This window comes from Mercenaria mercenaria, chromosome 12 (assembly GCF_021730395.1).
Source record: "Mercenaria mercenaria strain notata chromosome 12, MADL_Memer_1, whole genome shotgun sequence".
Lineage (NCBI taxonomy): Eukaryota > Metazoa > Mollusca > Bivalvia > Venerida > Veneridae > Mercenaria > Mercenaria mercenaria.
Genome location: NC_069372.1, coordinates 70,540,383 through 70,612,471, shown reverse-complemented (window position 1 = coordinate 70,612,471; position 72,089 = coordinate 70,540,383). Strand labels below are relative to the sequence as shown.

Here is a 72,089-nt window from a genome sequence, read left to right as displayed (position 1 = left end):
TTTCGTGATCATTCTGCATTGAAAACGCCATTTAATATCATATACATCAGATTTATGCCTGTTAAAACGTACGTGATTTGTTTAGTAAAAGTCTTATAAGTTCAATGTCACTACGTTAAGTCTTGCTTTGCTTCATATAAAAACCGTCAAGTTCAGGTCGTTTTTATGTTTCTTTGTAGAGAATCGCCTTTTTTTATTTTTGCCATTTCGTGTGTTCGTGTCGGCGAGTAACGAAAACATGAAAGGTCGAAATAATGCTTATTTGTCGTGTGTTCGCCTTTCGACTTTCAAGGCGAATACACGAAGTAACGAAACATAAGGCGAAATAACAAAATTTCAGAGGCGAACACACGAACTTTTGTATTAATCGCTTTTCGTATCGGCGGGTATCAAAACTTTGTTATTTCGCTTTCAGTGTTTCGTTACTTCGTGTATTCGTCTCGGAAGACGAAAGGAGAACATACGAAAAATGAGCTGTTTTCGACCTTTCGTTACTTTGACCCGCCGACGCGAAAACTGCCTATTTCTCCTGTGTTCGCCTTTCGACTTTCTCTTCGATAACTAACGACTGAAATTCAACGCTACATTGGCTACATATCCTGCACCAAAATGCAGTGGACCGTTGTGAGATCCCGCCCTGCCAGGTCAAATAAAATGCACTATAATAAAGGTTTATTGTTGTGTCATTTTATGACAGATCACGAGGTTTTCGTGTTTCGGCCTAGGCCAAGTAATTTTGTGTTTTTGGTTCGCTGGCTGCCTCGCTTTATCGATTCGACAATACATGTATTTAGATATAATTTAAACATTATTTTCGCGGATCAGTTAAGGCAGAATTCTAACAATAAATGAGCAATACCCACCTTTTCCCATAAACGATAACACGAGTTTTCCTTGGTCCAGGGAGACATGCTTAATTTGCATCTTCAGTGAAAACAAAACGGAGGTGCGGAAAAAGCCAAAAACCCTGATATATGTAGACTGTGATATTTATTGATATATCTTTGGAACAGATACGACAATGCCATGTAGCATCACATATTTTGAACAGCTCTACTTATCCAAGCATTGGCATTATACCATTAACAAAGATGGAACTGGTCATAAGATAAAATTTCCTGTAAAAATGTCTAGGCCTATTCGTCTTTACGCAAGGAACATGTATGTCAAAGAAAATGTCAAGAGTGCCCGTAGAAACATGTCCCTTTTACTCACACACAGAAGCCTGTGAATGGATGGATCCGGGCTGTCAATCAAACTAATTGTTATCTATGATATTGACCAATAAGATAACGCGGATTATTCAGTGCACTTCCCTTGTTGCTAACCAGCCATTACTTCCCACAAGCTTTCACTTAGGAACCGTAACTGATTAATTCTTATAAGTTTGATACATTTTTTTCCGAAGGAAGTGATGTTGAGGTGTGAGTATGGAATATGTAACGCCGACGAGCGGTACCCGGAAAGGCTAGCAGGGGGAAGATTTGACTAGTAAATAGGTGACATGTAAAGAGCAAAGATTTGTATTTCATGAACAACTCGCTATTTGCTTATATATATTTTAGTTGACTTATATATTTGTTAAGTATGTAATGTGTTTTGATATACTTTTATATCACTGAACAATAAACTTGCAGTTAGTGCATGTGAAATAAATCCAAAGTGATCGGCTAATCACGCGGCTCAAGAGTGAAATTTTAAGGACCATAAACGATTACAAAAAAATCAGGAATGGCTATCCAAAAGCACAATTTGACAAGAAGAAGATGAAAAAAATCCACCTGAATGATCAGGGTTGTAGTAATGCTAATGCTAATGGTAATGCATTATTTTTTTTCAAATAATGCCAAGTAATGATTAATGCCACAATTTTAGCATTGAAAATAATGCTAATTTAATGCCAAAGTAAGTAATGCTAATGCTTAGCATTACTTAGGCATTATTTTTTGTATCACTGGAAAAAAAATAATACACATGTGTGCCGTTATTTATACAGGTTTATGCAGTTCACTAATAGATTTTTGTTTGATTTTAATAAACTGTCTGATGATATAATTGCCTTTTGTTCAATGTACACCTGAATGATTTTGAAAAATACATTTAAAACCTTGGACAACTCCAAGGTGCATATTTATAATAGCCATAGAAGTGTGACATAATTAGATTTGTCACCCACAATATCAAACAGAATCTATTATCTTTTGACACCTTTTTATCAATTAACACTATGCCACTGCTAGTGATGTTTAAGACCTGTTTAAGGCAGCTAGCTTTTACATGTCAAAAAAAAAATGATATTGACATAGCTTATAAAGATCTATGTAGTATTTTAAAAGAAGAAATGTATAGTAATATTAATTATAGATCAGTAAATATTGCAAATAGATCATCAAATAAGAAAAGGAAGGTTGGTAAACCTTGGTGGTCGGAACATCTTTCTTATTTATGGAATAGATTTTATGAAACAGAAAGGCTTTGGCTTAAATGTAAAAACCTTTCAGAAAAGGCTAGTTTAAAAACCAATTTTATAACAGCCAGAAAACATTTTGACAAGGAGGTACAACGTAGTAAACGATATTTTTGGTTAAATTTGCAGAAAGAATTACTTTCAGATTGTAATAATAACCAACAGGAATTTTGGAAGACTATAGGTAAAGTTGGTGTGTCCCAGTCAAAGTATAAATCAATTCCTATGGAGGTAGTTATAAATGATGTTGTTTCTAAGGAGGTAAACACTGTGTTACACAAATGGAAAGAGGATTTTAGTAGCCTTTTTAATAAATCAGTATATTCTGTAAATACAGCTGCTGTAAATGATGAAGGTAATGTTATTTGGAACGACTTTTCTTCCAGTTTGAATGAAAATATCTCTATACTTGAAGTACGTAATGCTATATCTACAGCAAAAAATGGTAAAGCATGGGGATTTGATAATATACCAATGGAAATTTTAAAAAATGACTGTTCGGTATCATTCCTTCATATTTTGTACAATATTTGTTTTGAAAAAGGAATTATTCCATCTGACTGGGGCAAAATTATTATTAGTCCCATTCCAAAGTCTTTGACTATAGATCCAAGAGATCCGCTCTCTTATAGAGGTATATCCCTTTCCTGTACAATGTATAAGATATATTGTTCTGTCTTAAATGACCGTCTGTCAAAATGGGCTGAGAATAATGATATAATTGTAGATGAACAAAATGGTTTTCGGAAAAACAGAAGTACTATAGGAGAGATCGCCATTACGTCACGCATAAATACCTGTTTATCTGGTGGTGGGTAAAACAAATGTTTTTACACCGTTTGTGTATGGGATCTGAATTTTTAATTTTTAATAACTTTTTCGCTCATTTATGGATTTTAAAAATTAAAAAAGTTTTGGAATGCTTAGGATTTTCATATTTTCCCATTTAAATATCTTTTTAAAATGAATATCCGTTTTAAATGACATAAGATTTTAATAGCGGCGTAGCGATCCTCCAAACATTTTGAAAAAACACTGTAAGTTAAGCGTTCATAATTAATCCATTTAATTTCAAATTTATAATCAAAAGTAATCAATAAATTGCTTGTTTTATACACTTTCCATTGATCAAAAAATTATTGATATTATTTGTGTTTTAAGAAAGTTTAAGCCGTTAGAAAAACATCACTATTTACAAAAAACATGGACGCTCGGCGTCGGCCCACCCGGTCTTTGTCTTATCAGTTCTAAAAATAGAAAATACAATGGATTTGTTTACAAACACGATCACTCCTATAGACCACGTTTCAACATTAAGTAATATTATTGATACAAGGAAGAAACTAAGAAAGTCTACTTTTTGTGCATTTATTGATTTTCGGAAAGCATACGACTTTGTTGATAGAAATATTCTCTGGAAGAAACTTAGTGATTTAGGTATTTACGGTAATATGTTCCAAGCAATAAAGTCTTTGTATCACTCTGTTTCATCATGTGTAAAATTGAATGGAATTAACACAGACTGGTTTGACGTACACTGTGGACTACGTCAAGGTTGTTCCTTATCACCTCTGCTTTTTAATTGTTTCATAAATGATCTAGTTGTACAGGTAAAATCTATTGGTAAAGGGGTCTATATTGACAATGAACAAATTTGTATATTACTGTATGCAGATGATGTTGTTTTAATTGCTGAAAATGAACATGATTTGCAAGCTATGCTGGATATATTATCTAATTGGTGTAAGTTAAATTCAATGTCAATTAATCCTATGAAAAGTAACATTGTTCACTTTCGTCCTGGTTCTTATGATAAGTCTACTTTTAGTTTTTCATGCTGTGAAAATGAACTGAAACTTGTTGGTCAATACACTTACCTGGGTATTCTGCTTGATGAGCACTTGGATTTTAACAAAACTGCTAAATGTGTAGCTCAAAGTGCAAGCAGGGCTTTGGGGTTATTGATTGCCAAATCTAAAGCTATGGGGTCTATGCCATATGATGTTTTTGTAAAGCTGTATGATTCAATGGTATGGCCTATCATTTCCTATGGAAGTGCCGTTTGGGGTAATAGGTCATTTTCGTGCATCAACTCTGTACAAAATCGGGCTATGCGTCATTTTATGGGTGTTGGTAAATACACGCCTACTACAGCTCTTTATGGAGAACTGGCTTGGCAACCACCTCATGTTAAACAGTGGAAATCTATCTGTCATCAGTGGCATAGGTTTAGTAAGATGGAGGTGACAAGACTTAACTATAAAGTTTTCACGGCATGTAGAATTATAAGTGGAAATAGATGCAAAAATTGGCAATTTGTTTTTACAAAATGTTTAGACAAACTAGGATTAACTGAACATTACAGCCAGTGTGAAAGACAGTCGTCCAAATATTTTTGTGATAAAGTTATTGATAGTTTAATGTCAGAGTACAGAGTTGAATGGCATAACCTGTTGAATAGAAATACAAGTTTGAATGGCAGAGCAGGAAACAAGTTAAGGACTTACAAATTGATGAAGCAGGAGTTTTTAACTGAAAATTATTTGAAAATGTTAATGCCTTTAAAACATAGGGCGGCTTTTGCTAAATTTAGATGTGGGGTTGCCCCCATCAGACTTGAAACTGGCCGGTATGAGAACCTCCCCATTGAGAATAGGATTTGCCCAGTTTGTAGGGAATCTGTAGAAAGTGAGGTACATGTTATACTTCATTGTAACGCTTATGAAAATTTAAGATTGCAATTGATGGCTAAAGCGTCTGAGATTAATCCCGCTTTTAGTACATTCACAGATAATGAAAAATTTGTTTTTATTTTCTCCAACTATGATACTGTCAAGGTCACCGCAAAAACCTGTTATAATATATTGCAATTAAGGTCAAACATTCTGTACCCGTAGGTATTGTAGATTTTTTTTTTTTTTTTTATCGTAGGCTTTTTAGGAGTCTGTGTTTTTTTTTTTTTTTTTTTTTTTTTTTACTAACTTTTAGTGGTAGTTTTACTTCATATTCTGTAGCCGCTGATTTCTTTTATCTCTCTGTTTTATTTAAGACATGTTGAAATTTCAGGATATGTGGTAGAGTATTTTAATGTTTTACTTAATAGTCTCTTGTAATTCAATATTATGAATGGCATTGTACTTTTTATGACTTTTATATTTGTATGTATGTAAATATTTGTACAATGATGAGACTCATATAAACAAACAAATGTCATGTTAAATAAGGCTGTTAGGGAGCCATTAAACAGGTACTTGACTTTCTCTAACAATTTAAATGCTCATGCATGCTGTACTTCCAACATTAGGTATTTTTATTTTTTTTTATTATTTTTTTTTATAAAGTAATGGTAAAAGAAAAAAATCAGATATAATACAAGGAAGTCATACACGTATTTAACTATTCATGTAGACGACCTAGACCTAGGTAAACTAAAATGATTTAATGAAATACAGTGTATGTGATAATAACATGCAATGATTCTCAAAAAGTAATGGTAACGCTAATGCTAATGCACCCTATGTAATGCTAATTTAATGCATTATTTTGATAAAAATGAGTAATGCTAATGCTAATTTAATGCCATCTTTTTTCAAGTAATGCTAAGTTAATGCGTTACTATTGCAAGTAATTATTAACAACCCTGTGAATGATATAGGATTTCAAAATGTGCAATCAAGGTCATCTTAACACTGGCGAGATTATTGACAATGCATCAAAGACTACTACCGTACAAGATCGGTAAGAAAACTTGAAACAATTACAGAAAAGTCACTTGAGTTTGTAGGAAGCTATATACGGTCTTATACCTAAGCAATTAGTGTGTGAAACGCTTAATGGCGGCTCATGCGTTCTTAATCTTGATGACTGTAAGACTGATAGAACAGCATATGCGAATTTGTCTTCATGTGATCAAGAGAATGTGAAGTCATTGCTCAATGTATGTAATAGTGCCATGATTTCAGATGCAGCAAATCGTGAAATCACAATGCGCGTGCCCTAATTATCATGTGCAAGTAGAAACAACATGAATGCCAAGTACAATATTTAGCGTAAATCCGGAATGCTACACGGTGTCTGTCTTAGTTTTGAGTCTGAAATTAAAAACCTTTGTAAACGAAATGTTATTAGATAATCAAATTATGCCAGATGATCTTCAAATACAAATACCTGGAGATGGAGCTAAGGTTCAAACTTTATCGTAGTATTATTCTCAATTGTAACTTCAATAACAAATCAAGCCATTACTACCAATGAGTTATAGCAATAGATAACAGTGACGAGAACTATAACACACTATGCCATACCTTAGGACCGTTACCTTATTAAATAAAGGAACTCAATGATACAGGATCTGTGACTATTGATGAATCTAAATTGAACATAAAATTATTTGTTGGAGGGGATATGAAGTTTATACAACTTCTGCTAGGTCTAAATAGTAGTATATCCATGTATGATTGTCCATGGTTTTAAGGTTGTGGAAGATAATCGCGGAGACATTTCTCTTCCATGGGATTTCTACCATCAACCAGAACAAAAACGAACAGTTCAGGGAATGCGAGAGTCTGCATTTTTATCTACAAACAAACAAGTATGGTGCAAATTATTCATCTCTTCTGAACATAGAAGTTGCTCATTTCGTTCCTGATGAGCTTCATCTTTTGATGCGTATCAAAGATGTGCTACTTTAGAATTTTATTGATGATGCTAATTCGAAATATCAGTTGCGAAGCTACAGACAATCTATCCATACTTGTAACTGCGATACAGTCATGCGGAGTCACACTTAAATCTTGGACTTCAAAAGCAAGAGAATTTGAATATAGGTCCTTGAATGGAAATGATAAGAAAAGGATTCTTAAAAATTTACCTGACAAATTGCACTCATGTCACACGTGACGCTGATATTAAATTATGGAGATATTTCTTTGACATCTACTCTACAATAACTGATTGTTCAACTAATGACTTGAGTATCGAGTCCTTATTCCATACGATTTGGACATTCTTGTCTGATTTCCTAAGAACTGGACGTAACAAAAGGGAAAGATACCATCCAAACAACATAACAACCTATCCGCACGTACTTATCTACCATGTACCATTCTTTTTCGGCATGCATGGCGGTTTATCTCAATTTAGTGGACAGGTTATTGAAAACAACACCGATTTGATCAAACAAATACACTAAATGAAATCGAACAAAGTTGACGCAACACCTGACGCAAAAGACTTGAACTTTATGACCAAAGTGATGCAAGCCGGAAAAAATGAAAGTACGAAAAAGTAAATGAACAATATCGGGATGTTCCAAACTTCCAGTTGATGAAAGCTAAAAAACAATAGATTGAAAGAGCAAATCAAAGCAAACAAAGAGTATAAAAACCATAAAAACATGTATAATCTACAGAATCTTAGCATGTGCGAACTGAAACAAGATCGAGCAACATGAAATTGGTGTAAAAACTTGATTGTTGGGGAAGGAAAAACTTATAGAATTGTTGAAAACCAGTGCGAAATAAGTCTATCAGTTATTTGACTCTGATGTTGCATTTTATTCCAGACCATATTTCAGTCTGTTGTAGTGCATTTTTATGCCCCCGGCATCTACTGATGCGGGAGGCATATAGTGATTGTCCTGTCCGTCCGTCCGTCCGGTCGTTCGTTCGTTCGTTCGTTCATCCGTCCGTCCGTACGAAGTTAACCAAATGGGACCGTTTCGTCTAGCATCAATAACCCTTTCTAGAATGACTTGATACTAAGGCAGATGTAACCTGTGACCATTCCTCATCTTCAGACATCACCTAACCTCAGTTTGACCTTGACCTTGAACTTGACCTCGTTTTAGACTTAGGTTGCTTTGTATCGACAAGGATGCCACCGGGGGCATCAAGCGTTTATTGAACGCTGCTCCTTGTTTATTATTATATTTGTACGTATAATAATATAATATCATAGTTTAACGATATATTTTTATGTTAGAAAAAAGAACTGATTTTTTAAGTGCTATTAATTGTTATTGATATGAACTTTAACCATTTTTATGTGCGTGAGAAATGTATTTTCTATTTCGTATTTTAAAGACCGACTTCTCAGTAACATAATATCTGATCGCTGTTAAAACTGAGTTCATGTGTTATTGTATATGTTATAACACTATCACCTTGAAAATTTAAGCACCCAATGAAGAACAATAATTAGAATTTATATCTATAAAAGTTTGAATATATATCACAATTAAACTTTACAGAATTATCTTTTTGCATTTTATTTTGTCCATGTAATGATTTTACGTGGTGCAATTTTAACACATTAAATAAAAAGCTCAAATAACCAAAAGGTAGCAGTAACTTGCAAATCAATCTTAAATATCAATATCAATAATTTCCTTGCCGAGGACCCGATTACGTTATGTACACTGTATTTGCCAAGGCACTTTCCTGGAAATCACCTTAGTTTTGATAGAATAGTTTAGTGGCTTTATTGTTCACAGAAAGTATACAAAACCTATAATTTCTAGAAAGAAAAATAATAAATGCATACAGATGAACAGATTTTTTCTAAAAAAATCTTGTTTCACTTTGAAATATGCTGACGTAAATGTGAGACGGATATACCTGTCATACATGTAGACAGCGAAGGGGAAGAATCACCGTAAACAGCTATAAATTTTTGAAGAATCTGCTTGGTTTGTAAATATATATTTAGAAAACAAAGCAAAATGAAGGACCTAATTTCCTTATCGAATCTTCGACGTTTAGAGGGAATATTGCAGTTGTTTTTCTACTTTTCCCTACAGCTGCATCGCCGTCCACCATTCTGAAATGTGGAAATTTACCAGGTCACTTTGGTCATTATGGGCTCTCCTGTGTAAAGTATTCTAAAATACAACAGCAAACACGGATGGAAAACATTCTTTTAATATGATTGGTTGCTCTGGGATAAATTCATGTGACGTCATTTGCATTGTTTATAGGCTGGTATGTTGAGAAATCCCAAAACCCGTCTTGTTTGTTTGTTTGTTTTGGGTTTCACGCCGTTTTTCAACAGTATTTCAGTCATGTAGCGGCGGGCAATTAACCTTACCAGTGTTCCTGGATTCTGTACCAGTACAAACCTGTTCTCCGCAAGTAACTGCCAACTTCCCCACATGAATTTTCAGAGGTGGAGGACGTATGATTTCAAACACAATTAATGTCTTCTATCAAATCGTCACGGAGAACATAACCCCGCCCGGGGATCGAACCCGCGATCCGAAGACCAACGCTCTCCCTACTGAGCTAAGCGGGCAGGCTTGTAGGCATATAGGCTGACATAGAAGTGTGACGGGTATACCGGTCTTGTAGGCAGCGAAATGGTTCAAGGAAATATGATAGTGTGTGGGGAAAAAGAATTCATTTTATTAGCATTTGAAGCAAACTCAGTGGGTCCAACCAAAATGTTGCGAGTTCGACATTAGTGACAATTTGAGCAGAGAGAGTACATCTTAAGTCATTAGGTCTCGACCAGAGTTCTGTGGGGAAGTTGTGTATGTCAAGATTACATTGGTTAAGTTAATTAACATGAATAGTGCTTAATTAAGTAGTTTTCAGCAGCTGTGCCAAACAGTAAACAAATAGATAACCAGCATCTGTCAAAATGAGTGCTCTGAAGTTAAATAAATAACGAAAATAAAACAGTATACTTTTTTCTGCATACATGTATTTATCCGAGATAATAATCGGTGTAAAAGTTTATATATTCAAAACGGATTCATCAAAATCCTTCTTTATCTTTTGATATTTTCTGTTATTGTTATAAACACATTCCTATAATATCATTAATAAATATCATCTAAAATATCAGTGTAGAAAATAAGTTTGAAAAGTTTGTAGTGCAGCTTCACTCGTTACATCTTTTAGCTTGAAATTTATGCAACCTGTAGGGTTTTTTTTTAATTTATATTATTTGACTCCTCTTTTAGATATAAACGTACATATTTTGAATTTTTGCAGATGTTCATGCTTTTACTGCCTCTTTTCAATAATTTTAAGACCAAAAGCATTTTTTAATAAACATATCAATTTGGCAAAAAATGGCATATGTATGCAGGACCAACACAATGTGCCAATATTCAAACCAATCCGTTTGCGTGCTTATATATAACAAATTTTGCATCACTTGCCTGGAACTTTATTTTCTGTGCACTACCAGCAGTTATTAATTCTATGTGCTATAGAATTCAACTGTCCGAAATCCCTGTACTATGTCACTTATAATAGCGATGAGCGCACTGACAGTGATGAAGTGATACAGTAAAAATTCCAGAAACCGGATCCTCAAAAAACCAGAATCCTCGATTTTCAAAGTCCCGAACTTTCCTCTTGCATATTCAAATAAAAAACACTCCGAACACCGGAAACTCTGAATTATGAAAACCGGGCGTTATTTTTCATAACCACATAGGAATATTATACTTTTTTCTGTTAAAATTATTCTCTGAATACTGGAATCCTCTGAAAACTGGACTTGGTTCGGACAGGGTCCAGTTTTAAGAGTTTTTACTGAACCTGGAATTCGAAATTGTGCTTTTATCTTTCGTTGATCTAGGGTATCAGTTCTTTTCAATAATAACATTCAATAATAAAGACGAAAGAAGAAGAACTGAGCTCCGACTTTGCCAGCCAATATTTTATCGATCAGGATTTTTTTTCGGAAAGTAAATTTTCTGTATCCTAAAATATTGTGTCATCAAATATTTGTTTCAGGACATTTATTGTGGCCAAAATGTAACGTATTACTGAAAAAAAACCCCAACAATTCTTGCATGCGATAGTTTTCAAATCGATCTCCCAAGAGAAACAATGCTTCTAGAACAGAATTTTAGCTCTTGTCATTTCTTTTGACTCGTCAGTCATAAAAGATTTACCGGATAATTATATAATACATATGAGAAAAGTTTTGTCTCCAACGATATGATTGGCAATTACTGCGTTTATGAATGACGTCATCAGACTGCCGGTAATTCATGTCGGTCATGTCATACTCAGTGTTTTCTCTGTAACAGAATTGAACTACTCGGAATATTCGAAATCTGTGTATAGTAGAACTTGGAGGCTGCACAAATGTACTCTAAAGCAAATTATTTTCCAAGTTTCAAAAGAATTTGTAATTTATTTACAGTTAATTGTGTCCTACCAATCAAAAAGCGACACGCGTCCAACCGTCAATAATAAATTTGCAACGCAATCATAAAGCCAGAGCCACCAGTAAGGGTACAAAGGGTAAGATAAGCTCAACCGGCTGCAACAGCACAATGATTGTTGTGTCAGTGATATAACACGATAGACTTGTCTTTAAGTCATTCTATGACCTGTTTATATAAGAGTCTACATCCTTAGCAGATGCCCCGAATCTGCCAACGTATTCAAAAAAAGTAAGACCAAGGCACTGCAAGGCTGCGTTTTAATAGCACTTAGTCTAGTGATTCTTACAGACAACATTTTTTGAATCTATTGAAACTCCAGAAGCGTTTGCAAACAAATGTTTCAAAGGTAACGCAAGATGACGAACGGTTGTAAATCGGAAATACACAGGTTGTCCAATCATGGATATGACAATAACATGCAAAGGCTTGATACTCAAGTTTGTTTGTTAATCGATATGCTTCAAAGTGCTCCCGATCGTAAATGCGTAGGTAAAAACACAGAACTTTGAAATTCTTCTATATATATTTTTGTAAAAGGTTCCATGTGGAATGTCATTCAAGTCATGGTTTGTCCAGCTTTTTTAAAAGTTCCAGTGAAAACTGCAAGTGAGAAGAGGTCTTCTTTAGCACTGCGTAGTATAAAAACTTTCTTACGATAACCATGATCCAACAGATACTTAACAAATTAGATGACCCAAATAAGACACTGGCAAGTTAACTTTACGAAATTTTGCAAAAACATTTGCGCGTCCGTGTGCTGGGTTTACGTTTGGGGAGGCTGCGTTTATAGAACGTGGCTTTCCCTGTTGGATATTCATCCTTGTTTTTATTAGTATCAATACGGAACACATTTTGGTTCATTCAACTAATGTAATTTAAATGATGAATAAATACTGTATCCATATTTTGATTTTATTTCGTATTTTCTAGGAAATATTATCTTTCCTGTGAAACTGCCCACATGTCCGCAGTGATAAGTTTGCATATATCATTTTCTAATAGGTGTATATCCGGTTAATCTTTTTCTAAACAACTAATTTGCACTTCAAAAACAAGTATATTGGTGCTCTGGAATATATCAACAGTACTCAATAACTGATAAAACCTTTGAGCCCCCTTTGAGAGGGGGTGGGGGGAGGGGATATCGCAAAAGTAGACAAGGGAACTTTGAAGGCAAATATATAGAACTGACAATCTGACACAGACAGCAATCATATGATACAGATATAACCAAAACACGTCTTCTTTTGTCTGCATTAGGGATTAACCTGACGGGGATTGCTGTCCTGTGACTTTGGAACATGATGGGGATAAGAGTAAGGTTAGAGGCACACAATAAACAGGTTTAAGCTATTCAGGGGTGATTTTGCCACTGACAGTTCTAAGGCGGTGTTCCTGTTCTTGCTCGTTTGCTTTGTTTTTAGTTTATGCGTGTGTTTGTCTCAGTGTACTAATCTTGTGCATGTCAGCTTTTGGGAGGCAGCAGTTTTTGTACGTAATTTTAGTTTTTGGATATTTATCATGGATTTAGTTCTTTGAAGTATTTAATGTAATTAGTGATGTATGAAAACAACAAAGCGCAGCTATATGAAACAGACATATCACGGTAAAGATTTATATATATCGCTCAATGTATAATGTTCATTTCCTTTTTCAAAACAGAAAAAGCACAACTGTGGTATTAGTATCATGACTGGAAACAGCTCATTAATAGCTGAAATGGACAATTTAGAACCCGCACGTTTTATACGACATATTTATACCAAGCAAGTATTTGTCATTTAAATGAGAAAATATATTTGTTTAATAACCTTGCAAACTACCATTACAGCGTTCGTTCTAGTTTCAGCTACATTATCTAAAGATTGCAATTTCATTGACATTTTCAAACCAAAAATTATTTAATACCATACAATCAGGACTTCGTGATAAAATAGACATCATAAAATCCATATACCAATCAGTTAAGTCACGCGTTAAATATTTAAATAAACTCAGTGAAGAATATACATGTATGATCGGGGTTACACAAGGGGAGTGCTTATCTCCTTTTCTCTTTATACTTTCCATAGACGTATTTAATCAGAGTGGTACAGAGGGGATTGATGTTCATATGTTGAAGATATTTCTCCTATTATATGCAGACGACTTTGTTATATTTGCTAATTCAGCAGAATAATTACAACATAGTCTATTTATTTTTAGTGATTATTGTAGGACATGGTTACTAAAAGTAAATACAGCAAAAACAAAAGTTATGATTTTCAGAAACGGTGGTATGTTACCAAGAAATGTATGTTTTTATTATGAGGGTAAATCAGTTGAAAATGTTAATAAATTCTCATATCTAGGAGGTATATTTACATGTGGTGGCTCCTTCGAGTTATTAGATATGCTAGAAAAACTTAAAATGGTTTTGTATATACGGTTAATTGGGCAGAACATCTGTGATAGTTACACATAGTTATAAAATTATTAAGTATTGATTAAAAAATGTACACACACCAGAAAACAAATACATTAGTACGGTATATAATATGTTAAAAGCCGATTTTGAAAGTGATCGCCGAAATATGAATTGGTGTTCTATAGTTAGAAATTACGCTTGTACGCTTGTTTTTTGTTGTTGTTTTTTTGAAGAGTGGTTGGAACAAAATGTTTGGGATGCTGATTCATTTTCATATTGAGTTAAACAAAGATGTAAAGATCCATTTATTCAAAATTGGCATAGCAGATTAAATGATTCTAGCAGAGCTTTGTTTTACAAACATATTGCGTCAATTTTCAAACATATTTAGACTGCTTTTCAGTAAACGAATTTTGTCGAGCATAAGCTAGGTTAAGAGTTCCTTCGCATAGGTTACAAATCGAGTCTGGAAGATGGATAAAACCAATACGTATACCTGTAAATGAAAGAAAATGTTTCATCTGTAATGTGTTAGAAGATGAATTTCAGTTTGTTACGAAAACACAATTTATACCGTCTTACTTTTGGAAAAGACCGAAGATGATAAAGTTTCTAGATCTGATGAGGTCTGAAAACAGAGTTGTGATAAAGAAGTTAGGAATGTATGTTTACAATGCAAATGAATATCTGTTTAGACGTAAGGGTTAGAAATTGATGTACACATGTATATATTTATATAACTTGTAAGTTACATGTTTTGTTAGTGTGGAAATAATACTACGGTTACAAAGACTTAGTCACATTGTTTTAAATATATGTCATTGCTTCATTGTCTTTGTGACATACATCTTTTAAAGTTTAATTATACATATAAGAATAGCCGACATAATAACCTTTTGATTTTCGTTTTCGATGAAGGTCGACTGTAGTTTGGAGTACTATTCCCATCAAGTGCACTAGATACACTTCTTGCCTCGTATTAGAAACACATATTTTCCCGTTCCTTTTAATTTAATTATTTTTAAAAGTCTTATAATGTATTAGTATATAACATTTTGTCATTGATATGAATGTAACCTTCTCCGACATGCAGTGTAGGATATATATGTGTTCAGTATTTGCATTTTTCACATTTCGTCAAACATGTATTGAATTGTTGTCCTCATGGGCTATGAGCCTAATAGATCTAATAAATAAAATTGAAACATCATACTAGAACAGTACTTCTTAGACGAAACGTTCAAGTGATAATCATACGCTAGCATATTTTGCAGTCATACGTAAATTCATATTTAAGACTTTTGTAAACTAATGCTGGATACAAACTCAAGGCAGAAAATGTTTATTCTGGTTGCGGAACAAGCGGAAAAAGTTTCGGATATTATAAAGTTTATTGGACAGTTTCTGAGTAAATTTAAAACACTGTAATGCTAATTGATGCATTCATGACTTTGGCATAAAAAACAGGAGCAAAGAAATTTGAAAATGAAATACTGAATGATATAACTTGTTTTCAGTGAAAATAAGGACAAAATATAACTATCGCAAGTATCAAAATCTAGTGCGTGTCTCCTAATTACGGTGTGAATTAAATTTTAATGTTCTATATAATTTTTTATTACTTGAGAATATATGCGATAGGCTGCTGATTATATATGATTATCATTGCTTAAAACGTCTAATAAAATCTGTAAAAAGATCCTTTGGAAGCAAAGAATGCAACCAAGAAGAATGATAGCAGACTCATGAGAGATAATAAATGTGCAACACCTCTCATGCCCGCCTGTATTACACACTGCTAAGACAAGTAACAGCCTTATTAATTGAAAGCTTTGTTATGTCAGCTGATCTGCAAAGTATTTTACATTATATGTTTATTGCATTTTAATAGTGATTTTACATTATATGTGTTTCAATGATCAAGTTTGTTTTTCACAAGAAAAGAGACTTCGATGCATATCGGAACTCTGTATTGTTATTTTGGCCTTAGAAATATGTGTTCTTTGGGGCTTTTGTCAATATACATAATAGTTTTTTCCCGACAAAGAGATTTTAAGATACTGCTGAAAAAGTTTTGCTGACAATGGTTGAACAAAATAACTTACTTTTCATTTTTTAATACTGAATTGTACGTTCCTTACAGTAACAAATACACTAATTTATTTAAAAGTGAACAGGGTGGTTTCAATATTATTATCATTTTTATTATCCCCCGAAGAAAAAAGGTGGACACAGAAATAGGCTGCGTCATTCCGCCCGTCCTTCCGTCACACTTCGTTTCCGGTCCATAACTCTGCCATGCATGGAGGGATTTTAAAATAACTTTGCAGAAATGTTGACCATAATGAGACAATGTGTCATGCGCAGAACCCAGACCCCTAACTCCAAGGTCAAGGTCACACTTAGAAATCAAATGTTATCAAGGTCTGTTTCGTGTCCGGTTCTGCCATTCGTCAAGGGATTTTCAAATTACTTTGCATAAATATTCCCCCAAAATAAGACGACGTGTCATGCGCAAGATCCAGAACCTTACCTCGAAGGTTAAGGTCACACTTATAGGTGGTTAAATGTTAACATGGTTTTATTCTTGTCCGGTCCGTACGTCTGCCATTTATCAAAGGATTTAAGAATATTTGACACAAAAGCTAACCATATTGTAAAGTTGTATAACGCTTATGACCCGGGTCTGTCAGGTCAAGGTCAAGGTCACAAAATGATTCATACCTAAACTATTCTGTCATATTTTGCGCAGACAACTGTAACATTCTTGGGCACGTTTCGGGGGCATTTGTCACTTATAGTGACAGCTCTTGTTTTTTAGGGTTAACTTTCCCTTGTTGTTATTATTCATGACTTATATTATAACTTTTTTACAATTGACCAAACATTTCCATATGCAAGTACAGGTGCTAGTGTAAAGAAATTTGCTTGGACGGGCATATATATGACATTCTGGCACGCATGTTCTTGAGTGTGACTTAAAAACAAGTTTTATTTAGTACCATATGTCATACATTTTAAATAACCTCCTGATAAATATTTCCTTATTTTTTTTATTCATTTTTCTTTACCAGTTTAAAAATAGAATATTAAGTAAAATCACTAAATCTTTGAAATGCAGATACATGTATTAGCATTTGAAAGCATTCATCAAATATAGATTTTCAGACATTTTCAAACTTCAGAATATCTTCATGAGTTATATGGTATATAGTTATGATTTATATATATTGTTAGTATGTTGCCCTTCTGCCTAGAAGATGTTTTATTGGCATGCAGTATGTTTTGTGAAAAAGGTCCCTAGGCGGGGGACGTTGGTAACTCTGTTACAATTTCTTATAGCTTTGGGTATTGTTCAATCATTCCATTGATATGATGCGTGTTTTTTTAATTTTATATTTTGAAAGTTTCTGTGACATGCAGGCTCCAAAAACTACAGATCTCGTTTCTAAATTCCAGTTTGTTTAGTTCTGCCCATTGCTTACTCGTTTATGGCAAAATCATCATTTCAAATGGGGATTACATGCCGCTTTGCACTCTGTATCAATGAAGGTTCCATGTGCACCGCCGTATGAATATACAATGTATCTGTTGATGTCTCTTAACCTTTAGTCTGCTGGTGGCAAGATAGTCTACCTTTGCGACTAGTGCAGACCAAGATCAACCAGTCAGTGAACACCCCTTCAAATAAGTGTCAAAATTGAATGAACGACCGGTCCGTTTTAAAACTAAGCCTTCAACATTTTCGTTTATGTCGTGTTGGGCGTCCTGTGGTTTTCCACTTTTTCAATTTAACGGTTCTTCTTTTGAGAATGTGTGACATTGCACGTTTTAACAAATGGACTAGTCAGCAAATAAGATGAAGTATCGGCATATTGCATGACGATATCAGGAGGAGGCCCGTGTTTATGCAGATGCATGCTGAGCATGTACTCAGTTATATCAATTACTGTCAAGTAACCGTCCATTACAAAATGTTATTGCACGAACACATAACATAAAGAAGAATTGAGCCGCACCATGAGAAAACCAACATAGTGCCTTTGCGACCGGCATAGATCCAGACCAGCCTGCGCAGCCGCGCAGTCTGGTCAGGATAATAATAATAATAATAATAATAATAATAATAATAATAATAATAATGATAGTAACAACTTTATTTAGAGAGGATAACATATTTGGCTATAGTCAGTCTAACATATGGTCCTCTAACATAATATTGTAAAAAATCATTCTAATATATGCAGTGAATTGAAAGACATGAATAAAAATAATGTATTATGAACAAGTTAATCATTAGTGGCATAAACAGTATGTAGTACAATGAACAGAGATTAAGATAATATAAAATAAACGTTATTTGTAGTTCGCGCACTAAAACCATAAAAACTCATTGTGAGAAAAGTACGGGAAAGCGTTGGATTACAATTTAGGAAATAATATTGTTATTATATCGCATATGTAATAACAGAATTAGACTAAAGTAAACATAATAACACATGATATAAAAATGCGAACATTGCAAGGCTGTTGCACTTATTGATAATACATGAAGGGAGATGAAAATGAATAAGAAAGAAGAAACGAAAAAAATAAATATTAAAGAAGGAAGAAAAAATATATTATTTTGACAAAGTTGTCATATGAATTATACATAACTACGGTGGCACAGAGATGACATCCACAACACTTTATTTATGTTGTGGCCACAATTTAGTAAATTGTGGCTACAATTTAGCAATTTAGTAACTTTTGGCCACAGTTTACTAAGTTGTGGCCACAACTTAGTAAATTTTGGCCACAATTTAGTAACTCGTGGCCACAACTTATTAAGTTGTGGCCACAAGTTACTAAGTTGTGGCCACAACGTAGTAAATTGTGGCCACAACTTAATAAGTCATGGCCACAATTTAGTAACTTGTGGGCACAAGTTAGTAAATTGTGGCCACAACGTATTAAATTTACTAAGTTGAGGCCACGATTTACTAAGTTGTGGACACAATTTACTAAGTTGTGGCCACAAGTTACTAAATTGTAGCCACGATTTACCAAGTTGTGGCCACAACATAGTGGCACTTTATTTATATTGTGGCCACAACTTAGTAAATTGTGGCTACGATTTACTAAGTTGTGGCCACAATTTACTAAGTTGTGGCCACAACGTAGTAAATTGTGGCCACAAGTTACGAAGTTGTGGCCACAATATAAATAAAGTGTTGCGGATGTCACCTCAGTGCCACCGTACATAACTAATTAGGTAAGAAAAGAATTAGAATTAAAGCAGTGCCACTAAGTAAAGTTAGTTGAAAAACACATCAAGTCAAGAGAAGATTTGTACGGAATAATGAATATATATTTTTATGAATATATAAGAATGTTTTTCGTGAAAAAAAAATGTCTGAGAACTCATGAGTGCGAAGAATGAACTGTTTACACTGGGGATGGGAACGGATACTGAAATCAATATTCGAATTAAATGGTTTGCCATATTCGAATATATATTTATATTTTGTATATATATAGTTTCTATTAAGTGAATGGCATGTACACAATATATTTCGTTGATTAAAACTGAATCATCGTATGTAATAAGCCCTTAAAGGTCGTCCACTTTAAGCACGTGTCACGCTGTTGTATTATCGCCGCCATTTTGAAAAGTTTCAATCATCGTGTAAAAAGCCGATAAACTTAACGAAGGCAGACTTAAACCTTCTTCAACATGATCTTATGCATCAATCATATGTTCTTGTTTCTATTATCAACTACTTCGAAATTCATTTCAAATACGACCGATTTCAATAAATGAATTGCCCGGGCGCTGTGGATGAAAACCGATCCTGCGGACGGAATGAAATGTCGTACAAAATATTTTATACCATACCAAAAATTTATTACGTAAAACATTATTACAATGTTTATAGTAACAGAGAGAAAAGAGAGAAAACATGGAAATACATGAAACTATAAGAACCATTTTCTAATGAGTCATTACAAGTTCAGTAAAAACGGTTGCAAATATATATAAATATTTTGACAGGTTCTAAATATAACATACCAGTTAACAAGCAGAGAAAATACATTCTGTAGCTTATTCTTATTCAGTAACCCTAATTCTGTTTGCGAAATAGATAAATTTTGACAAGTTAATTATTGCTAATTTGGAAGAAGAATTCATGAGTAGCACAAACTTATTCAGATTCGGCCAATGACAAAAATATGGCTTAAAGTACATTTTCCTTAAATCTCTATATTTGGGACACACAAGTAGAAAATGAAGTTCCGATTCGATTTTATTCATAGTACATGATTTGCAGAGCCGTTGTTCCCGAGGTATATCTTCCTGTTTCGATAAATAACTGATGGGCAGATACCCGAAATCTAGAGAGAGCTAATACATATTTCCGGTTATGATTGCTTTCTAAATATTTCTCGCGTTCAAATGTATGCTTTAAAAAAGACAATATGAATGTAAACGCGGTGAATTATTTATGTCAGAACCATACCACGACTGATAATAATTATCAAATATCCTTTGTTTGATCAGCATCAAAGTATTTGGATCAATCAATTGATCCCTCCATACGTACGCAAAGCCGTGTTCTTCCAGTATATTTTTAACATGGAATGCCCAATTTTTTCCCCCGTATGTTGAATGATTTTCGGCATCATTTCTCAAAAGAGTGTAAACTTTAAACGTCAGAGAAGAATTATCTTGTGACAACAATTTTCTCCAATATTTCAAGATATTTATCTTACGGGAAAAATGTAGCGGTACTCTACCCAATTTCCCATACAGGACGGATAAATTAATTTTGTTGATTGCCTAACGCCTAATATACGTCGTAGGAATTTCACATGAATCATTTCAATGTCCGTTGCGTATGCACTCCCCAGATTTCTGAGCAAAAGTTTAGGACGGAACCGACTAAAATATATCAAATAACTGGATTTTTCTAGATAATGGTAATTCAATCTGTTGAAATATAAAAAAACAGGTTGTGCAATGAAAAAGAGGCATGTTGAGCTATTTGTTTTTGTGTGCGTAGCCAGTTTCCGTTTTTATATAAACTGATACCCAAGTATTTAAACGAGCTTACGTTCTCTAGTTTTGTACCATAAATGTACATGTCAATTGATGTGGGTCGACCATTTTCAAAAATCATAACCTTGGTTTTTTTTACATTAATTTTTAAACCCCAGGCCACACAATATTTTATAAAGATCGCCAAAATCTACAAGTTTGGTATTGTTTTCGAAAAAAAAAAAAATCTTAAATTAGTTAGATAAAACAGACGCCAATAAAAATGAACAAAAGATAAAAAGGCATCACATTTACGCCTGTTGCAAACTGTTAATCCGTAACGATGACCCCTGCCAATTATGCATTGCAATTTTTCTTGTTAATGGGACAATTTTTGACATGCATCACATTTACGGAATATAGTTTATTCAACTTGTACACATATACAGGTACCTCGTTGTACAAAACATTCATACAATATTCATAATGTACATGGTCATTTCAAAATATATGTTATATCGATAAGTCTTTTCTATTACACATACGATCTTTCATTATATCAGTACTTGTTTAAATAGTTAATGTCTCTTGTTGTTTCAAGCACAGTGTAAAGAAAAATAATGAATTTGCAGACTGAAAATAAAATAGTTAGGATTTGAAGAATGAACTGTAAGGTCAAAAATTTAATAGAGTGTTATTTTCTCGTTTTAAGAGCTATTTTACTGAGTCATGTAATTATAAAAACACATACACACGTAAACATACTAGTTTAGTTTAAATTTTTATTATAGTCTCATCTATGTACATATAACGTCAGAAACATAATATACACTACATCAATACACAGTACATAGCCATTCAATATAGAAGAATTATAACAGATTTATCACAGTAAATATATCCACATCACATCATATAACAGTAAAAGATATATACAGCATAAAACTGAGGAATAACTGCTAATTGAAGAATAAAAAGTTACTAAAACCAACACAAATTAGACACTGAAGAAATAATACAAGCACTAATGCGCACATTAGGAATATTTTAGAAAATCAGATATCAGCCTCGATCAGATCGAGGGTAAACTAATTAGCAGCTGCTTCTCAGTGGAAATAAAACACTTTATAACAATTTAAGAAAATGTGACTTTCGTCTTCCAATACTTTACAGAATGGACATGTACGTTCATTTAATGCTACATTATTTTTTTTTTCAAATCTGCCTGTTTCGATACGTATTGGGGCTACTCCGCATCTAAATTTACTGAATGCGGCTCTATGTCTAATTGGCAATAACATTTTACAATAAAGCACTGGTTCAAAATTGATTTTAAAAATACGATATGTCCTAAGTTTATTACGACCTCTCCCAGATGGACCATTTAAACTATTCACTGACGCTAACCAATCATTAACAAATTTCTCCATCGCAGCCCTCTCGACCTTATTAACAATAGATACTTTGGATATACATACTGTCAAATTAGAAAAAAATGCATCCAAATTATAATCGTGCAACTGCTTCTTTACATAGAAAAACCAATTTTAACACAAGATCGATTTCGAATTAGCCCACAGTGCAATTCGTTTGTTTACTCGTGTAGCATTCGTGTTACTTAAACGAGACCAAAAATTCGATATGGACTTCCATTGACGGACCCAAGGAGGTTGCCACCCCATTTCACTTGCTATAGTTGCATTTGGTGTATATTTACCGACACCAAGGAAGAACCTCATAGCTCGGATATGCACAGCGTTAATACAGGAGAATGATTTATATCCCCAAATTGCCGCTCCATATGCAATAACAGGCCAAACAATGGAGTCGTATAATTTGGTAAATACGTTATAAGGAACACCTTCTATAAGTTTACATTTGGCATTTAAAAGTCCCAAGGCACGACTTGCACTTCGCGCCACCTGCTTCGCAGTTATGTTCATATCTAAGTGTTCTTGCAAAACTATACCATGGTAAGTATATTTATCGACTATTGTTAGGCTGTCATCTCCACATTTAAGTACACAGTTAGTTCTATCAATTGATTCAGGGCGAAAGTGCACAATGTTACTCTTGTTTACATTCAAAGACATATCATTTAGGCCACACCAGTCATGTAAAGCATTTAATACGTACTAAGCTTCAAGATTCAATAATTCATTTCTTTTCTTATTATGTTCTGTTCGTCACATTTACGCCTGTTACAAACTGTTAATCCGTAATGGTGGTCTTTGCCAATAATGCATTGCAATTTCTTGTTAATTGACATTTTTAGATACGCGATAAACAAACATGACAAAACAAACGGTTTTATTCTGCAGAATTAGCACGCTTATATTGCACAAAATCAACGATAATTTTATTCTTCTTTGTTATTTAGAAAAAAATGTATTTACTAATTTACGAATATTCGAATTTGATTTTCATATTCGAATATTAGGCCGATTTTCGAATATTCGAACATTCGTTCCCATCCCTAGTTTACACCCATGAATGATATTGTTGATGGTGGTGGTCAGAAAAATGGAATGCACAAATCAGGAAATAAGGAAACGAACGACCGTAATAGCATCCTTCCCCTGAGGCTATCTTACCCCTATTGCCAATACCAGTGCTGGAAGCCTTACATGGTACGCCCAGACGAGCTTCATATAGATGTTCAAACACCATGATCCATGCTGTTCGCTTTCAAAGCCTTTTGCAATAAGAGAAGCCGTAAGTGAACAGCATTGATCCAGACCAGAGTGCGCGGATGTGCAGGCTGGTCTGGATCCATAGTGGTCGCAAACGCACTATGTTGGTTTTCTAATGGCGCGGCTCAATTTATATCAACGCGTAATGTAAATGTTGTCGTCTTTTTTTAAAAGTCGTCGTTATAAAAACTTCACGACGACGTCGATAATATTCATTTCTGATAAATATATGAGGTTTCATTTGCTGCATTTTGCGATTGCAAACTTCAGCTTTGTGTCTACTTTCTTCAGTGGTGCTAAACTGTAATTTCGCTAACTCCGGGAACAATTCTAACTTAACAGGATATGAGAAAATATGTATCTATATGTAATGAATAATTGCAACATTTTATTACAATACCCCTGTTTACTTCTTGCATTACTTACTGTTCTAGATTTACTAGTAATGTATAAAACTGCTTCACGAGTTCCAAGTTTTCTGTATATTGCTGACTTTTTAGTTGATGTGGTGATGAAATTAATTTACGCATCTGAGTTTAAAAGAAACCTTTCATTACATTGTCCAGCTAATAAAATGTAGCTTTTAAACAGCAGTTTACTGTTACCGTCGATCCAGCTGAACATCGACAGTTGTCTGTTCAAATACTGTTTAAATATTATTCTTAATTTTTTTAACAAGATTAGTGTATATGAACCTTATATTAAAGGCGGGGATGTTGTAATAGCGTTATTTATTTTATTTCAGTCATATTTTGTAAGCTAAAGACAACTTTAATGCATTGTCGATCATTCAATAACTGGACCAAATGACGGATTTCCCCAATCTGACTAAAGTACTTGATCTTCTAAACGAAGATCTGAGAACGACCAATTCACATTCGTCTTCTGTATATTTTTGATTTCCAATATTGCTATTTTTATTTTCGCAAATCTATTTTTATTTGAACCAATCAGACGACTTGTTCGAATGTCAAAGACTAAGAAAAATTTGCAGTTAGTCCAAGGTTCGAACCCGGGACCCCTCGCTAACAGAGCAAGTGCTCTGCCCACTGAGCTAATCGGCTATCTGCCTTCTTACGCCATAAGAATTGTAGATTGTTGTATGTTAGCCTTTGATTGGCTAGTGGAAGGGTCGTCAAAACGAGGCTATCAATAGCTCATGTTCAGATCCTAAGCGTAGCGTAATAGGTTATGTACTTTAGTCAGATAGCGGATTTCCCTAATACAATTTACTGTGTACAGTATAGAGGAAAAATTGAATAGACTGTTGACAGTAAATAAAAGTTGTTGAAATGAGAAGAAAGTGTCACATAAACTTGAATTTGATTTGCATGCATTAAAATCCACAAGATCATTTGGACGCATTGAATGCATCCAAGCAAAATAATAGCAGACTAGGTTTGACCGAGTCTGTTCATGAGAGGAAAGTGCAATACCTCTCGCGTCCACTAGCACCTGCTTAAGTGGAATGCTATTACATAGATATAGAATGGACTCCCGGATTTCAAAGGACGAGAAAATATAAGGATACTGAATCCAAGTATGGGGAGACTTTTATGGCCGCCAGATTGCAGTTGTGATAGTTAATACAATCTATAAGTAGATCCTTTGGAAACATAGATTGTAACCAAGCAAAATGATAGCAGACTCGGTTTGACTGAGTCTGTTTTTTAGCAAATCTGTCGACTCTGTCCACTTTTGGTATAATGAACGTGTTGCCAATTTATTTTGATTAGTCTTCGTATTATATTTTGGTAACCTTTTATATAACATATCCGTTGTATTGCAAATGTGTTTCAACATTTCCATCTTAATAGTTTGCTTATGAAACAGGTGCTTTTCAATACTGTTGTACATCTCTGCATGTATTTTAGAAGACTGAGCCGCCCTCTTGATGTCTTCGACCATCTATTGAAAGTTTGCTCCAAATTAAGGAAAATGTTTGGAAACATTGGAAATTGTGCACTTGATTTTAAACGGTATTACATTTTTACAAATAAATTACTAGCATACATATTAACGAGCCCCAAAGCAACACTTTTCATCATTTAAGGCAATAATACGAAGCTTAAGGTAGTTCTGCACGTTCTGATCAAAACTTTTTCTACGATGTAGAATTTAATTAAACCTTGATTTTTCAAAACTTCAGAGAATGGCCAAACTCCATTATGGCGTCGAATTGCCGCATGACGTCTGGTTCATAACTAAATAAAATGGAAAAAGTTGACAAACACGACATAGACGAAAATGTTGCAGACTCAGTTTGATTGAGCCTATTCATGGACGGAAGCGGAAATGCAAGCTAACGTCCATGCGCTCTAGCCCGGGGTGATTCTTTGGTACTTGTAAATTGGAACTGGAAATTGTTTACAACGTAGATTTTCTTAAATATTTTCATAGTTGTATGCTGAAAAGTGGCTTTTCGTTTGGTTAACTAACTGTGCATATCGGTGTTTAATGGCCTATAATGAAAGAGATCCGCTTACTTAAATTTGATTTATGACAAAATTTTTATATGCTTTTTCATATTTATCTTAAGAATATAGAAATGGCGCTACCAGTTTTATCAACTGATACAAATTTGACCATTTATCCATGGTTTGATTAACGTCTCATATGCTGAATGCGAGCTATAGTCTATGTTCTATGGTTAAATGACACTGCGCCATAACTTCAGTGTTTTTTTTTGTATTTCTTTTTATTCAAACGTGTAGATCTACGTTAGTTCCATCTGAGTGCTACGAATAGGATTAAGGGTTCCAGTGATATTTTGACGACGGATGGACTGTTCCGGTGCATTGATTCGAAATTACTCTTATTCTCAACATGCGCTTGGTAAAAAAACTTGTCTGTGTAATGTGCTTAGTGTATCTAAAGGAAAAAAAGAATTTACTGCTTTTGAAATAGAAGTCATATCCGAAAAGCGTTTGCCATCACTATGTAGTGTAGGAAATAAAAATTATGTCTCTCATTACTCATGCTGTAAGACAAGAAACTGAAACTGAATAATTTGATTAAACGCCTATTTTTTACAATGGCATATTCAATGGTGTTGCTCATAATAATAATAACAACAACAATATTAATAACGACAATGATAATAATAATCACAATCATAACAGCCTTATTTAAACAAAATGTCATGACCGCACCCTTCCCTCTGAGACTATTTTACCTCTATTGCGAGTACCATTGCTTAAAGCATTACATAATACGCCCAGACGGGCTGCATATAGAGGTTCAAATCCCCTGGTTAATGGTTCTATCACAGATTATTTGAAAAAAAAAAAGAAATACTACATACTATCCTACCCATAGAGCCTGTACCAACACTTGCGTTTAATTAAATAAACCGTGAAAATAAAAATGTTGAAAGGTAAAACATTCCACAAAATCATGGGCTGCTATCGCATATAAAACAGTACTGCAGTAATAAAAATATTAAAACAATGGCACTAAATCTCTGAAATACAGTGTCTTAAGATTTTTTTTGAATATGTCAAGTGATTTACTTTTGCGTAGTTCTAACGGCAGTTCATTCCACAGTTTTGGACCAATAGTACAGAAACTTCTATCATTGAATATTTTGCACTAACATAACGACATTCAGAATTTTCTGACGATCACAAACCTTGTCTACTACTGTGTAAGCAATTCTGTTAACTACATAAGTGCTCTGCCATTGTGACAGCTATACATGGAAGAAAGTATCTTGAACTCAATCCTTGCTTTCACCGGCAACCAATGTAGGTCATACAATGCTTGTTTAGAACCTTTTAAAGACAAGTTTGGCGCACATGTATTGAATACGTTGAATCTTACGCACCTCATCGTCTATTACACCATACAGTATTACATTGCAGTAATCCAGGTGTGAAATAACTAGAGAAAAAAACTAAAATTTCAGTGGCTGCTTTATCTAAATATTTACAATGTTCTTAATTCGTAGCTTATTCAACATTGCTGTACGACATTTGCGATTTACATGATGTTTAAAGTTCAAGGTTTTGCGAAGAAATGCACCGAAATATCTTATCGTGCTTTCACGTTTGATATCATCACCAACAATGTTAATTGAATTTGTAAAACATTTGTTCAATTGAGATCTGCTGCCAAACATGATAAAATCAGTTTTAAAAGTGATCATTTTCAGTTTCTTTCTATTCATCCAGTCATTGATTATAACTGCGCGCCATTCAAACTCTCCGATCATTTGTTATTCTACGGAAACAGATGTGGGACGAAAGCTTTTATTTGCTATAGGATCATCAGCAAAACCATAATCTGATATGGGTTTTGGAATTACATCAAAAAGGTGAGATACAACCACGGACCAAGGTAACAGCATTCAAGATGGCGGTCTGATAAATATACAATGTTGATATAAATCTTACAAGTAAAAGGCCTTAAGTAGGAGTCTTCCTATTGAAGAGCTGTTTCACAGACACCATACTGTGCCTAAGCCGTGACTTCCTTTTTCTCCTTACCACTTAGAGGATCATTAACCAACCGAAGCAGCGTAGATTCACAGCAGTAGTATTTCACATATGCAGACTGGTTCTTAGACAAAAGACTGTTCTGATTTACATGACTGTTTCATCTGTAAAGAACAGCTTTCTCAATAAGTTTTGATAGAAATGATAAATTACTCACAGGACGATAATTGGAAAGCTCTAGTTCAAGACCTACTTTTTTAGCAAAGGTCTAACAACTGCTTGTTTGTATTTCACAGGAAAACACCTTGTTATGAGAGATTTACAAATTTAGTGATACTAGGGAAAAGTTCATCTACATGTGATTTCAGAATAGGTGTTGGTAAATATCTAGCTGTGAAGACGTAATATTCATATCATGGATGAGTGTTTTCACCTCATCTCGAGTCAGTTCAGTAAATTTTGTTTAAAGTTTGTAATCCTTTACTTGAGGTTCAAAGTTTTGGTGTTCGCTTAGGGACTGACATATTTTTGAGATATTTGCCATGAATAGTCATCAAATTTTTCGGCCAGTGGGTTGTTGGACTCTCCTTGAGGCAGTGGGTAACACAAGACCTCTAATGTAAGTAATGCGGAATGAAGGAATCAACTAGTCCCCGTAAAAACATCAGAATCAACATGCTTTACAATCAGTGAAGCATATAATATTGAGTATTTGTAAAAAACTTAGTTGATAATGTTTGCAAATAGGCAGTAAACTTGACATCCGGACCTCTGTATAAAAACACTGTAAATGCTCCAAAACAGAAATCACAATAAACAATATTGTGTCGATGTGACTGTCCATTTACGTACAGAGCAAGGGAAACAAGTCTGCAAGTGCAGTTATTTTTATACTATCGAAGTAATTTTCCTGATGGAAACTTTTCAACAGAATCGTAAAACTTATTTCTAATGAATAGATACGCTGTATGAATTCGTTTGAAAACTGTGTGTACAAGTTTTGGAAACTTGTCATTATAAAATGTAAAACATTCTTTTCTTTTAAAAAAGGTATACATGTATTGGCTGTGGCTCGCTGTATCATAATAAATCGTCGTCTTAGCGCAAAAAAGTGAATAAGTCCTTCTTTAAGTCAATTCAGTTATCCACTTAATGCTTTGAGGTGACAAAATGCAATGTTAGTGTTGTAAATGATAAGACGAATGTTCAGTTTGAAGTCTTTATATTTTAATAAATCACTGTGATTTAATTTGAAATTTGACACTGAAGATATAAAACATCGAAAGGATCTAAATAGACTAACAATAAGTTTGATTATAGCAAATACACTGTAATTATTGCATGTTCACAATATCATAAAGGGTTTGTATAATCATAATAAGATTGAAATCCTTGTCACGCAATCAATCCTTTAATAAAACGGAATGTAATACGCATAAGGAAATTTTTGAACATTTAAGCCATTGTAAGAATTATTTAACACTGAATTTTAGTAGGTTATAAACAGGACGTTTTCAGAAGCAGTATTTAGTGTTTCATTGTGAATTACTCCTTTATACAGAGGTCATAAGGATTTTTATCTTGAAAACAAGTGTAACGATATTTTAAACTATCATTAGTGGTGACTTCCACTTACATAATATTCATTTTATTGTCAATTGCTAGTTTCTCCAGGATCAAGGGATCACAAAGGACTGTTTACAACAAACTGTCGGAATGAATATCTGTTGAAATTTGCGTTCTTGGAAACATATATACAAACATAAAATGTAAGTAGTGAAACAGATAATTTTGATCATAACATATTGGGAATAATTTAAAATTATTATTTACTTAATAAATCATTTTATTTGTTTGTCTCGCAGATATATATATATATATATGAATATGAAGGAAACATGAATGCGGTTTAAGAATTGAATAGGCTTTATCTCTTCACAAGAATAAAGATAAATAAAAATGGATTAAGGCATTATGTTCATTAGAATGTAATCTGTCTCTAACAAAGTAAAACAAATATAAAAGAAGATCCTTTTGGAAGCAAAGGCGCAATTATGCAAGTGAATAATAAAAGATTCTGTTTAACTGAAAGGCAGTGATGAAATATGTAAACCTATCCCACACCATTTACCAAATTCGACAGACCTTTGTTATACACGAACATTAAAATTACTCCATAAGCACAGCAAAACCTCATTATTTACAAAACGTAAGTGGAATCTATGACCACAAAAGACAGACTAATACTGAATCCAAGCACGGAGAGACATTTTACGACCTCTACATGTCGCTTAAATACTGCTTTTGTAATATTTACACCTCACAAAATGTGGTAGATAGAAACTCACATGTCATTTTTCCATTAAGAATATCTGCACTCTTTTCAAAACATTCATTTTACATGAAACGGACCTTACCTTTATTCTATTTCAGATTATGAGTTCCGAAGCAAAGGATCTGAGTTTAATTTCAGAGTTGATCTCAAAAGATTTACAGCTTGCCCCATATGATGCATGGAGTACGTCATTATGTAAAACAAGAACAAAAATTGAAGACTTAATTTTGTTATTTTCACTTTATCGTTCGGGAATAGCAGAGGTTCACAGAGCCGGAAGTATAGCAGAGGGTACAACAGTTGAGGCAAGTGACTCAGATATGATGTTTCAGTGGAGAGGAATAGAAATTCTTAAGTCTGAGAATGCCTGTGTAAATGTGAGAAAGGACATCATTTATTTTGTATCCGATTCAAGTAAATGCAATCCGGGTTACGTCAGACTAAAGCCAAGTGAGCATAGCAAATCCATGTACCACTCCAAACTACAAACGGATCTGAGTGATTATTTACAGCCAATGTCGGACGGGTCTTACTTGTCCAGTGAATGGTTTCGATATCTTATGGTAAGCTTAACGCCAGAAGAAGATAAGTATCCAAATTATCCCTTTAAGACCATTCAACATGGGCCATGCTCGATGTATAACTACGAATATTTGTATCGCGAGATTGATAGTAAGCAAGCGGTTATAACAGAATACGACACAGCCTATGCATTGACGTACAGAGGCTGGCCAGAAGAAGCAATCGAATGGAAAACAAGAGACAGGAAATTTGACTGGCCTACGCCTACATTAATCAGTAAAATATCTGAATTAGGTTGCCATGCTGTTCCGGTCGGTGATTCCAGTTCTGCGACATGCTCACTAGAATGGCGACAGTCGTTTCTGTTATGCGAGAAGGAACTTATCTGGAACTTCAACGATACGCAGATACAGTGCTATGTGATCATGAAGAGACTAATTAAGAAATATATTGATCCGTTCGCGCCCGATCAAATAAGCTCATACAACCTGAAGACTGTGATATTTTGGGTGTCCGAAGAACTTGGATTAAACGCATGGACTCCGGCAAAACTGCTTCATTGTCTGAAGGGTTGCTTAGCACGTTTGTCTCACTGTATTGAATGTAGAAATCTGCCTCACTATTTCGTTAGAAAAGCAAACCTTTTCAGAAATCGTTTTCTGTCGCCTGATGACAAAATAATTGCAATAGAGAAGCTCAGAAACGTCACAGACAATATAGTCATTTCGACAATGGAGGCAGGTCTACCTCCTAATTCAAAAATATGTAAACTATGGAATGATAGTAACAAAAACCTACATATGTTTCTGTCAGAAGGAGTCAAAATACGCGAACTTTCAGAAAAACATATGGCCACTTTACTACTTACGCGAAAGATAGAACTACATCGTGCAGAGTTTCTAGTAATGAAAAGATACACGTCAAATTTTCTCACAGATCAAATTGTTGGTGTAACCCTTCCGTTTTTAAATGGAAAACACCTTGAGGTTGATGAAACAGTTGCCGCACGCGCAAGGAATTACTTGCACATTCGACGAGGGTTAGAACACCTTCAAAAAACTAAGCAGTCGGATGACGAGAGGAAAAAGGGTGAACTTCAAAGAATTGCTCTGTATGAAATAGAAAACGGTTCAAAACTAGATATGTTGTCTGGACAACTATATCTTGCAACATACTATATGAGCGTTCTTAATTTACCAAAATGCATTTCTGTTATTGAAGAGTGTCTAGCAAAGCTTCCAAGTAAGATGTTTTACACAGGGTATTGTTCTTCCAATCCGTTCATGGAAATTGAAAATGGGAAACTTTTAAAGAGTACTGCGTTTGATATTCCACCTGACAAGTTAAATGCTTTAGAAACGACATTTGATATGCTTTTTGCAAGAGAAGATTATGCAGTAGTACCATCATCTTTAGTATTTGCATGCGCACTTCTTCCACAGTACGGAGAAAAGTATGTGGCCATTCATCCCTTTGTCTATGCTTATCATCTGTTACATTTGGCAAAAGTTATGTGGGAAGGGCCAAGTTCACGGACAAAAGAAATTCTGGACTACTTAGAGGATCTCGTGCTGGAGTTTTGCGACACACCACACCTTTTCAATGCTCTAAATGTCATTGGCTTTTCAGAATTTCTAGTCGGAAAAAATGTGGAAGCGTTTGGGCATTTTGCTTCGTCTTTGCAATTATCAGCAACTATGCCGAAGGTTAAGAATGGTGCCGCCTGGTGGATGGCCATATTTTTTCATGCTTTGCAGTCCCCTTCTACGGAGACCTTTAGCGAGGCTGAAATGGAAAAGATAAACAGATTTCGATAAACTTCGAATAAATTTAGCATTGAAATAGGGACATGAATCAATAATTTCTGTCACAACACAGCCATATGTAGTTTATAGCATCGTTGAAAAATAAAATACCTCCAAGAATTTGCAAAATATGTTTAACACCTTTGTCAATTTTCAATTTAATGCACACTCGTAATCAGTTCAAATTGTTGTTGACAGTTCTCACGTGAAAGTGTAATTTCTTTCATTCGAATGCACATTTGGTACTTTAAAATTGCACGCGAAGCGTTATAAGTCACATAATTTTGGCAGCTTAATATTTGCTCTCGTAAAAAGATCCATTTTAAATATTCTAATCATGTGTGTATTGAAATAATATACTATTTTGAGCATGTAATTCGTTTTACTGCAACTAAGTTATATATATGTGTGTATGTTGTCCTTTTACATTGAACGCAGTAGTAAAATTCAAAGCTGTCTATACTAGGAAGCAAGTTTTAATGTTCTAGAGACAGTTGTTTAAAAAAAGAAACGTTTTTCATTCGTATAAAAGTTATTTAGTACGCTTAATGCATAGCTATCCTAGTATTTCTCGATTAATTCTATAATCATATCATTGGAAGAGAAGCACATGAAAGTAAAAGTATTTTACATCTTGTAACAATAATTTGTATACCTTTGTTTCGTTATTTAGTAATTCTATAATATTTAAGCGTCCTTCAGGAAGTTGCATTTTCCAGCCGCCGCTACGCTATGTGTTTATCTGGAAAACAAACAAAAATGATGCCAGACGACCTTCGTTTGTATGGAGTTTACCTTTTTTAAAGTGTTTAAACAGAGACAGTTTTTAGACCATAAAATAATTGGGAAAAGACATTCTACAGATACTATACATTTTGATTTCAATAGCCTTCCCTACCATTGATATCCAATGTACTGATACATATATATTCTCTCACCAGACGCACAAAAGACAAAAAAATTCTCAGAATACACAAATTATACAGGACAATACTTTCTTAATTACAACATTAAAATGTGATCACGCATATAGAAATGTTGTCATTCAAAATGAAATAAATCACATTTATTATATACCTATATAAATTCTGTAAAAAAGTCGGCTTGTTTTTCACACTTAAATATGAACAGGCAGAGAAAATCCATATTATACTTTTTAAATTCCGTCTTGAACGTTTTTTATTATATGCTGCCGAGCTACTTTCCTTTAAATGCATGACCTGACACAGTTCTATAAATTACGAACATAAAATCTTCACTGAGTTCTATTTCAATACCGATAAACATTAAAGATTTCGTTCAAAAATCTGTAAAAAGATCCTTTGGAATGAAAGCAACATAATAAAAAGTGGTAGAGGTATATGATAAAAGGGTCATTATAACTATAGCTCGATCAGGGATTTGTATTTGGCTCTCGTGGAATTTACGCGCTTCGTAAGATCCGATCTGGCAAAAGTCCACTCGAGCCGAATACAACATCTTAGATCTAGCTACTGTTATAACAACCCTATTATATTGGCAATGTGAATATACAATATTTCGTGGTGATATTACTTGTTTTGAAAAGGGTTGTTTAGTTCTGCTATACACTTTGCTAAAATACTAGCAATAAATGAAATCGCTGTGATTTAAAGTATTCTAACACGTGTCAAACAAAGAAGGATGATAACAGTGAATTATTATACAACAATTCATATACCTGTCGTCACAATTATAACGTCATAACGTCAAACAGCATAGCGGCGCGCTGGAAAAGAAACCAATTGAAAACGGGCAAATATTTAATGAATGTCGTCAAGGACGTACTTTAAAATCCTTGGTAACGTGTTAGAATCGAAATAATACATCTCATTTAGTGATTTACTTTTGAATAAAATCCTTGTTTGTCGTTCAGATGCGTAATATTATATCACTCGGGCCGCGTTCACGACGAAATATTCGCGAATACTGATCTAGACCTCGAATAAGGAGACTACCATGATATTTCTACAAAAAGCCAAGGCAAAAATGTCCAACTCCACAGTAGATGCCGCTATATTTTTGAACGCGATTTCCAAAGGAAGTTTTGACTACAGAATTGGTGCAGTTTTAAGACAGAACGTCAGATGTACGTCTTGTCTTTAAAACATTTATTGTTTATAGTTGTGATAATTATATTACCCGACCATATCCAAAGAGTGCCATTATTTTGAAATGAAATTCTTTGCATATACCATAACTCAGTTACGTATTATGTATAGCAGACGTGCAGAACAGCAGGCATTTTTTTTTATAAATTGTGCATAATTACATGACGTTTAGCAATGTCACTATCTATGATTCAACACAATAGTACATTACGAAATGGATTACCTATCTTTGTATATATCTTCTATAATAGTTGATCAAATGCAATAAAAATATGAAGACAACGTGTTGTTCTTTATTATGTCCTGACATACAAGTTTTCTAAAAGAAAAAAAAGGAGGCTGATTTTTAGTCTCCAAATAGTTTAATAGTAAATCTTTTAACCTTGTGGGTATATTAAAAAAGAGAGACATTGATATTTATGGGTAATCTGAACATTGGCTTTTTCAACATAATTTATATTTCTTGGATAGCATAGCCAGTGATTATGCGCCCCCACCCCCCCCCCCCCCTCCCCCTAGGAAGATGGAGGGGTATATTGTTTTTGCAGATGTCGGTTGGTCGGCCGGTCGGTCGGTCGGAATGTAGACCAATCCGTTTCCGGATGATAACTCAAGAACGCTTGGGTTGGTCATCACCAGTAGATGACCCCTATTGATTTTGAGATCTGTATGTCAAAGGTCAAGTTCACAGTGACCCTGAATAATAAAACGGTTTCCGGATGATAACTCAAGAACACTTGGGCCTAGGATCATGAAAGTCGATAGAGAGGTTGGTTGTGACCAACAGATGATCCCTATTGATTTTGAGGTCAGTATGTTAAAGGTCAAGGTCACATTGGTCCTGAACAGTAAAACGGTTTCCGGATGATAACTCAAGATCGGTTAGGCAGGCCTAGGGTCACGAAAGTTGATAGAGAGGTTGGTCATGACGAGCAGATGACCTCTATTGATTTTGAGGTCAGTATGTCAAAGGTTAAGGTCACAGTGACCAGGAACAGTAAAATGGTTTCCAGGCAATAACTCAAGAACGGTTGGGCCAAGTTTCAGGAAAATTTATAGCTAGGTTGGCCATGACCAACAGATGACCCCTATTGATTTTGAGATCATTAGGTCAAAGGTCAAGGTCACATTGACCAGGAACAGTTAAACGGTTTCTGATGTTCTTGTCCAAAACCATAGGGCCTAGGGCTTTGATATTTGGTATGTAGCAAATTCTAGAGGTCCTCTACCAAGATTGTTCAGATTATTTCCCTGGGGTCAAATATGGCCCCATCCCGGGGGTCACATGGTTAATATAGACTTATATAGGGAAAAATCTCTTGTCCAAAACCACAGGGCCTAGAACTTTGATATTTTGTATATGACATCATCTAGTGGTCCTCTACTAACATTGTTCAAATTATTCCCCTAGGGTCAAATATGGCCCCGCCCTGGGGGTCACATGGTTTACATAGACTTATATAGGGAAAAGCTTTGAAAATCTTCTTGTCCGAACCACAAAGACTATGGCTTTGATATTTTGTAAAGTAGCATCATTTAGTGGTTCTCTACCAAGTTTGTTCAAATTATCCCTCTAGGATCAAATATGGCCCCGCCCCAGGGGTCACATGGTTCATATAGACTTATATAGGGAAAAACTTAGAATCTTCATGTCCATAACTTACATCATTCAAATTTGGACCACATGTATAGCTTTGAGTGGCAAGATGAACCTTGACATGAGTTGACCTTGATCTTGACCTAGTGACCTATTTTCACATTTCTGTAGCTACAGCCTTCAAATTTGGACCACATGCATAGGTTTGTGTACCGAAAAAAACTTTGACCTTGTTATTGACCTAGTGACCTACTTTCACATTTTCGAAGGTACAGGCTTCAAATTTGGACCACATGCATAGTTTTTTGTTCCAAAATTAAATTTGACCTTGATTTTGACCTAGTGACCTACTTTCACATTGCTCAAGCTACAGCCTTCAAATTTGAACCATAAGCATCGTTTTGTGTACTGAAATGCACTTTGATCTTCAGATTGACCTAGTGACCTACTTTCACATTTCTTAAGGTACAGGCTTCAAATTTGGACCGCTTGCATAGTTTTGTGTTTTGAAATAAAATTTGACCTTGATTTTGACCTAGTGACCTACTTTCACATTTCTCAAGCTACAGCACTCAAATTTGAACCACATGCATAGTTTTGTGTACCAACATGAACTTTGATCTTGAGATTGACCTAGTGTACCTACTTTCACATTTCTGAAGCTACAGGCTTCAGATTTGGACCGCATGCATATTTTTGTGTTCTCAATTGAAATTTGACATTGATTTTAACCTGTTACCTACTTTCACATTTCTCAAGCTACAGCCTCAAAATTTGAAGCACGTGCATAGTTCTATCTACCGAAATGAACTCTGACCTTGAAATTGATCTAGTGACCTGCTTTCACATTTCTCAAGTCACAGCTTTCTAATTTGGACCACGTACACATTGTTTTGTACCGAAATAAAATTTGACCTTGATTTTGACCTTGAGCTAGTCTTGAAATTTGGAACATTTAAAAATGGCTCAGTGGATGGCACCAAGATCACTCTGTAATCTCTTGTTAGGTTAATAGGTTAAAGGTCAAGGTCAGATTAAACCAGAATTGTAGAACTTTTGTTTACAGTGAGCATATAATTTCTGTTCCTTGTGCAATTACTGAATGCATCAAGGTGGGGGGGGGGGGGGGGGCATTTCGTGTTCGACGAGCTCTCGTTATAATTATTATGCAGTCCGTGACTTAGGTTTAACCATTTTTAAAGCCCTGCTCCGCGGCTATTAAAATTCTTGAAGGTAATAAGAACGCTAAACGTTTATTTAGACGTGTGCATAGAAACTGCGTTGAAAAGTACTTAGCTTTGTTAAACAATTGTATCTTCTTATAGAAGAGTAAAATACAGCTCATATAGAATGTATTAATCGGTTAACATTTTTTTGACTTGTTCATTTTTCTACTGGAGTTTATTTGTCCAAAACCTCTATACAAGTTATAAATATACACCTTTGGTAGCTGTCTAACGTTTTCGATTTCGTCGTAACTTAGGCTGACATACAGTGGTGTTAAATGAGAAATGCATCAACTCCTTTTGTAATATTTTTTCTCAAAACACCGTTTATTCATAGCGTTCAACTTTTGATTTTGTTTATATTCGATTTTCACTTTATTCAACTCATGAATGCTAAATTAAATGCTTTTTATTTGAAATAATTGTGTAAATAATTGTTCTTTTGTATGCATATTGTTGTCCAGATGTTGTTCATGTATATACGTTACGCTTTCCATTACTGGAAGAAATAAAGAAATCTATCTGTCTGTCTGCATTATCATAATTTCGAAAATGTAAAGGTGCAATTAAAACTACTATAATATTCATTTCTAGCACATGATTTGTCCATCCTTCCTTTGTATTTAGTTTAAAGCATGTTTTAAAAGTTTGCTCCCAAATAAAAAACAACGTTTTAGTGAAAACAATGTAGTTTTAGACTCCATAAATTGACATATATTATGATTATCAAAATGATCCTTACACTGTCTTTAATTTCAAAATAGCAGACAATATAAAATGTGCACTTTTTCTTTCTGGAAACTTATGTTGTCACTTACATACTGATATTGTAAAAGATTGTAAAATATACAGTTACACAATAATAATAATTTGTCTGCTGCCCAAAAATTAAGACTAGATACTTACCGTACAGTGTCAGAAGAACTTTTACGGCCTTGATTCATGTCGCTTACATTCTTTGTGAATACGTATGTTGACCAAACATTTTTTTCTAAACAAATGGTAGCTCATGAGCTTCTAAACGACTTTTATTCATTATTTGTTACTTGAATATTGTAAATACATGTAAATAATTCTGAATTCACACGAATTTAATCAAATTCCCTACATATACATGTGACAAAGGTCATTCTTACGGTAAAACGAAAGAAAGGAGCATATAACATGGGCTTTAATAAAACAAAGTATATTCAAACTGTGGGTATGAAATATTGCCACACATGGGTGTTGTGTTTTAAAGATATAATAGGTTAATCAACAAGAAAATTAGAAAAGATTTTCATGACAACCCACAAGAACATGCTTAGGAATTATCAAATCAACAAATTAGTGTTATATTATGGTTTTCATGAGACACACAAACGAACACACTTTAGTTTGTAATTAAAAATGTCTACCATATGTACAACTATTTGGTTAAGTTGATAATATACCAAATGGAGATCCTGAATTTCATATCCTGACAAATGGATTTCTACTGTCAGAAGATGAAACTTGTATTAACTTCAGACTTCTCTAAACTTTATAAAAGTAGTGAAACCATTACTAATAAATTGCAAACATGTGATGTAACCAGTCAGTTCAACGACTTGACTGCATTTTACAAAATTGCGCGTGCAAGTACGATACACAAACATTTCAATGAAAAATAACATATGTGTTGGTTTACGTATAAGACAAGACACGTTCTTACGTATATTTATATATACAAGGTGGAAAAGGGGTCTTCACAGTCACATTCATGTCTTTACCACTAAAGGTCTTTACCATAACAACTTATTTTGTTTTCAAAATTCTAGGTACGGATAGCTTTCTATTTCTACGACGCGAAGATATGATAGTGAAACAATTCAAGGTATTAGTATTTCTTCAATGGTATATTGAAGAATGAATCTAGATATTGCAATGAAAATGCACTTCCAAGAACATTTTATACACAATAGTGATTAATATGTTCAAGATAAATGTATATCAGAATAAAAAGGTTATAAAATTATAGACAAAAGATAATAGGTAAGGGTAGATTTCTCGGAAGCACAGAGCACCAAAAAAAAAAACAGTCCCAGAGCCACGCATTTGCATAGTAGGCCCACAACAAAAAGAAACTGTAATGAAAAATATTTCAGACGGGTTGCTTCAAACATCAAACAAGTACATATTAATTTATGCTAAATAAAGACGAAGGAGAAGGAAATGGTAAGGGGCAAAATTGGGCCGTGTGTGGGCACATACACTGATGTACCAAAGATAAACACACAACCATGACCAACTGAATAACATAGAAAAACGAACAAGGAAAACACATAAGAAAACAGTAGGGCACCGTTATAGACTCACAAGTATACAAACGCACACACACAAGTAGGAAAAAACAATCGTGTACCGTCTTAGGATACAGACTGCCAAAACAAAGGGGTGCAATGAAAACTTACTCAAAGTAAAGGGGGAGGGGATGCCAAAAGTAGCGTAAAGCAAGGGAAAGGAGGGGCAATAGGGAGAGTGAGAAGGAGGAAAAACGCTTACAAAAAAATCATACGCAACAGACAATACAAGACAGACAAAACAACCAGTTGAAAATAGGGGCACCACCTTGGAACGGTCAGTAACCTATATAAAGGAAACTGGGGGTTTAAATTTAATTGAACACATTATTACACATTTCAGTATTCAATTTCACAAAATCATTATAGCAAAATAATTCTCCGTTATGGTAAGGACTATTTTTCTCGACTATTAAAGGTCAAATGTATAAGGGTCATTATGGTGTTACTGTTTGCAAACAATCAAAACGATATATGAACAAGTTAACAACAAATCAATATGTTTTATTGAATGAAATATGTCCATGTAATGAAGCAAAACTGGAAGTAACTTTTCCTCTCCCAAGTTTTTAAACAAGAGAACAGACTTTCATGATTTTTCGTAAAATATGTAAATGCTAAAGACAACTTGAGTGGGATCAGTTTGTCCATTTTGGATTACATAACCTCGCAACTCGCACTATACAGTGAGTAACGAGATTAATAGGCAATTTTTATAAGATAGAGTGATGACAAAACCCTCTTGAACATATGATTGCAAACTAAAGATAAGAACAAAAAATAGCATTTTTCTATTAATCGATGACTTACATTATACAGAGGACAATTTTCATTAGCGGACACATGATGAGAATAAATGTATTTCCTGGTCCATGCACAAAATCACCCATCTATCGTGCAAAAGTGTTCTCAGAGCTAATCGGCTCATCCAACAAGAGAATGCAAGATCTTATTTGCCCTTCTCACCGATATTGTTCTCATAAAGGGTAACTGAAGTGAGACTCCTCGTAAACTAAACAGACAAAAAGCAATCAATGGTTAAGTATTTCTAGTTCATTTGGCTTTGGGCCGCCGTGTCGGAACAGGGAGGTTAATCATACGAAGAAGAGAAAGAAAATATGTCAGAGCGGAATGATCAAATGCTGTATAAAACTAAACAAATACATTTTGCTACCTTTTAATGTAAACTCCTAAACAGCTTAAACAAAAACCACATTACACTTATGAACTAGAAACTTACTTACTTGCAAGGAATGCAAACACTTTCAAAATGCTCAGACCTATATGTAACTAATTTCACTCCAAGAAAAGTCATATAATTATTAAAGCGAGTAGATCTGACAATTAACACATTTTAAACGTGGAACGTGTGTTCCTTTAAAAAAAAAAACATTAAAAACAAACTATTTAATTCATCAAAACAGATTAACGGTAATCTAACATCAACGTTCGATTACTGCTTTTTAAATCAGTTAGCTATTTTTGCTCTGACGAGTTTTCAGCATTCTGGATCAACCTGCATGTGTCTTGATCAACGGGACGATGTTACGGGACGAAGCTCCGGAATGCTCATTAGTACATCTGACCAGCTGTACCAAATAAAGTGGTCAGAAGAAACGCTTGTCTTCTCTCCAATTATTCACATACATTTTACCTTGTCCTGATGTAGAAAAGATTGGTTACCCTATAATAACATTCTGTGAAACAATTAATAGCCGTTTAATACAATGTGCTGCATATCCTTTATTTAATTACACCGCCTTGTTAAAGCAAATCTAGTTTATAAGTTTAATCCAATAAAGTACTAGTATTACAGTACTCTGCACTGCGTTGCGTTGCATTGTTGCTTTAACACTAAGCACAATCAGTTAGGAAGGGTATGTTTGTGTTTTACACCGCTTTCAACAATATTCAGTCATATCGCGGCAGTCAGTAAATGCACCTTTCCTGGACAGGCTCATACCATCATAGCGGTTTACCAGTACCGGATGCTAAAATATGACAAGTGACTAATAGCGTGCTTTAAATGAAAGTCTTTCGTTCTGAAAAGTACCTTGAAACACAGAGCTGCACGGTGGTTTCAATTCGTGACTATTGTATACTTGTAAATCATTTACGTTGTGAATAGTACCTGAATAATTCCCGAATACACCCCCCTTTCATATTATATGACAAACCATGTGCCAACCATATCTGGGTGTTTGTCCACAATAGTAATGTCCTTGGTCATAGCAGGCTCACTTACAGGCTGATTCGTTAGGCGTTCCTTCATTGGCACGTTAAATGTAATTATTGACGTAGTTTATTAGTTTAGTACTATGTCTACACTAAAAACTTTTCTGAGTGTTGAATGTATCTGGCACATTTCGCAAGATAACTACATCTAGAAACTCCGAACTATTAATTATAAGTCAGCATCAAAAAAGCAGTCTGTTATACATGGCAACAGTAAAATGTTTTATGAATGAAGATTGAAATCGAGATTTTTAATTTAAACTGGTATAAAAACATGACGGATGTTGTTTCTGTGTTTATGAAACTGAAAAATAAAAGGTAAGGGTAGATTTCTCGGAAGCATAAAGCACAAAGAACACAGCCTGGGGACCACGCATTTGTAAAGCAGGCCCACAACAAAAGAAGCTGTAATGGAAAAACCTTATTCCAAACAGTCTGGTATGTGCCTATATTTACACCTGTCACAGTTCATTGCTTTAGGGTTGTTGCGGTGGGCGAGTGGTCTGAGGCATTGTTACTTAGCATTGTTATGCGGCTCGGGTTGAACATGACTTGGAGTCTGAATACTTATTTCGTATACTTGGACTATTGTGCATGCAATATTATATACATACCTATTTCAGCTGGAAAACTGTGTTCCTAGACATCAGGTGTACAACAGCTACATGGGTATAGGCAATTGCAGAAACAGCTCAACTCTTTGAGGAGCATTATTCCCCGGTGACGTTTACTAATCGTTACTTGATGTAACGTCATCTTTCCTTTGAATGTCTTGAGGTCCCTTGGTACAGATTTACTTAAACTTTCAATTTTATCAGATTCAATAAGGAACAGCTGGACGCTTTGTAGTTGCTTTCCGGCAGGTTCATAAAATGCCATTGCATATCTGTGCCTGTTGCCACAAGTCTTTTGGTAGTACATTTCACTGTTCCCTTACATCGTCAGCAGCACTTTTGCCGCGGCCACTTTTGTGAAATTCAAGATTGCTATTTCAAATAAAGTTACCAAAGATGTGCCGATGAAACATAAAAAGTGGTTTTTAGTCCAATATTGTGTACGAGGGCCATCACTGACGAAGTGTACTTAACTAAGTGGTGATATCTGGATAGGAAAGCTTTATGTACTGCAAAACAGGAGTGAGGTGTGCCCATGTTGCACCAGGACCGTAATAAGTATTCTCAGAGTCTGTACATAAAGATCTGATACTGACCTTGGTTTAACTGACAACAATATGTAGAGACACTGAAACACACTTGCAAGTTTTGCAAAGTCAAGTCAAGTCAAGTCAAGTAAATTGTATTTACAAAGTCGGTGCAAATATAACAAATAACGTAAGCTCTAGTGAGCTTTTAAAACCGCCTTACCATAGCACATAATAAATATCTGGCATTTAAAAATATTATGAAGGACATACATTATATACATACATCAATACGAACAAACTAAAGTATAAGAGATCATCGAGTATTAAAAGTCCATCAGTTAAATAAGTAAAATACTGGTTTTTAAAATTAAGATTAAGGTATTAGGCCCATAATAGAGTACCTCTTTTCTGAAGAGTATTCAATTCCTATCATAATCTGAAAAGTAGATCCCTCGGAAGCACGAGAACAATGCAAACAGTGAAAATTGCAGACTCTGTTTGATTGAGTCTGTTCATGAACAGTAATGGAAAATGCAACACTGCCCACGCCCCCTAGCACCGGCTTAAGCAGTATTCAATCTTCAAATCTAAATGAGTTGAAATCAATGATCCCGAAGGACCAGAAAATATAACAACACTGAGATGAAGTCGGGATAAACCTACTTTGACAGCAATTTTCATGTTGGCGTAGGTTCAAATCCCACTGGGACCAAAATTTTTTTTTCTTATTTTCCTTTTTTCTAGTAAATTTTTACTTCTTTCAAGACTTGATATTGATTTATTGTAGAAAAATGGAGAACAAATTGATTTGATAAGTGATTTCTTGCTGTTCAACGTGAATTTACCTCTGAAACAGAAGGGGTAGAGTTAGACATCTCTAAAAATACTGAGTTATATACGGTAAAAGTTGTCAATTTTGCCTTCATTCTTTAGATACATATTGTGGAAGAAATGTAGGTAGGTTTTACTTCTGTCCTAAGGTTATTTTTGAATGAAGTGAGCAAAATTCAAAAACAGACCCGCAGGATTCGACCTTAATTTTTCAATGTTGGAGTTAGAATTCTGTCTCCTTAAATGCGTTAACTCGAGGCACCCTAGCAAAAATGATATTGACAGTTTTTATTTTAAGTTGTATAACTGTTTACCAATAGTTTGATGTTTCTTTCATAAAAAATAATGGTATAATGAATTCTATGCAAACGTTTTGGATAAAGGCCACCACTTTGAAATTTGTCTCTACTTGAGCTTGAGGAAATACCATAAATTACACAAAATTATTAAAAAACGGCACGGTAAAAGTTTTTAAAAATTTGCAACTAAGTGCGAAGCATGGTCAGCTGTAAGAATATACCCTGCAAATGCCATTTCTTAAACATTACTATTAGGGGCCTAATACCTTAAGAAAGACCTAATTATCATCGTATTATCTATTCTATTTTCAATATCACAGAAAGTACCATCACATATACACATAATGAGTATCAGTTACATATCACAGAATTATCGCAGAACATTATTTTAAGTATTGATACTCTAGACTCAATTATTACAGTGTTGATAATATTTATAACACCCGAGAAATCCATGTCCATAAAAGTTGCTGTTAAATGTTAAAATAAAAAACGATAAGCATACAAAAGATGGTACAGAATGCAATTTACAATTTAGCAAAGTAAGCTTAATTAAATACATAAAGTGAGCAACCGTACATAAATTCAGACAACATGACTGCTTATCTACCGCAAGAACTGCACGAACAGTCAGGCCCATCCCAGCTAGCGATTATATAGGGAGCGGAACTGAGTAAAACTCGACGTGTCTCTGAAATCTTTAGGAAGAGAATTCCATAACTTACTAGCACCAAATCTGAATGATTTTCTACCATAACGTTCTGTTTTAGGTTTTGGAAGTGATGTCATATTTTTATGCCTAAAATTATATGACGAGTGTTTGAACTTTACTAGATCATGCAAATAACTTGGGCATAAAGAATTTTGAATGTTTCCAAAGCAATATTCCTCATTCTACGAACTTTTAACGTTGGAAATCCAGATTTGACTAAAAGCTCCTCATATTGACTATGATAATCATTATAAATGAACCTGTGTCCAAGCTCCTGAATTTTTTCTACTTTTTGGTATTAGTTTCCCCAGTGAAATTCCAAGTTAATGGACAATAGTTAAAATTTGATAGGATGAATGAGTGGTACATAGTTAATCTACCTAATCTGTTCAAATATTTGCCAATTCTCTTCATAACATTTAATTGACTTGAAGCTTTCCTACAGATATTAGCAATGTGATTATTAAAACTTAACATAAAATTAAATGTGACTCCAAGTAATTTGACTTCATCGTCACAGTGAATTTCTGTGTCTTGAAAATTAAAAGTAAGATTTAGCGAATGCGTCTTTTTGCCTAGAGCAATAGCCTGAAACTTTTAAGGGTTTGCTTTCATATGATTTTTTGAAAACCATTCAATAAGCACAAGACTTTCCTCCTCCAACGTTTTTACAAGGTCACTTTCTGAGTTACTTGCATATGAAAGAGTATTATCGTCTGCATAATTGTACCGACTACTTTTGTGAATAAAGTTGAAAACATCGTTTATGAAAATATTAAAAAAATACTGGGCCTAAGATAAAGCCTTGTGGAACACCTTTACTTAATTCTTGAAAGGTACTTAGGTTGTTCCCTATTTTGACACATTGGTTCCTGTTGGACAAATAATTTTTAACTAATTGTAAAGCCTGCTCAGACAAATTGTAGTGTTTCAGTTTAAGAAGCAGTACGTTGTGAGGGAGACAGTCGAACGCCTTTGACAAATCCATTAAAATAGCAGCTACATATTTATTGTTATCTAAGTAGTACTTCCAATCTTCAGTGATTAAATTTTGTTTCAGATATGAATAATAGATCAACTGTGGTTTTCAATAAGATATCTTTTAAAGCACAACATTTGTATCTCAAGCTGTTGATATGAATATAAGCACACAAAATTTTGTTTGAGTGTTTGTTTCTGGCTGTTTTCAAAGAATCGAAGTAATCATCATCACTACTAGAATCACTTGTATTTAACTGATGTGTATGGCATAAATTTTCATCCTCAAAGGGGGAATCTGTGAACGGAAATGTACTGCAGTCTTTGCAGATCGATGGATTTTCAGAGTTTTTCAGCGACAAATAATAACTAGGGGAGATGTTAGCACATTTAATATGTAGTATAATTTTCTGAGAAATAGACGTGTATGATTGCTGTAGAATCGTCTAAATTTTTTGTGACCTGTTCCGATGTTACGTATTTTAAATGTTTAATATTGAAAGCACTTCAGTTACTTTCACGGTTTTCTAAATTGGATTTGTCCCTTCCTTAGTATCATAATTCTCAGTTCGTGTTATCCACTGTTGATATTGAACCTGTTCGCCCCTACGTTCATTCAGCACTTTTGTAACTGCATCCAGTTCCTTATTCTGCCATTGAGAACATTCCCTGTATGCGCATTCCTTACATTTGTTGTCACAGACTAGCTGGTTCACTACATTGTCTGGATTTGAATCTTAAACCACTTTTAATCTATACAACTTCTCAACTCCATACTTCATATTCTCATGCACTTTACACAAGCATGTTTCATTGGTGTTCGATTGAACAATACTAAATGGACGAAATCTACAAAATGATGCATAAGAAATTCGGTGTTCACGGTTTTCTTGTAAGAATTTCTTATATAGATTTAAGGGTGTGTCACATAAATAACGTTTCTGCGTCTTAATCTTTCATTTTGTGATCGTGTTCTTCTTTCCAGTTACTTGTATACTGTAAATAACTTCTTCTAAGAACAGCCTGACCTGTCGCTTCCTTTCTATGTTCCAGGTGACTGAGTGACCCGTCTTCTTAAATTTTCTCTTTACAGTTGTCTTAATGACATTTTGTGAACTTTCAGCTTTCTCTTTCTCTTCATGGTCTAGCCTCTGTCTCGCGCGTTGTAGTCATTTTCTGGTTCTCTCCCACAACAACTTGTATCTGTGTTTCTCTTTCTCTAATTTATCTCTTTTTTTATACGCCTTTGCATGAGCTCTCCGCTTTCTCTTTTTATAACTTGCAACTTGGTGAGTTGTATTTGTTACTGCATGGGACCTACAGATCTATTTCTCTGGCTAACCTCTTGCATTTAATTTTCTGGTATCTGCCGATCTCCTTGGTCATGTTTGATTCAAACTAGTGAAGATACAGGAGTGTTATTGTTCGCAAACTTGATTCCTTCTTGTTCTTGCTTTTTTTTTGCGTTCTCTTTGTTCAAGTTTCGGAATCTTCCACTTGCGCTTCATTAGGTTTTTTTTCGCGTTCGCTTCTCCCGCTAATGTAATAATAACCGACGTCTTTTCTTTTCTTGTACCTTTGTCGCATTCGTGTCATCGATGACATCAGAGAATTGGAATTCCATGTTTTGTAAAAATGGTAAATATTTGGTTAAAGTAGCGTAGCGGTAAAGACTCTTCGGTGAGACAAACTTTAAAAATGTTAGATTTCATATATCTTTGACATGGCATACATTGGCATCACAATATTGTCTATGAAGAAATCTATTGTGTTTTGTGCAAGTCTTTGGTGAATGAAACCAATTTTAGCATGGTTTCGTTAGACTTTTTACAGGTTGAAGGGACATTTACCGTCACGGCCGTATGTTTTGTTCACGAATATTGAGGTCATATGTATTTATTTTCTCTCTTGTGCTTTGATGTAATATATAATAATCATTATTCTTTCTAAATGCAATACTAAAGTAGTTGAAGTTTCCTGAGTTTGCTATATTAGCGTTTAGTCTTTTCCGTCACGGCCGAACTATAACAATAAATTCTAAAATTAAAAAAGATAAAGATAGTTCTTTTACTAAATTTGTAAAGGCACAAATTATGACATTGTTTTTAGATATAATGTTATGGATGATCATTGAGTCAAAAGAAAACGGTCGACTAATAGTAAATTCAAATGTTTTATCACCTGGACTGAAAGAGCAGTGAGAATAGGAATTCTGTGAGAATGACCAACTTACCACGCAAGTCAATGCATACATTAACGTAACTCTAAATGCTCTAGGACGGACATCTCACCAATATAGTGTCTATCGATTAGATTTTTTTGTGTTTAGAACAGGCGAGAAGACTGCCTACAAACGCAGGTTGTATAAATATGCAACAACATGTATTAAGCACTCCGTAGTACATACTTGTGGGCACAAATAAACAATTTATGTAATAAGAGTAAATCACAGTGTTTCACATTTTTGTTGTACGAACGGTTATCATTTAGTGACACTTGATTTTGCTTTTTTGTTGATCTGACATTCCAGTTCTTTTTATTTATTCCGTCGTAATGTACTTATGAGAAAATCGTATAACAAACATATGATCGTCCATAATTCAATTTATGGTTCGACTTTATCCGGAAGATGAATAATTCCCTGTAATTTGATAGTTGATTGTATCTCTGGACAGAAGACGAATATATATTACGTATTCAAATGCTCGTCGGTCGGTATGTCTGTTTTCATGTTAAGAGCAAGTGGTATGATTGTCTCCAAAGCCAGGGTCTATGGATATAAAATAGAAAAAAGTAATTTTGGAACCTGTTTTACATACACAAGTGTAGTAAAGGAACCAACAGGAAATTAAGCATTTCCATGTAACTGACAATAGTTGTCATTGGGAGGTCATTAGACGATCTGGCTTTTCATCAATAAAAAAAAAACCTTTTCCGAAAATAAATTAATTATAAAGAAGAATAAAGACTGAATGTATGGCCATTATTCAATATATGTATTTCTTGGCTGATTTTATCCGGAGAGTAGATATTACATCTAGAAATTAAATTTATGTATGGAATAAAGGCACTTTATTTATTTCTTTATTTATTAAATTCTCGTTTTAGTACAACCATCAAACAATATTTTTACGGATCTGTGTTATTATAGAGAAGAGGTCTGATACTTTATGTTATGATACAGATGTGTATTTCTTCAATACCAGAGAAACATAATTTTCTGCGGTTTAACAAATGTGAATTAGAAGAAAATTATTTTCCATTGGTCGAATAATGTGTCCACTAGGCGGTCTTTGTGCACGAAGTTTTCGTGTTAAACGTAAGGTATTTAAATGTCATTCAGCTTTGGGCGATCGACGGGACTTTATCAATATTTAAAAGAAAAAAAAAACATTTAAATTTTTTTTACCCAGAAACAATATATATCGTTCGCAAGTGGTGCAAGGTCATCATAATATTATGCTTAAAACTGTTGCTTATATACTATGTGATAATACTAGGAAATAAGACAGGTCAGTGTGACCTTGACCTTTGAGCCTACTAATCCCAAAATCAATAAATACTTTTCACTGGGGTACCAAGACATTGTATTAAGTTGAAAACCATTTTCAGTTTCCAGATCCTTGTGACATTAGGACATTGAACTTTGTCACATTGACCAAAGAAACACTAGGGGATCTTCCTAAGTTAGTGTTGTGTTGTTTTAAAGTTGTAGCGTTCATTCTGCCTCACTGCAGTTCGGAAACGGAAAGTATTGACGGACAGACAAACGGGCAATGTCATTCCATAAAATGTCTTTTTTTTCAAAAACAGGGGAATAAAAGGATATATTTCTTCGTTGCATTTCAGTAGGTAAGTGGGTGATGTGCAAGGTTTTACAAAACGTTTTTTTTTAATTTTTTTCTTATGTTCTTCCTGAAGTATATCTTTCTGATGTTTTCAAGTAATTATTACTATGCTATAACAGATACATCAATGTAAAAAAACAAATGTTTGTCAAACGAACTTAAATGAATTTCTTACAAAGTTCTTTTTATTATGTATGGTTTATTTCTATTTCTTTTTTCTTCTCTTTTCATATTAATTCCATACAAAGCTAATTAGCACATGAGAATATTTGAACAATCAAATCTATGATCTGTTTCGTCATATTTATATAAGACACAGTGATACACCAACAAATACACAAAACTAAAACAGTATTCGTCTATTATTATCTTTTCACGTATGCAATGAGAGAAAATAAAATATGACACAGTTTAATACGTCGGTGTTACTTCTATTTGCAACGATAAAGCATTCCATTCCTTTCTATGTATAATTCACATTCCTCTCTCGGTGCGTTCAAATGATGTAAATACCACCCTGTTCGCATTTTGATTCCGGTATGAAATTCTGTTTACAGCAATTTTTGATTTACAATTATAGGTAAAACAAAAGACTGTTAAAAAATGGTCTCGCTTACCCAAAATAAATAAAAAAAATGCTTGCTTCACAGTCTGTTAATAACACTTACTACCTGTTAAGTCATATTTGATTAGAAAATTAACATTTGCCTAGCAATGTTACGCAAGAAACCGCAAGAAAATATAGAACACAAAATGATAACCTACGACTGGGGACCCTAGAGAAATCTTACACAGCATAACATTCGATGTCGCTTTTGATGATCTGACAGTTTCGTTCTTGTAACCAATCAATCATAATATATTTTCCGGACTATAGAATAAAGAGAAAAAGAAAAGAAGAAAATGACTTTTCTTCTAAAGATATGATCGGTCATTATTCAATTGATGTATTTTCTGACGGATGTTATCCGGAGAATATATCATCTCTAGCAATCTGAATACCAAATTTTATCTATGTACACGAGATGGGATACATACAATATTCGCCATTAGTATGCTGATAAAAGGCGAACACACGAATTTTTGTATTAATCACTTTTCGTGTCGGCGGGTATCAGAACTTCGTGTTATCGCCCTTCTTTCGTCGTGTCTTCGTGTATTCGCCTCGAAAAAAAAAAACAAAGAAAAATATCAAACAGGGAATGCCACGCACAAAAAACGCAGCCTCTCCAAACGAAACCCCCAGCACGCAGATGCGCGCACCACACACACATACACACACACACGCACACACACCCAAAGCCAACAAATAAGGACAAAACGAACAACACACACGCACACAAAGCCAACACATAAGACGAAACGAACAAACAAAGGAACACAGTGGGGCACCGCCTTGGAACGGTCAGTGGCAAAAACACCACTGGGGAGCTTAAACCGGTTTATGGTGCACCTAACCTCACTCTTACCCCCACCATGTTCCAAAGACATGGGACAGTGTAAATAAAAGTAATCCCCTCCAGGTGAATCTCTTACACACGTAATGGAAACAAAAAGGCATGGCATGTAAAACACAAAAATGCTCGTGTATAAATATATAAAAAACAAACCTTAAGAACCAAAAACGTATGTACTCAATGCCTTTTCAGAAGACAGAGCAACAAGAGAAACACCCTTAAGGGCCCGACGAAACAGGCCAGAAGACAAATATCAAAACAGTTCAGTCCTGGTAGGATTTAAAAACTGCTCATCATAGAGTCCTCCCCCTCTTCCGTCAGGCGCAATCAAAGAGGGAAGCGTAGTGTCCAACTGTAAACGGGTTGAACACTAAACATGCGGTATGTCTCAAAACAGTTAGGTCGTAACCTCTTTTAATAAAAAGTTTGATAATCTTTCCAAATACATTTGGAAAATTACCGTAACCCAAGATCTTACGAAGTTTGTAAACCACATCCCCATAAAAAACGGGTTTAGAAATACCTTCTCGCAGAAGTGTCTTTAAATTACTATTGAATTTTAAAACTAAATCAGAATTACGATAATAAAATTTAGCAAAATATTTACGCAGTTTGTAATAACGGTAGCCTTGCTGAAGAAGTTTACCTGTAATATATTGATTACGTTCATTGAAATGCTTGACATGACTACACGAAAGTCGAAAGGCGAACACACGAGAAATAAGCAGTTTTCGACCTTTCGTTACTTCGACCCGCCGACACGAACACACGACAAATGTGCAATTTCGTCCTTTCGTGTATTCGCCTTCCGATAGGCATGCGCATAACAATTACACATATGCTGCTGAAAATGCTATCTAAATAATGTGTTTTACCATTTATACAATGATGTTTGTCCTAAAACGAAAGATAGTGATATATATTTCATAACAGATGTCATTGTGTAGATATTTTATCACTAGTATTAAATTTGTACATACATTAAAGCTTCAGTCAGTCTTACGGGGCATATCATTACGCCGACCTGAACTTTGAATGCTATCTAGATAATGTGTTTTACCATTAATACAAAAAGTCTCCTCAATTCATGATAGCAAATGTTTCATATGCAATAAAACACGTCACTCTTGAAGTATTTCAGTTCTGGTATTAAATTCGTATATACATAACACCCCATTTTGCGCCATTATTATAGTGTATTAAGGCAGACCCTACTGGAAACATTTGTCGTGTGTTCGTGTCGGCGGGTCGAAGTAACGAAAGGACGAAATTAGCTCAATTTTCGTGTGTTTGCCTTTCGCCTTCCGAGGCGAATACACGAAGTAACGAAACATTGAAGGCGAAATAACGAAGTTTTGATACCCGCCGATACGAAAAGTGATTAATACAAAAGTTCGTGTGTTCGCCTATGAAATTTCGTTATTTCGCCTTCAATGTTTCGTTACTTCGTGTATTCGCCTCGAAAGGCGAAAGGCGAACATACGACAAATAAGAATTATTTTGACCTTTCGTGTTTTCGTTACTTCGACATTTCTTCTCGCCGACACGAACACACAAAATGGCAGAAATCAGCCACCATAGTAACAATATTTGCAATACAAACATAGACCAATTTAATAAATTTAAAGCCAAAACTATAGTTGAAGACTGAGAGACTCTTTGTGAAATAAATTAATCAACAGACGGATTATCAATGTCCCATTATGGTAATGTTGCATTGTGGTCATTACCTTAGAACTGAATGTATTTCTTTCTTTTAACAACATGTATCACAATTACTGAATCTCTCATTCCATAGCAACGATCTAATTAAATATTATGTTTCTTTTATTTTTTCTACAATGTGTCCGCAAATGAAATCAGAACCGTGTGTCATGTATGTATTAATAAACATTTTTAGACTCTAACTTTTCCGACATGCTAATATTTATTTCAGCTTCTTCAATTTTTGGAGTTTTACAATTTACGTATTACTACAATATATTTATTTTGTTGAATTTAAATGTCACCGACACAGTGATATGACAGTTTTCTTGCTTTGAAGGATGGCAAAATGTTAAGTACGAATGTGTACATGGGTACAACTACCGACCTTCCACAAACCAACTTTATAAATTTCTCACAGGAAGACCCACAGGCTCAATCCGAATATGGCGACAGAAATGGGCATCATTCCTGTAAAGAAGTTTTGCGTATATAGCTCTGTAATTTAGTTGTCTTACTAGAAAACTAAGTTACAAACGAGCTATATCCAGTCATTTGCAACAATAGCAAACATTCCGTAAGGCGTCTGTTTCCAAGGAAATTTGCGTATATTTGGCCTATATTCGGTTATTTAGTCTTTCGATGTCGATCAGGTCAGGGGCAATAGACCAAAAGGAAAATTTGACTTTAAGACAAAAAGGAAAATTCCACTTTAAATATTATGTATACACCTTGCCCAAAGATATTCCATAAGAACTATGGTAGTGAATGGAAAAATATACTAACCCATTTCAATCGCGTACTTCTTATCTACAACGCGCAGTTCTTATGCATTTTGAACATGTGGTAATTTATCTTCCACCGTGCAGCGGTCACATTGCCTGGCACTCAAACGTAGTTTCGATGAACTTCACTAATTTAGTTCCGGTCTAGATTCGCTAATATGGAAAATACATAATGTCAATCGTCGTTCAACTACATGTGTACGCTAGAATGTGTAGGACGGCCAGCACATTTTATACAATCTCGCCAGGCATATGTATGTTTATAACAACACACAAAATGACGGCAGATGACCTTCAGCTTTTCCCGGAAGTAGGGAAATGAAAGTACACAGGCTAAATTTGAAAACGAAAGTCGCATTTGCATTGGTCAATAGCCAGGGTTTACGCGCAGGTGTCATCCCGTCAAAATGTATGCGTGTGGACACTACTTTTTTTGCTAATGAGGAGTCAATTTTCAGCACTTTGATAATTTGAAAATACCTTGGCTTTAGCACGACCTGTCAGCTTTTCATCTATGAAAGAATATTTGCACTCGGAATAAAAAAATAATATTAACGGAGCAAGGGTATATAGAACTATTTGGAACTTTCGTCAAAAGTCCTTTTTGATGTTGTCTAAAAGTGTCAGTATATGCCTCAGATGTCAGATATTTCCGTATTTAAGAGCTGCAGACCTAGACTTTTCAGAAATATTTTCAAAATAGAGCAATAATGTTTGCCTCGGCTGAAAATATTATTTAATATTATTTGGTAAACGTATTTTGTATAGATGAAGGTGGCTGACTACAGGAATGGTTTTTTTAAACAATTTTAATGGTGCGGTGTGCAAAACACTTACCTGGATGATTGAACAAGTAGTTTTTGTGCTTGAGCAGGTCACGTGTACGCAATTTCCTGACTGATTTTGGAAATACTCGGGTATTTCGTAAAGTACAACAGGAGAGTTGTTGTAATTTTTAATGTCATGTCAGTAGATTGAATTGAATGAAATTTAGGAAAAACAATGTTCGTGGTGAGTGACCGTTGAGAAGTATTCACATCATCTGTGCCATCAGAGTCTGTTTCGGTATGCGGTCGTTCATCACTTAGTCTAGCAGCCCCACCCGCCGTTAAGTCCAACAAGGGAAAATGAACAGAGCCAATATTAGCTCATACATGTAAAGGATACTGTAATGATATACTCGGCCAAGTATGTTGCAATATTGTTTATATCATCAGCTGTATTGCAAACCTGAAATACAGGGATTTAAGGTATTGCTACTTTACTCACCTGATTTATTCTAAGACATCGACTTCTAGGAAATATAAATTGAAATACGTATTACTATGAAGTGTTGAATAATTTTATGTGAGCTTAAAGAGGATGTACACTTGTAAAAACAAGCATACATCACCTCTCCTGTGTGCTATGGGGCACCTTAATATACAGAACCCTCCTCTCAGGCTTATGGGCTGCAACCCACGCCAAACGGGGGGAGTCTAACACCTCTGCATAGAGAAACAGCCGGTATTTCTACATCCCTCGTCTCGCCCCGCCGGCAATGGGCATGCTTCTTCTGATCTTACAGACGTGCTTATTTTAGAAGTTTTTATATGCAGATAAAACACTTTTTTCGAAATATGTCATTCGATGTAGACATACCGACCTTTAGTTTTCAAGCATTATTGCAAACATTTCAGAAATACACTAGCAAAAGGTCAAATCGTAACGCGGTAGTTATCTATTACCAATCACTGAAGTTCTAAAAGAAACAATTTGTTGTGTAAGATTTATAAAAATCATACATATTTTATGAACCTTAATTTTTTGTTTCCCATATGAAGGTCGTTCGTTACATAGTTTAAATAGTGCTGTTTATGGCATAATGTTACGTAACAAGAAACAGAAAGTCCGCTATTGATCTACAAATGCAATATTCACATTGAAGGTCAGGATGCGGAGGCAGCATTATTACATTAAACGTAGGTTCAAGTTACAACATATTTCAGTTGTTTTCACATTTTTTAATGTATACGGAACACTTTGCATCTTGTATCTACATTTTATGTTTTTGTTACTTTAAACTTTAAAAAATGTCCGTTTGTTTGTTTGTACTTTTCATTCGAATGGAAAGCATGAATCGTTAAGTGTTTCCCTTAAGCATGGCTTTTTAAAAATGCTTTTAAGACTATGTAGTTAGATTTCTGAAAGGCTAAATATTTCCGAAATGATATTTGATAAATTTCTTACAAGGTTTTTCAATTCGAGCAGTTGATGTAAATCAATTCTAACTAGAAAAATCTTTTCCTTTGGTGAATAGAAAATTTTGGCTGATGCTAATCGCAACGTCAGAACTACTGTGAAAACAACAAATAATGGCAGTGTTCTATTGCCTGTCGAAGGTATTAACCTAGCACAAAACTAATCCATATTTCACGTCAAAGTCGTTTGTGAACAGTTCACCACATGCGTACAGGGAAGGCAAAATATAACACACTTTACAATTATCGAAGAAACCCGTCTACAGTATTTTTTTCCGTTGCAGCTTCTTTTATTGTGGGCCTACTGTTCGATGCCTGGATCTATGGCTGAGTTTGGGGTGCTCTGTGCTTCCGGGAAATCTACCCTTACTTTTTATCTTTTTGGTGTGTTCAGTATTTATAACTATTTCTTATTCCTTTAAAGTTTTCTTTCTCGTCTCGATAGATCAAATGCCAAATGGACCGGAAAACACATGCTTCATTTGTAAAAGTTCTTCCGTTCATTTAGGGTGAATAACATTAATTCCGCTATAGTGATTTTTCCAATCACCTTGTTGACGGTTAAACAAAGATGTACAGCTACATGCTGTCAGATGGTTTTGGGAGAAGTATTGCATTTATCGTTTGTTAAATCTGAGGTACTGGTTTTCAGAAAAATAATTTTGACACAATATTTGATACAAGATCATTTGAAACGGTCGCAATCATGCACTAAAGCGTATGTTCCTTATTAGAACTACTTCTTTTTTTATGTTTTGACCATATTCAGTCACATTTTTTCACCTATATATACAACGTGATAACATTGTCTTTTATTGTCTTAGTAAATTGATACTTCGATACATTTCTATTGATAAATGTTTAAAAGCAGGTTTTTTGAGATGAATCTTTTGTGAAAACCGCACAAAAATATTAGTTACATCTATATATTCAGTATACATTGCTTCTCAGGAGATTTACACATTAAATTTTACATTCCAATTTAAAACATTTAATACACTGAATTAACCCGATAAAAGTATTATTTAGACTATAAAACCCATTATATACTATATGTATTGCTTTACAGTGACTCGATTATATTTCAACACTATTCCTTTCATTCATCTGGAAATGCCAGTCAGCAAATAAAATGAAAAAAGAGAGGATTGCATGACAAGCAGTGGAAATGCACTTGTTCAAGGCGATTGACTATTCAGTTATACTCATCAGTGTCATATAACTGTCCATTGCGTAACTGTTATGTGTTTGCACGGAGAATGTTCCTATAAAATGTTTATTCAGCATGATCAAAGAGAGTATGACGTGGATATTTGTTAGCAGAAAACAAAATTCGAATGCTTGGCGGCATTAATTAATTTGGTTTATTCAATATTTTATTTATCATAATTGCAGTTGTTACAATATTATATATATTAACATAGAGGATTGAGTAGGAAGCATTAATTAATTTAATTATTTAATAATTATTTTTGATATTGAAAATTAAAACGTAACGTCATCATTGATTCAAAGTGCTATCTATCAAAGAACGTGAATAAAGACAGCATGCAAAAGTTGTTATGAAAATGTGCCCTTGATATTTTCAAATAATCCTTATTCTGTCAAATTAAGTGAAGTTAGTTTTACTGTTTTACATTACAGTAAACTGCCTCTTACAGTCTGTCGGTCTCAAATGTGCAACCAGCTAAGACGACACATTTTATTGATATCGTATTTCGTTTTGGGATGTTTCATATGTCTTAAAATATAATACAAGATTTTGATATTGCTATGTTCGTGGAAAAGTGAGACAAACTTATATTCAAAGAGCTCTTATATTATTGCAAAAATAATCTTATACTGTCACTAAAAGTCAAATCGAAAACAGTTATCTATTACCAAACCTTGTAAGGTCTAACAGAAACAATTTGTGGTCTAACAATTCTTAGCTTTATTAACTGATAAATATTTAACGAAAACTCAAAAGAAATGCTTAACGTCTCTCATTTACATCAAGCTCCTTTCATGCGCAATTCAAGCTAATGTTTGCAGCATTATATCGATGCAGAGTTGTTTTTAGTTTTGTTTCAAGTGAAAAAAGAATTACCAAATAATATTTCTGTGTCAAATGAAATTGGCCACCTATAACTGAATGAATGAAAGTATTTTCTCTTGGTTTAGCCTCAGTTTATTTTCATTCTATATACTTACCAGTTTATGCATACTGTTAACAAATTGTCCACATGTATTGATTACCATGGGCATTATATTCTTTCTAGGATGATCTGTTAATACATGACAATAATCAAATTTTTGCAGAAAATCAATGACGCACGATTGTTTCCTGGAGTCTTACAAAATGGCTGAAGCGTTTTATTTCCAGACAATATACCGAAATGTAATCAAGGAAGAGGTTACCTGTAAAGAATTTTACAGCTGTAAAAGACCTGTATTTTGTTCAAAATTACAGTCATGATTATTTCAAATTTACACCTGTAGATTCTATATAACAATATTGATATTACAGCTGTATATTTCAATTAACAGTTGTAAAACGACTGTAAAACAGTTCGAACTATGTAAATAAGACATGACTGTAAAAATACAGCTGTAAAAATGAAAAACTTAAAGCTGTAAATATGCCTAAATGTTACAGCTATAGAAATATTATAGGTGTTAAAAAAGAGGGCATTATTGTAAAGGACAAATGCAGAGGAAAGAAAAGATTTTAGGATGATTTGTAATTCTTTAGAAGTTTTAGCAATTACTACAATAATGGCGAAATAAATTATCTAGTACGAAAAGAACAATATGTACATGTATAATGCTTACTGTATAGCAATTGCAAAATTCATGAGTAGGATACAATGTAGAAACTATGCATCAGATCTTGTTTATGAAACTTTCTTTGTCATGAAAAACATATGACACAATCTTGTAATTATTTCTTTTAAACTTCAAATAAAGTGTCAATAGACTTATTAGATAATGTATGTATTATACATGATCTTATACAATTATATTGAATGATTATACTTTTGCACTTACTCAATACCGCTTTAAATTCCAGTATTTTAGAAAATGTGAAGTCTCCGTGAATTTCAATTATGTTCCGCCAAAATGCATTAAAGATGACTGACAATACTAATGTTTCCCTCCAAAAATGTTACAGCTGTTCTTTTAAAACATGACCAGTTTATAGCTGTAACTTTCAATTGTAACTTTTTACAGCTGTATTTTTGAGACCTGCATATTCTACACCTCTAAATTTGGTCTTATTCCCACTTACAGATCTTTTATTTACAGGTGTAATTTCAAAATACAGGTCTTTTACAGACGTTTTACAGCTGTAAAGCAGGCCCTATGGGCATGAATAATAGTCTCTAAATGGCCAAAAATAGGCAAAACATTGTACATGTACCATTTCATACCTGCTGCATTAACGTCATCAACATTCACCACCAAACAGGAACTATTTTTCGCGTAACCACTTCCTCATTGTGGCCAGCTAAAGGCAAATGTGCACGATCTGCATTTGCGGTGTAACGTAATTTCCTCTTATGAAAAATATTTACGTTTAAGTTAAATTATTGTTTCAGCAGGTAAACTGAAAAATCTAAAACATCTTTCTAATCATTTGTGTAGATTTATCTAGCGGTATGAAACTTCCAATTACTAGATATTGTTCCGCGTTTGACTGTGCTACTCACATCCTATTCTCAATATTGCCCAAAGCAGATTTTACCGGATGTTTTTACTCACATACTACCATTTTTTCTATCAATTTTTGACAGGCTGAAATTATGGAAAAGTTTGTGATTTATTTCTTGTAGTGAATATTTAAAAAAAGTTGCAGTTGAACAAATGATGAAAACAGTCATATTGTGCATTTTGTATTAAAGAAGCAATTTGGACGGTTTTGTTTGCTTGTGGTGAATGATCGCTGTACCAAAAATAAAAATAGATAGAAAATGTTTGCTTACTTGACAATTTGTTTAATCCATCTGCTCTGTTACAGAGCTATGCGGCATATTTTACATGATCCAGGAGATAAATATACATCCATTTAAAAGTCCCCAAGGCTAGTAGCAGGATATTTTTGGGTTTTTAAATTACTTAAATAGATGTCAATTTAAGGACATAAATGTATTCTTCCCATGAAAAAATCTGTTAAATTTTATTTCTGCAGATAATTTATAAAATATATGCATGTAATTGTTGTGTTTATGCTAACTAAGATATACCAAAAGTTTTATAACCATTCACAAATAAAGTCAAAGTTGAAAAATGGTTTTTCAAAAAACCAGTGTCAGTTGAAATTGGCAATGGAAAATACTCCATCAAACTCAGTTTTAAACAATTATTTTCAGATTATACATAGAGATATTTTAAAAATGTACAACATTCCTTCTTTAGAATGATGCTTAATATGAAAAGTACTACATGTATTTACATATGAATATTTGGAAAATGTGAATCAAACAGAGAATATGTTTTTATGATATCAATGAAATGGATTATAATGTCGTCTACGTTTTCTAAGATAATTGTCGGCCGGTATACCGCCCAAGAAAGCAAATGAAACGACTCAATCTGTTATCAGTAAGTACATATACAGTAACGTAATTCTGCAGATTAAAAGTGTATAACTGGATAAGAAAATAAATCAGCATGCAAAATGAAAAATATAGCGTGTAGATGTCCCCAGACTGATAAGATGGCCGGTCATATTTGACCTCTAAATTCTTAGAGTCACATGGCAGCTAGATGTCATCGATCGATAAATCTAAAACTAAATATTAACCTATTTGAAATCTGTATTTTGTAACATGTTTAATTTATGTAAAATATTGCATAATAAATATCTTTGAGAATGAATCCGGGTCTAACAGTTCATGTATTATTTGCCTTCAAGGTTCTGCGCTCCACTTAGCTGTATTGGGAGAGCGGAGATCTATCTGTCACGGGTCTTGATTTCCATCCCCGGGAGTATGTTGTCATCTCAATGACGATTTGATACAAGATATTGTGTCTGATATCATTCGTCATCCACATCTGATTCATGTAGAGAAGTTGGAAGTTATTTGCGGAAAACAAGTTTGTACTGGTATAGAAATAACGAACACTCTGTATCTGAATACTGTTGAAAAACAACAGATAACCCAAAACAACAAAACAAAACAAACAACAACAACAGAAACAAACAACAACAAATAAACAACGTTCTTTACTGATGTTGCACCGCTTTTATTTGGAATGTTTTTTGACAGTAAGTAAGTGAACATTTTATGTCACATTTTATAAAAGTCAAAAAGAAAGTACTAAAGTGGTAATGATAGTCTTTTTTGTCTAGCATTAAGTGAAATTCTATGCTAGACAAAAAAGACTAAGGACAATGAAAACATATAGTAAAGTTATAAGAATAAAAATGATATCTTTGTTACTAATATTTTGATTGTGTTATAGATTCATATTTATATAATCATTATAAATTGTTAGAAAGTTTTATCATAATAGCAGACAACATTAGCTATATAATTGATAGAAATGTATTTCATTCAATAAAATTTCAAGTTACAAAGACAAAAATGATGATAAAACCTGAATGAAATTTTCTTAAATAAAGGGCTTTCATCATTCACATCAAGCGGTCGCAATAACTATTACAAGAAACAGGAATCAACCTGTGGTTTTGTAATTGTCATTCTAAAATTTTTGAATGGTTATTGTGCACACTGAACTGCGCTGTAACAGTAACTAAATCAAATATTTTTTACGATACATTCAAAGGTCGCTATAGAAGATATGACTGTTTTGCTTCATATAGACTTTATACATACATATTGTCTTCAAAGTAAATACGTGTTGCCAAAATTTTGATACATCTTAGAAATGCAACAGATATCAGAAAAGGAAATAATAAATATGAACAAAGACAACTAGAAAACAGAAGTATGAGGTTTAAAATAGTATATACTATTAAACTGTCTCAAATATTTCTATTTCAGAGGAAAAAAAGATTGACCATTTACATATTTTAATGCAACCGGGTATGTTTTATATTGGTCTGTAAATGAGTGAGACTATATTATTGTAGTATGTCATGAACCAAGCAAGTGGCACAGTCTGGATATGCGAAATGATATCATTCCTTATGTTTTCAATGTTATTGATTGCCACGAAACTTCTGTGCAAGTTCCCTTCTGGATGACTTGGAGGGAGGGGAAGCATCTCACTGTATGTTTGGACTTATGCCGTTTCCGCTCAATCTTGCGTCCTGCGTTTTTAAATGTTTTGCCTCATGAAATTCGTCTGTAAACAATAGACAGCTAGGTCGAAGAATGATTTGGGAGCATGTTTATCCATCAATAAGAATGGTCCTTTTGTATGTGGGATTGTGTTTTGAGGCAAAAGTGCTGAAGTGAATCGGATAATAGCCATGCGACATATAACCAGACATTATTCTGATGTTGTCGCTGGTTATAACAACAGCCGATGCATGGCCACTGAAAGGGATAGGTCCGTTCAAATGTTGATGCATACCACATGACTTGAGAACACTGGTAAATCTGGTGGTATCCCGATCTGATGGAATACCGAGATGGCAATTCAAGTCTGCTACAATGGTCATGTCTTTGTTAACTGTACCAGACAACTATGCTATTCTTCCTCTAGAAACAAACTGGTCCTTAAACCTTTCCTTTCGTTGTTGGTGGTCTATGTATCACTGCCACCCGTTCAGAAAATCATTTGATATTCAAGTAAAGCTACAATTCATGTATTCCTTATTACGACTAGATGCAATATCAAGAAGAGTAAAGGCAGATTTATACAAGAGAGCCATCCCTACTCCTCAGCTGCTGCCGCAACGTGCATCATGTTAAATGGAATGACAATTTAGTACAAATTCAACAATATACGTTTTATCTACGATAGTCCCCAGTCAAGTCTCGGTTAATTCTATTAAATATAAATCATTTGAAACTAACTATTCACACAAAGAAATGGACTTATTGTTGACAGATCCTGGATTGAAACTACATGATCGAAATTTCTTCTCACCGCTTGCTATTTAAATGGATTCATATATACGTTTGATAACATTTTGGTATTATTTAACATAGTTTCGATGTTTTGGCCATCAATCAAAGTTTCATTTCGTAATGGTCTACCTATGATTTTGATGGCTCCAGGCAGTACTTTGTAAAATGTTCAAATGGACCCTTTCGTTTACATCCCATATTGACTAACTATATGGTCCGAGAGCTCACGGACTTTTATTGCAACAATTGAGGCCAAAAGAAGTTTATACATTTTTGAAAACAATATTTCATATCCTGCATGAAAACCCATTTCTTAAGTGTCAAAGCCGTGCCTATCTATATTTTGTTCACTTATGTTTGTGATAGGGGAGGTAAAACTCACTTGTAAAAATATTAGGGGGTAGGGTAAAGTTTTCGCCTACTAGTTTTTTCACTGATTAATTACAGTAACTATTTGATTGTCAGTAAATGTACATATGTCCAACAATGACAGCAATAAGAAATTCATCAAAAAGGACTGAAGGGCAAACTGGATATTCAAGGTCAAAGGTCAGATTTATGTAAAAATCACAAAAATTGGCATATTTGAAATTCATTTTTATTCTTAATAAATAGTTTGTAATCATAAGTCACTCATCTTTATTTATGTAATGTGTGTATATCAGCCAAAATTAGAAATGCAAATTTTATTGCAAAAAGTCAAGGTCAACCCTGATAATTGAAGGTCAAAGTTCATTTTAATGCAAAAATGTGAAAATTATTACCTTAACTTTTTCTAATCTGTTTAATATGTTTTCACTTTGTTAGTCAGTGAAGTTAATTCGTTTTAATGTCTGTATGTCAGGCAAAGTCAGCAGTGCAAATGTAACCCTAAAAATGCCAAGAGTAAAGCTAATATCAAGGGTCAAAGGTCAAATTTGTGTGAAAAATCGCATGAATAGCTTCCTGTTTGAAAAACAACAGATATGTATTAATCATTATAAGTAATTGCTCGTGATTTATTTAAATGTATATATGTCTCACAATATCAGTAATACAGATATCGTCTAAAATCAGACAAGTTCAAATGTAATATTAAGGGTCAAAGGTCATTTTCAAGTAAAAGAATGAAAAAATAGCTCTTTAACTGTTCTCTTTTTAACAATATCTTGTCGATATCAGTCAATGATATCAGTTCTTTTTAATGTATAAATGTTAGGCCATGTCTAGTATGAACATATAATTTCAAAACATTCAAGTTCAATCATAATATGAAAGGTCAAAGGTCAAAAAGTGAGTAAAATGTTGCAATAATATCACCTATTTGTATATATTTTTATCGTTTAAAAGTATTGGTTTTGTCATTTCAGTAACTGATCGTTGTTCATTTTACAGTATATATGTCAGACGATGTCATAGAGGAGACAATAAGTCAAGGTCAAACTTGGTATTAAGGGCAGGGGTCATTTTTTGTGTAAAAGATCAAAATGTAGCATACTTACTCATTACTTTGTTAAAAAATAGCTTGTTGTTATTATTCACTGTGAGAAATTTATTTTAATGTATACATGCCAAGCAAGGTCAGCAATGTAGGTTTTATCCTAATAAGTCAAAGCCAGCCCTTTTTTATCCAAGGTCAAAGGTCAAATTTGTGTGAAAATTCGCAAAAATAGCATTTTTGCAATGATTTTTCTTTATTGTTTTAGGGTATTTTTGTCAACACTAGTAACTGATCATTATTCATTTTCAAGTATATATAACAGGTGATATCATTCTTCCTTAATTATGAAAAATCAGTCATTGTCAAACCTGACATTAAAGGTCAAAGGAGAGGGTCTTCAAGAAACTTGCCATTATGAAAAAATGGCTTGAACAAGATGGAGAGCAAATGAAAAAATCCTACGGCAAGTCTACACAGGCACCGTTCGGCCCATAGCAGAGTACGCATACACCTCATGGGTAACTGCTTCCAAAACCAGTACAGATAAACTGGACGAGGTTCAAAATTCAGGCCTGAAGATAATTCTCGGAGCAATGAAAACAACTCCAATAAAAGAATTGTAAAAGACATCCAACTTTGAGCCATTAGAGACAAGACGAGAGTACAAAGCTCTTGTGCAGGCATAGAAGGCAAAGAGACTTCCTTCACACCCACTCCTTTCAAAGCTCGAGAGCAGAACTGAAAAAACATACTGAAACGACAGAATCTCAACGATATCGTCAAAGAACTGCAGAAATGAAAAACAGAAGCACTGGACACAGAGGCAGAGCCGCTTGTGCCCGATGAATGGGTTCCTAGACAATGTGCTCCAAAGATCAGATTGGAGGTACCAGGAGTAGAAGAAAAGGGAGAACAACATCAGGCCCACCAACAATCTTTTACGCTAGAAATGATCAATGACCGCTATCCAGCACACTCTTGGATCCAAGCATATACCGATGGATCAGCGGAAAAAGCAGTTCAGAATGCTGGAAGTGGTACATACATCAAATTTTCTCTCACTCTCTCATCCAGTCGGCAAGAGATTATCAGACTTTAGAGCCGAGACGCAAGCCCCCACTTCGGCCACACCCCAACTGTATGAGCGAGGAGAAGATGGACAAAATATTGTTTTCCTGACAGACTCCAAGTGAGCTCTTCAGACTCTCAGCAGGTCCATCAGACATCTTAACGAGACAGCTGCTGGAAATGTAGGCATAGCCGGAGATGAAGCTGCGGACAAACTTGCAAAGGAAGCAACCAAGGAAATACAGTTCCAAACCTCCAACTTCATACAGAGAATCTCAGATTCTGCAGAAAAACAGATTTCGTAAGAATGGAAGAACATAAATGATGGAGGCTACCTGCCAAATCATGACAGTCTGCACAAGCTAATCAGGCACAGCCAAACAACTATCCTCCGTCAGCGCACTTGACACTGTGGCCTGAGAAAACATATGAAGAAGCGGGTGATGCAAAGACACCAAAATGCCAGTGCGAATCAAAGGAACAAATACCATTCCACATCCTGCAGAGCGGTTTCTATCTGGAAGAAGTACGCCAGGCTGTTTAGCCATAGACATCCAAAATGAGACCAAGCTGTGGGGAGATGCCAGCGACATGCAGAAGCGGTGAAATTCACTGCCGCATCTAGTGGCAAAGCAATGCCTATCTATATTTTGTTCTGGAAATTTTGATGTAGGCACCACTTGCAGCATTATGGACTGCTTTTTCCACTGTTCCATCGGTATATGCTTGGATCCAAGAGTGTGCTGGATAGCGGTCATCGATCATTTCTAGCGTAAAAGATTGTTGGTGGGCCTGATGTTGTTTTCCCTTTTCTTCTACTCCTGGTACCTCCAGTCTGATCTTTGGAGCGCATTGTCTAGGAACCCATTCATCGGGGACAAGCCTCTGTGTCTAGTGCTGCTGCCTTTCCTTTCTGCAGTTTTTTGACGATATCGTTGAGACTCTGTCGTTTCAGTATGTTCTTAGTTCTGCTCTGGAGTTTTGAGTGGAGTGGGCATGATGGTAGTCTCTTTGCTTTCTTTGCCTGCACAAGGGCTTTGTACTCTCGTCTTATCTCTAATGGCTCAAGGTTGGCTGTCTTTTCCATTTTTTCTATTGGAGTTGTTTTCATTGCTTTGAGAATTATCCTCAGACCTGAATTTTGAACCTTGTCCAGTTTATCTGTACTGGTTTTGGAAGAAGTTACTCATGAGGTGGATTCGTACTATGCTATGGGCCGTACGGTGCCTGTGTAGACTTAACGTAGGATCTATTCATTTGCTCCCCAACTTGTTAAAACCTTTTTTTTTTCATAATGGCGAGTTTCTTGAAGACCCTCTCCTTTGACCTTTAGTGTCAGGTTTGACCTTGACTAATTTTTCATAATCAAGGAAGAATTATATCATCTGTTATATATACTTGAAAATGAATAATGATCAGTTACTAGTGTTGACAAAAATACCCTAAAACAATAAAGAAAAATCATTGCAAAATGCTGTTTTTTTTTGCGAATTTTCACACAAATTTGACCTTTGACCTTGGATAAAAAGGGCTGGCTTTGACTTATTAGGATAAAATCTACATTGCTGACCTTGGTTGACATGTATACATTAAAACAAATTGTTAAAGTGAATAATAACAACAAGCTATTTTTTAACAAAGTAATGAGTAAGTATGCTACATTTTGATCTTTTACACAAAAATGACCCTGATCTTTAATACCAGGTTTGACCTTGACATATTTTCTCTTCCATGACATTGTCTGACATATATACAGTAAAATGAACAACGATCAGTTACTGAAATGACAAAATAAATACTTTTAAACAATAAAAATATATTACAAATAGGTGATATTATTGCAACATTTTACTCACTTTTTGACCTTTGACCTTTCATATTATGATTGAACTTGAATGTTTTGAAATTATATGTGCAAACCAGACATGGCCTAACATTCATACATTAAAATAAACTGATACCATTGACTAATATCGACAAGATATTGTTAACAAAGAGAAAAGTTAAAGAGCTATTTTTTTTTTCATTTTTTATTGAAAATGACCTTTGACCCTTAATATTACATTTGAACTTGTCTGATTTTAGACGATATCTGTATTACTGACATTGTGAGACATATATACATTTAAATAAATCACGAGCAATTACTTATAATGATTAATACATATCTGTTATTTTTCAAACAGGAAGCTATTCATGCGATTTTTCACACAAATTTGACCTTTGACCCTTGATATTAGCTTTACTCTTGGCATTTTTAGGGTTACATTTGCGCTGCTGTCTTTGCCTGACATACAAACATCAAAACGAATTAACTTCAGTGACTAATAATGTGAAAACATACTAAACAGAATAGAAAAAGTTAAGGTAATAATTTTCACATTTTTGCATTAAAATGAACTTTGACCTTCAATTATCAGGGTTGACCTTGACTTTTTGCAATAAAATTTGCATTTCTAATTTTGGCTGATATACACACATTACATAAATAAAGATGAGTGACTTATGATAACAAACTATTTTTCAAGAATAAAAATGAATTTCAAATATGCCAATTTTTGTGATTTTTACATAAATCTGACCTTTGACCTTGAATATCCAGTTTGCCCTTCAGTCCTTTTTGATGAATTTCTTATTGCTGTCATTGTTAGACATATATACATTTACTGACAATCAAATAGTTACTGTAATTAATCAGTGAAAAAACTGGTAGACATAAACTTTACCCTACCCCCTAATATTTTTACAAGTGAGTTTTACCTCCCCTATCACAAACATAAGTGAACAAAATATAGATAGGCACGGCTTTGACACTTAAGAAATGGGTTTTCATGCAGGATATGAAATATTGTTTTCAAAAATGTATAGACTTCTTTTGGCCTCAATTGTTGCAATAAAAGTCCGTGAGCTCTCGGACCAATATATTTATCCCCTTTCGTACCTCTATAAACTCAAAATCTTCACTAATTTATTGCAGTTAAGAGTAACATTTGGCACGAGATACCCTTTGAGCATGATTGTCAATAACAAGTATTTTACGTCTATTATATTACTGTTAATTAATAAACTGATAATTGGTCAGACTTTGTATATAGAGAGAATTCAATTTAGAAATTTTGATAATTTTGCTTTCTTTATAGACTGGTTTAAAATACCATTTTGTATAATCTTACTATATCTTAGGATGTTCAGAGTGACTACGAACGTATACCGGCAATAATAACAATGCAATGTTTAGCTATATATTGAAATATAAGATGAAACATTATTCTTTCAGTTAATATTTTATTTGCTTTTAATCAATAGTACAACAAGTCGTCTTACAGAAAATTTGGGACGATGTTCAGCCAGTCACTGATCAAGTTTAGCGTATTTCAGAAAAGACCGGAAGCTACACGGGCGGGATGTAATATTACAATGGCTATTGATAATGTCTCCAATACATGAGAAGGCTCGAATCGATGAGAAATAAGCAGTTACCTTTTATTTTAACTGCATGAGTATATAATCCACAGGTTTCATTGTTTGTGTTGTACGGCCTGTCTTCAACGCATGCTTGCTATGCTAATACGTCAACAATTTGAAACCAAACTGTGATGATTATTTTCTAATGTGGTGTTGTTAAACACTTACTCCAAGACGACCCGATTTGTTCCTATTGAACAAAACAAGTACTGAAAATTGTGTATTACTATGCACCAGTTCACTGTTTGTACGTCATAAATATTACGTCATAGCGTCACACATCATAGCGGCGAGTTGGAAAAGAAGGCAACTATTTGGTGGACGTCATAAAGGATGTTCAATATAAGTTAGAATCGAAGTAATACACCCGAAAAGGTGATTTGATCTTGAATAAATCATAATTGTTGACGTTTAGATGCGTATTGTTATATCACTCAAGCTGAGTCCTTCTCATCTGGGGCAATAGTTTTTGACTATTGACCGGCAAACTATCTATTATACTTATAGCACACAGCTTTAAGGCGTCGTAAGACACTTACTGAATCTTATATACAAGTGAAATCTTTCTTCCTTATCTTATTTATGTTAACTTTTAAACAAACTCCGTTCTAGTGATAGGGTGTCAATATTAATTTGAATGTAACATATAATGTATTTGAAAATGTCTAAAAGATATGTCGTGGTTCAAAAATTGCACTGTTCAGACTGCCAATAATAATAAAATCTATGTGAAGACAAAAACCGGGAAGCCTGTTTCTTGTTAAAATGTAGCAAGGGACCAATGCTTGATCAATAACATGTAAATATGTTGGCTGAGACGTTTTAACATCTTATAATGAACGACTAACGTATCGGATAAATTGAAAATGCAACACTGTCTTAAAGTTGAAACGCACATACATATCGATTACTAACAGAAACTGCAGTTTTGAAGCTCCTATTTTCTTTAAATTGAGAAGATTCATTGTTAAATATGTTATGCTTTGTCTTCAATCTGATTCAAGCATAATTAAAACACAAGGAATTTCTTACGTAAGCTGGTCTACTATACGTGGTAGAAAAAAAAAACACAATCATACTGGCATGCTTAAAGTAAAAGAACAATAATCCGGAATATCTCAGATCTTTTAGTGCATAACTTGACATCATCCATGTTAAGTAAACATCAATAATACAATGGTTCATTACCAACAACACCACGTAATAGCACCCGTGTTTAATCAACGTGGTTAATTCCATACAGACGTATTTAATCTACATCCATTAGACCACGGTACATTACCTTTTAAAAGCCCTAGACATGTTAATGCGACAGCAAAGAAGAATCGAATTTCTTATTTGTACCATCCGTTTAAAAGACATAGTTTGAATATATGAAAAGTTTTAACTTACAAATCACCAAACTGAAGTCTCCAAACTGAAGTCTCATAGTCCCTTTCTATTTCAACTATCCTCAGTTAATATTATGATTTAATAAACTAGCACGAGATGTTATTTTTCTGATACAACTGAAAAATTAATGCTCTGTTCTCGCGCATTTACATATAGCGACGCTTTGATATTCTGCCAGAATTTAAGGCGGAACATGTTGGACGAACTTGGTTGTGACGGTATAATTTACAACAATACAACAAAATACATTTATTTTTATTCTTGAACTAATTATTTTAAATACAAGTGAAGAAATGAGATTTTATTCACGTGAATGTCAGTGCGAAATAAACAAAATAAATTATGCTCATTCTATTTTGTAACGAATAATACAGCTTGCTAGCATAAGCCTTGGAAAGAGGAAAACGTCACAAGGACAAAGATCTGATGACTGATCTGTATCACTTTTCATTTCTCAGGACCGTTTGAAAGAGGGTACTTATGTGAGCCACAGCGTTGTCATTGATCACTAGAGACCGCTAATACCAGACCTTGAAGACATTGTGTTTCGTATTTTTGGTTTCACAGCTTTCAGTACTTTGTTTCTATAAAACTGCCCAGTGTCAACGGTCACCTTTTCGCAGCCGATATATATACATAATATCTGTCCCTTCATATACTTTAACCTTTATTCATGATTTTGACAGTTTGTTCTGTCATACTGTATTGTTACTGTATAGTTATATACCAATCCGTGTCATTTTAGTTCTTAAACAAGCTAATACGAGGTTTTTAATTGCTTTCATATATCTTTTCATTGATCACATTCCTTTCACTGAAAATCGCTGTTCTCGTTCCAATTCACTCAAAGTTCCAACATATTTTTTGAAAATGGGAAAAAAAATCAAAGTAAAGCTGTTCAAGCTCCTCTCAATGTTAATTTAAAATTTGGTTCGTAATCAATTTAACACAGTCAAAAACATTTTAAATTTTAAAGGTGTAGTCTTATCTCATCAGATACGTTAATCAGTGAAATCAAGTTTAATAAAATTTACACTTTTGTACCATGTACAACACTGTTATGGAAATTTAGAAACATTTATGTGTGTAAATCATTTAATTAAATATGTTTTGTTTTTGTTTTACGTTTTTCATTATGTAATCAAATGAAACATAGCTAGTTAACTGACCACTTTCAAATTTCTTTTTAATATTACACCGCTATTGTTTAACCCAAATTTTACAATAACTGTCATATTACAAAGGCAACTATATTAAAACATCACTTACTCACTATCTTCCTTCATTTATACCAATTATTTTATGTACGCATGTATATATATGATATTAATTATAATTTA

General features: G+C 34.2%; 1 protein-coding gene across 1 annotated transcript; it reads left to right on the top strand.

Annotated features, from left to right (window-relative positions):
- The first annotated feature begins 29,665 nt into the window (after positions 1-29,665).
- LOC123534891 (uncharacterized) lies at positions 29,666-38,352 on the top strand. Its single transcript, XM_045317351.2, has 2 exons — positions 29,666-29,980; positions 30,645-38,352. Exon 2 carries the CDS (start codon positions 30,648-30,650, stop codon positions 32,883-32,885), a length of 2,238 nt encoding a protein of 745 aa, XP_045173286.1. The 5' UTR covers positions 29,666-29,980; positions 30,645-30,647; the 3' UTR covers positions 32,886-38,352.
- The last annotated feature ends 33,737 nt before the right edge of the window (positions 38,353-72,089 follow it).

Coding starts and splice junctions, on each gene's coding strand:
- LOC123534891 (XM_045317351.2), top strand. CDS start 30,648: ATGAGTTCCGAAGCAAAGGATCTGAGTTTAATTTCAGAGTTGATCTCA.